Source organism: Lolium rigidum, chromosome 1, assembly GCF_022539505.1.
Source record: "Lolium rigidum isolate FL_2022 chromosome 1, APGP_CSIRO_Lrig_0.1, whole genome shotgun sequence".
NCBI classification, from domain to species: domain Eukaryota; kingdom Viridiplantae; phylum Streptophyta; class Magnoliopsida; order Poales; family Poaceae; genus Lolium; species Lolium rigidum.
In genome coordinates this window covers 162,760,880-162,832,968 of record NC_061508.1, presented here as the reverse complement: position 1 = coordinate 162,832,968, position 72,089 = coordinate 162,760,880, and the positions used below count along the sequence as shown (strand labels likewise).

General features: G+C 41.0%; 1 protein-coding gene across 2 annotated transcripts; it reads right to left on the bottom strand.

The window, feature by feature from the left end:
• Positions 1 to 36,441: 36,441 nt before the first annotated feature.
• LOC124682681 (origin of replication complex subunit 3-like) lies at positions 36,442 to 45,123 on the bottom strand. Of its 2 annotated transcripts, none has more exons than XM_047217322.1 (17): positions 44,925 to 45,123; positions 44,630 to 44,851; positions 44,360 to 44,534; positions 44,094 to 44,263; positions 43,862 to 43,995; positions 43,158 to 43,431; positions 42,993 to 43,067; positions 42,773 to 42,849; positions 42,621 to 42,711; positions 42,133 to 42,326; positions 41,784 to 41,853; positions 41,202 to 41,281; positions 40,772 to 40,846; positions 40,286 to 40,361; positions 40,066 to 40,193; positions 37,025 to 37,192; positions 36,442 to 36,909 (listed from the first exon to the last, which is right to left on the bottom strand). In XM_047217322.1, exons 1-17 carry the CDS (start codon positions 45,030 to 45,032, stop codon positions 36,804 to 36,806), a joined length of 2,223 nt encoding a protein of 740 aa, XP_047073278.1. In that variant the 5' UTR covers positions 45,033 to 45,123; the 3' UTR covers positions 36,442 to 36,803. The 2 variants fall into 2 exon arrangements, with proteins under 2 accessions (XP_047073278.1, XP_047073279.1); XM_047217323.1 differs by having other exon boundaries at positions 43,862 to 43,992.
• Between the last annotated feature and the right edge of the window lie 26,966 nt (positions 45,124 to 72,089).

Below are 72,089 nucleotides of genomic sequence, written 5' to 3'. Positions count from 1 at the left end.
CAATCTTGTTTGCGGACTCGCGGCTTGTAGCTACAGAGCGCTATACTTAGCGCGGGACAGTGCGACATGCCGCATTATCCCGCACCATCCCGCGTACCTACAATTGTAAGTAGCTTGCTGGCTGATCGATCGGCAATCGCGGGCGTCAGTGCTGACCGCAGCTTGCGCTGCTGTCTGTGGTTAGTTTGAACAAGAAAATGGCCCCTTCGTTTGCAAGTTCATACATTTACAATATTTAGGTAACTATAAGTTTTTAGACTAGAGGGAGGGACCTGGACCTTGGACCTGAACCTGAACCAATACCACACAGCTTGCTTCTAAGTTCAGTCGCTACAACATGACAACACCATGATTGCTACTTAATTAGTGGTCTGATCTCCTTTCCCCGACGTCCTCTCCAACCGCCGAAGCCGGATCCGGCCTACCTTCGTCGCCCTATTCCCACCCCTGTTTGTCATGTAGGAGTTGGGGCTGCCGACGCCATCGTGCCGCCATCCCCAAAGCTTCCGTACTCCTCCCTAAGCTTGTGTCAGTGGCCTCCATGGCCACGCTGTCGTCCGCCTCCTCTCTGGCCACAACTGCTCTCGCCTCCTTCAGGTCGGAGCCTACCCCGTTAATGGGTGGCTCATGGTGGTGCGCTTTAAGGGCACCGCTCCAGCAAAGCCACCCCACAACCCTGCTTCCTTCACCAACTCGTCGCGTCGGTGGCCCAATCCTCGAGTTTGCCCCAGGTGCCCTTTCCGAGCCCTTGCATGCTTCCTTCTGAGCATTGGATATCATTCTGGGAAGTTGATCTTTAGGGTCATTAGGAAGTTATCCATTCCTGTAAAATTAAGAGATATGAGTTGTATTAGTTTACATGATGTGCCACACTTAAAATGTGAAGATAAACATGACATTTCACAACAAGCAGCATGAATTATCGATTAATAATTGATAGTCTTGAAAATACATTAGGCCTCATCCCAACACACAAGGCGCATCCAAAACGAAGCGGTTGACCCAGCGGAGTTTCGCGGGTGTATTTTGCGGGGCGGCCCGGCGGGGTAGCGGGATATCCCGCCCCGCTTGCAACCTCGACTCATCCTGCAATTTCACAGGCATTGTTCAATCCATTAAATGGCCTCAAATATTATTATATTGCACTCGTAGTATTGCAACAAAGCCAATTCAACTCATGTGGTCAATTCAAATAGCATAAAAAATCCTCATCTTAAGTGTATGTGCTGAAATAATATGCTTCTCTTAAAACTCGTGAATTGCAAGTTGCACCATATTCAAATTTTATTATTGCTTTCTACGGATCATCTTGAAGAAGCCCTTCTTAGTAGCCATTTTAGAACACAAAAATATATACATGTCTAGAAAAAATGCATTTAACCTTTTTTCCTCTTAACGCTATTAAGAAATTTCTCTACATCATAAATTGGGAAGGGAGAGAAAATATAAATGTCAGTCAGTCCATCTGACATTACAACAGTTTGAACAAAACATAAATGTCAATGAGTCCATCTGTACACTGACCTTTATCTCAGGGAAAACACATGTGTCTCCATAAATCTACTTTGAGTGACGTAGACAATAAGGCATGCATCATTGGAAATACTGAGGGATGTAGACACACCTGAGGTGCTTGCATATCACAGTAGTAGTGGCACTCAGACCACGCGGAGACGGGCAGGCACACCTTCAGCCTTCTGAACATGATCTCCAAAGCTTGTATACTCAACAGAAGCAGTCTGAAAAGAGACATATCCAAATAGTTGTTACTTAGCTCTGGCCCTTGCTAAGAAAACAGACATACATTTACAATAGTTTAGATTCGGTCATCAACTCGGATATAGAACACTTGAACTATTAGTTAATGTGACGAAAAACACCGAGATGAGCTTGTGTCATCAACGGTGTACGGACAAACAGACATGACTCAAAGCACCTAATCATGTGGCTTTCCTGACGGAAAATTCTCATGAATAAATTCAGCAACCCGAGGATCCTCAAAAGGAACATGCAACAATGAGAAGGCAGAAACACAGAAAGCAAATAAATGCTGCAAAAGAAAAAGTCCTGATTGGTTTTGTGCCTAAAAGAAGCCAATGAAAACCAAGCCAAATTCCGCATATCAAATTGGCAACTCAAATATTTGCTCTTTTAGTCTCCAAATATGAACCGGGGGAAAAATAGAACATAACCTTGACAAAATTTTGGCATCGAGCTAAATAGTAACAAAAGAAATTAAGCACATATACTTTAAGAAGGCTGGCAAACTCTCAAGGGCATCAACACAAGCTGCCATGTTCTTTGGCAGATATGTCCTTTTTCATCAACATATGCTTAATTTATCTTTTTGCCCAAAGACCTGCAATGGACAGAACAAAGAGATAAAATCATTGAAGATAAATCAATTATTATCATCCTCCCATACATCCAGAAAAAGCAGAGAAAGTCAATTATTATCCGCAAAGTTGGTCGATGCCATCCCGCTAGGAACTGAAAACACTAATAAATATCAGAATGTTAAAATCAGCAGCAAGGTCCCCAAAAATAAATGATCAGCAGGATTGTATTATTGTACCTGTGAGGCGTCGCAATTCTCACCAACACTATCAGCAACACCATTGTTTCAATGCCTTGGTTCCGAACGGGTCTCACCATTAAAAAACTGCGCTTGACCACCATAAACAAACCTGGAGGAAATAGGATTTAATTGTCAAACGTATCTTTGATAGTAGTGGGCACCCTAGATTAAAGTAAATATTGGGAAAAAATGATCAAATCCTATTGCACAAAGCCTAGAAACACATAGAAATGCATAAAATTGGTAAATACATATACTGAGAGTTCAAGCCACGAGAGATACCGTCACATCACATGGATATAAAAAATAGCTAATTCAATATTCCCTGGAACTATTTTTAGACAACATCCACTAACAATGTGTGTGATTAACAACTAAATGGTACAATACAATGTTAATCTACTAAATAGAAGTAGAGACTGTTAATAAGTAAATATGGTTCGGGTACAACCTGCATGCCCTCGTCGAGTACCAGCTTTGTTGGCTTACGTCTCGAGATCCATCGATCGTCGTTCGCACTAATGATGCCTCCACAACATCCTGTGCCGCAAAATTTACAAAAGGCAAATGCATTATTTTCAATTTTGATGACGGGGAATAGAAACGCGACATCAATATAGGAATCTCCTAACTATCCGTGCAGCCAAAAGCATGGAGCGTCTCGGACAACGGCCGGCAAAATAACAAGGATAAATTTCGTATGGCAAAATAACAAGGATAAATTTCTGCATACGGGCACATGAGCCCAAAAACTCTAGCTTATACATAATGCTTGAAAAAACAAATGCAAGTGCGGGCTTCGGGAAATATACCTCTTGGTCCTCTTGATTAGGCTCTCTAGTCTTCGTACGCTGGCTCAATTTTTAACAATTGAGGTAACAGACAATACCAATTTTTCAGGTCGGGCTTCTTATCGGGATAGGTAAAATACCTTGGTTGGATACCAGATTCTATAAGGCCAGAGCATGTCCTTTATCCTTTTCCTTCTCTGCATATAGAAGAAAAACCCATTAATCATCTGAACCACCTGCATCAAGCACCAGCACGATCCGAATATTTACAAAGAGGAAAAGTTCATAGAGAAATCCTCTTGTTTGGACATTTAACTTCTTTTAAGAATGCTTGGGTGCTTCATTTCGCATTGTGATGATAAAGATAAATAAAAGGCGAAGAAAGATTCTATAAGAAAAACCGACAACAATGGCGCAAATGGCGAAATCAAAACAATATTTAAACCATAAGGTTTCTATTGTTTTACTACTGTCAATGAATATTGTTTTTGCAATATCGGTATCACAAGCATTCTTTTTTCAGGGCCATATGGATCCATGACATTGAGCACTTGCTTAAAATAAATCACCCATGTAACTTTGGAAGGTTTTAGAACAAAATTACAGTAGTGCCAAAACAGAGTAACCAATAATATCAAAAGTCGATACTACATCAGCTAGGGTCCTTGGGATTCTCTAGATGACCAGTGCACGAGTGTTGCTCCAGTTCAAAGCAGGCAAAACATGCTAACTCAAAGCTTCTCCAGATGTGCAAAGACATAAACACATTCACATTGAGAACTTGATATCCACATTTGCTTCTCCGCATAAAGCTCCCATGTACAGTTCTATGTCCGCATTGCATCTCTTATATGGCAAGCATCCGATATCCAATTCATTGGCAGTGGATCCTTCAAAACCTTAGCCAAGACGTCACAAAACTGTCCCCTTTTCTCTAAGATAGCAACCCGATCTGACAAAGAAAGACTGTTATAGTACAATTCCATAGACTAAATATTAAGCTACACAAATAGTAAACAGACACAAACTCATGTCTACGAAGCCAATATTTAGTAAAAGTTTCAGAATTTGACCCAAACACCTTAATAGTAAACATGACATCTTAGCATCTATTTTAAACACTCTATGAACTTGGATAGGTTAAAACCTCACCTTATAGTCCATATTTCCGATAGGTTATGATAAAGACTAAAGTAAAGATTATGTGCGACTAAAAAATCAAGTCACCACATCCTTAAATTAAACCTCTTGGGAATCCTCAAGATATTCATACAAAAACAATCAGCCGGCCAAACTGTTCAAGAAAGTGAAAGATGCAGCTTACAGTAATTGAGAAACATCTTAGCTGCATTTTGAGGAGGTGGTAGTCTGGCAATAGGTGAACGCTATGTATAAGTGGAAGTAATCATAAATAAACAATAGCATAGAGTAACAAACATCAACCGGACTACTGCCTTTTTGATTTTTTTCTTTCTCTCAAGCATTTCTTAAACATAAATTTAGAACCCTGATGCTTTAGCCTTTACTAACAACATATTATCTGAAGCAATTCAACACAGCTAATTACTCAATCCAAAAAAATCGAAAATGTAGAAAATAGAGCAATAATCAGCATTTTACTTAGAGAACACGATGCAAACTAAAAGGACAACAGGACCTCTTCTCATACACTGTCATACTACATATGCAACACATGAGCAACACACATAGCAAATAATAAGATTCTGAACTAAGTAGAAAATACATTTTCACCTTCCAATCTGAGTGTACAAATTATCACTCACATCCGGAACTACGAGTGGGGACATGTTCTTCATTAGGAGGTAGATCTGAAAATAGTTATTCTGCTGATGGTTTAACAAAAGGTTTACACTTATTGAATGGCCTTAGTTCGATCATCAAATTGGCTCCTCGCGTCCAAGTATAAGTCAAGAACAACCTGAACTGCATACGGAGAGTTTTTACTAAGCGAGCGAGAAGAAGGAATGACTCGAGCAAACAAACAAAGTTAGCGAATAATGTAGTACTCCCTCCGGTCCTATTTAATTGACTCGGATTTAGTACAACTTTGTACTAAATCCGAGTCAATTAAATATGACCGGAGGAGTAGATGTTAAGCTAAAAACTCAGCTACCTCCTTGGGTCAATCAATTTCACAACCTTGCCAAATTGTTTATTCTAGTTCCTAATGGCTTGTTTCTTCCGCACTTTCTTCTTTAAATGAGTGTTGATATAGCTGAGCTTGGGCACAGCTGAGCACAAAGCTGCAGAATGGAAAATAGTTTTCTGTAATGTGTGGTAAGCAACATAAGGGTAAAACAAATGGCATGATTCTTCTGCACCCTGCATTGGTTACAGAGGAGTAGAAAGTTTTACCAGGAACTGCAGGCTAAAATCGAAGGCTCAAAAGAGTTAACTAAGAAACGGACAGATGGTAAAGCCAAATCATTTCTAGTTTGACCAATCTCTGGGTGGCTATGTGATGATGCCTGATACGTCTCCGACGTATCGATAATTTCTTATGTTCTATGCCATATTATTGATGATACCTACATGTTTTATGCACACTTTATGTCATATTCGTGCATTTTCTGGAACTAACCTATTAACAAGATGCCGAAGTGCCGGTTCCGTTTTACGCAGTTTTTGGTTTCGAAATCCTAGTAACGAAATATTCTCGGAATTGGACGAAACGAAGACCCGGGGGCCTATTTTTCCACGGAGCTTCCGGAAGACCGAAGAACATACGAAGTGGGGCCACGAGGTGGCGACACCACAAGGCGGCGCGGCCAAGGGGGGCCCGCGCCGCCCGTGGTGTGGGCCCCTCGTCGGGCCCCGACTATGCCCTTCCGCCTACTTAAAGCCTCCGTCGCGAAACCCCCGATGCGAAAAACCACGATACGGAAAACCTTACCGAGACGCCGCCGCCGCCGATCCCATCTCGGGGATTCCGGAGATCTCCTCCGGCACCCTCGCCGGAGAGGGGATTCATCTCCCGGAGGACTCTACACCGCCATGGTCGCCTCCGGAGTGATGAGTGAGTAGTTCACCCCTGGACTATGGGTCCATAGCAGTAGCTAGATGGTTGTCTTCTCCTCATTGTGCTTCATTGTTGGATCTTGTGAGCTGCCTAACATGATCAAGATCATCTATCCGTAATACTCTATGTTGTGTTTGTCGGGATCCGATGGATAGAGAATACCATGTCATGTTAATTATCAAGTTATTACATATGTGTTGTTTATGATCTTGCATGCTCTCCGTTACTAGTAGAGGCTCTGGCCAAGTTTTTACTCTTAACTCCAAGAGGGAGTATTTATGCTCGATAGTGGGTTCATGCCCGCATTGACACCTGGGACAGTGTGATGAAAGTTCTAAGGTTGTGTTGTGCTGTTGCCACTAGGGATAAAACATTGGCGCTATGTCCGAGGATGTAGTTGTTGATTACATTACGCACCATACTTAATGCAATTGTCCGTTGCTTTGCAACTTAATACTGGAGGGGGTTCGGACGATAACCTCGAAGGTGGACTTTTTAGGCATAGATGCAGTTGGATGGCGGTCTATGTACTTTGTCGTAATGCCCAATTAAATCTCACTATACTTATCATGTCATGTATGTGCATTGTTATGCCCTCTCTATTTGTCAATTGCCCGACCGTAATTTGTTCACCCAACATGCTTTTATCTTATGGGAGAGACACCTCTAGTGAACTGTGGACCCCGGTCCATTCTTTTAATACTCGAAATACAAATCTGTCGCAATACTTGTGTTACTGTTTTCTCTCGCAAATAATCATCTTCCACACAATACGGTTAACCCTTTGTTACAACAAGCCGGTGAGATTGACAACCTCACCGTTTCGTTGGGGCAAAGTACTTTGGTTGTGTTGTGCGGGTTCCACGTTGGCGCCGGAATCTCCGGTGTTGCGCCGCACTACATCCCGCCGCCATCAACCTTCAACGTGCTTCTTGACTCCTACTGGTTCGATTAAACCTTGGTTTCTTATCGAGGGAAACTTGCCGCTGTGCGCATCACACCTTCCTCTTGGGGTTCCCAACGGACGTGTCAACTACACGCATCAAGCAAATTTCCGGCGCCGTTGCCGGGAGATCAAGACACGCTGCAAGGGGAGTCTCCACTTCCCAATCTCTTTACTTTGTTTTTGTCTTGCTTAATTTTATTTACTACTTTGTTTGCTGCATTATATCAAAACACAAAAAAATTAGTTGCTAGCTTTACTTTATTTACTGTCTTGTTTGCCATATCAAAAACACAAAAAAATTAGTTTACTTGCATTTACTTTATCTAGTTTGCTTTATTTACTACTGCTAAAATGGCTACCCCTGAAAATACTAAGTTGTGTGACTTCACTAGCACAAATAATAATGATTTCCTATGCACACCTATTGCTCCACCTGCTACTACAGCAGAATTCTTTGAAATTAAACCTCGCTTTACTCGAATCTTGTTATGCGAGAGCAATTTTCTCGGTGTTAGTTCCGATGATGCCGCTGCCCATCTCAATAATTTTGTTGAACTATGTGAAATGCAAAAATATAAAGATGTAGATGGTGACATTATAAAATTAAAATTGTTCCCTTTCTCATTAAGAGGAAGAGCTAAAGATTGGTTGCTATCTCTCGCCTAAGAATAGTATTGATTCATGGACTAAATGCAAGGATGCTTTTATTGGTAGATATTATCCCCCTGCTAAAATTATATCTTTGAGGAGTAGCATAATGAATTTTAAACAATTAGATAATGAACATGTTGCTCAAGCTTGGGAAAGAATGAAATCTCTCGGTTAAAAATTGCCCAACCCATGGACCGACTACTTGGATGATCATCCAAACCTTCTATGCAGGACTAAATTTTTCTTCGCGGAATTTATTGGATTCAGCTGCTGGAGGTACCTTTATGTCCATCACTCTTGGTGAAGCAACAAAGCTTCTTGATAATATGATGGTTAATTACTCCGAATGGCACACGGAAAGAGCTCCACAAGGTAAGAAGGTAAATTCTGTTGAAGAATCCTCTTCCTTGAGTGATAAGATTGATGCTATTATGTCTATGCTTGTTAATGGTAGGACTAATGTTGATCCTAATAATGTTCCGTTAGCTTCATTGGTTGCTCAAAGTTCTAGGACGAATCCTGCTAATAATAACTCTTACGGTAGATATGTTTCGCCTAATGAGGAAAAGATGTTAGAAATTGAAAGATCCACCAAGAGCTTTATGCAATCACAATATGAGCAAAATAAATTGTTTACTAAAACTATGAATGAGCAATCTGCCTTGTTGAAGAATATAGGAAATCAACTTGAAAATTTGAATATGGAGATTTCTGGGTTGCAAACTAAACTTGCAAATGCTGAAACCCGAATCTCATACATGTCTGCGTCACAATCTTCTTTAATTAATAAAATGGCTTAAACCTGATGATATTGAAAATAAAATTGCTACTACAGCAAATGCCATCCAAGTTAGAATTAATGAGAATATAAGATTAATGGCTGAACTACGTGCTAGGTGGGATAGAGAAGAAAATGAAAAACTAGCTAAAAAGGAAAATGTAGCTAAAGTTTGGACTATTACCACCACTAGCAATGCTAATGATTCATATGTTGCTGCACCTCCTACTATCCATGATAAAATAATTGGTGTTGGCAATGCTTCTACTCCTAGTGCAAAGCGCGCAAAATTACCTGAAACTGCTGAAACTGCTTGTGATAAAACTGCTGAAATTTTTTCCAACCTTGGAGATGATAATCCCATTGCTTTAGATTGTAATGATTTAGATTTTGATGATTGCCATATCTCTGAAGTTATAAAGTTCTTACAAAAACTTGCTAAAAGTCCCAATGCTAGTGCTATAAATTTGGCTTTCACAAAACATATTACAAATGCTCTCATAAAAGCTAGAGAAGAGAAACTAAAACTTGAAACCTCTATTCCTAGAAAGCTAGAGGATGGTTGGGAGCCCATCATTAAAATGAGAGTCAAAGATTTTGATTGTAATGCTTTATGTGATCTTGGTGCAAGTATTTCTGTTATGCCTAAGAAAGTCTATGATATGCTTGACTTGTCACCATTGAAGAATTGTTATTTGGATGTTAATCTCGCTGATAATGCTAAAAAGAAACCTTTGGGGAAAGTTGATAATGTTCATATTATGGTTAACAATAACCTTGTCCCCGTTGATTTTGTTGTCTTGGATATTGAATGCAATGCATCTTGCCCCATTATATTGGGAAGACCTTTTCTTCGAACCGTTGGTGCTACTATTGATATGAAGGAAGGTAATATTAAATATCAATTTCCTCTCAAGAAAGGTATGGAACACTTCCCTAGAAAGAGAATGAAGGTACCTTATGATTCTATTATTAGAACAAATTATGATGTTGATGCTTCATCTCTTGATGTTACTTGAGTTACACTTTCGCGCCTAGCTGAAAGGCGTTAAAGAAAAGCGCTTATGGGAGACAACCCATGTTTTTACTCCAGTATTTTTGTTTTATATTTGTGTCTTGGAAGTTGTTTACTACTGTAGCAACCTCTCCTTATCTTAGTTTTATGTTTTGTTGTGCCAAGTAAAGTCTTTGATAGTAAAGTAAGTACTAGATTTGGATTACTGCGCAGTTCCAGATTTCTTTGCTGTCACGAATCTGGGTCTATCTCCCTGTAGGTAGCTCAGAAAATTAAGCCAATTTACGAACATGATCCTCAGATATGTACGCAACTTTCATTCAATTTGAGCATTTTCGTTTGAGCAAGTCTGGTGGCCTAATAAAATCCATCTTTACGGACTGTTCTGTTTTGACAGATTCTGCCTTTTATTTTATATTGCCTCTTTTGCTATGTTGGATGAATTTATTTGATCCACTAATGTCCAGTAGCTTTATGAAATGTCCAGAAGTGTTAATAATGATTGTGTCACCTCTGAACATGTGAATTTTTATTATGCACTAACCCTCTAATGAGTTGTTTCGAGTTTGGTGTGGAGGAAGTTTTCAAGGATCAAGAGAGGAGTATGATGCAATATGATCAAGAAGAGTGAAAGCTCTAAGCTTGGGGATGCCCCGGTGTTTCACCCCTGCATATTCTAAGAAGACTCAAGCTGTCTAAGCTTGGGGATGCCCAAGGCATCCCCTTCTTCATCGACAACATTATCGGGTTCCTCCCCGAAACTATATTTTTATTCCGTCACATCTTATGTACTTTGCTTGGAGCGTCGGTTTGTTTTTGTTTTTTGTTTTGTTTGAATAAAATGGATCCTAGCATTCACTTTATGGGAGAGAGACACGATCCGCTGTAGCATATGGACAAATATGTCCTTAGGCTCTACTCATAGTATTCATGGCGAAGTTTCATCTTCGTTAAATTGTTATATGGTTGGAATTGGAAAATGCTACATGTAGTAACTCTAAAATGTCTTGGAAAATTTGATACTTGGCAATTGTTGTGCTCATGTTTAAGCTCTTGCATCATATACTTTGCACCCATTAATGAAGAAATACTTAGAGCTTGCTAATTTGGTTTGCATATTTGGTTTCTCTAGAGTCTAGATAACATCTAGTATTGAGTTTTGAACAACAAGGAAGACGGTATGGAGTCTTATAATGTTTACCATATGTCTTTTATGTGAGTTTTGCTGTACCTTTCATCCTTGTGTTTGTTTCAAATAACCTTGCTAGCCTAAACCGTGTATCGAGAGGAAATACTTCTCATGCATCCAAAATACTTGAGCCAACCACTATGCCATTTGTGTCCACCATACCTACCTACTACATGGTATTTATCCGCCATTCCAAAGTAAATTGCTTGAGTGCTACCTTTAAAATTCCATCATTCACCTTTGCAATATATAGCTCATGGGACAAATAGCTTAAAAACTATTGTGGTATTGAATATGTACTTATGCACTTTATCTCTTATTAAGTTGCTTGTTGTGCGATAACCATGTTTCGGGGACGCCATCAACTATTCTTTGTTGAATATCATGTGAGTTGCTATGCATGTCCGTCTTGTCCGAAGCAAGAGAGATCTACCACCTTCATGGTTGGAGCATGCATATTGTTAGAGAAGAACTTTGGGCCGCTAACTAAAGCCATGATTCATGGTGGAAGTTTCAGTTTGGACATATATCCTCAATCTCGTAAGAGAATAATAATTGTTGCCACATGCTTATGCATTAAAGAGGAGTCCATTATTTGGTGTCCATGTTGTCCCGGTATGGATGTCTAAGTTGAGAATAATCAAAAGCGAGAAATCCAAAATGCGAGCTTTCTCCTTAGACCTTTGTACAGGCGACATGGAGGTACCCCATTGTGACACTTGGTCAAAACATGTGCATTGCAAAGATCCGGTAGTCCAAGTTAATTAGGACAAGGTGCGGGCACTATTAGTATACTATGCATGAGACTTGCAACTTGTAAGATATAATTTACATAACTCATATGCTTTATTACTACCGTTGACAAAATTGTTTCATGTTTTCAAAATAAAAGCTCTAGCACAAATATAGCAATCGATGCTTTCCTCTTTGAAGGACCATTCTCTTTACTTTTATGTTGAGTCAGTTCACCTATTTCTCTCCACCTCAAGAAGCAAACACTTTTGTGAACTGTGCATTGATTCCTACATATTTGCATATTGTACTTGTTATATTACTCTATGTTGACAATTATCCATGAGATATACATGTTACAAGTTGAAAGCAACCGCTGAAACTTAATCTTCCTTTGTGTTGCTTCAATACCTTTACTTTGATTTATTGCTTTATGAGTTAACTCTTATGCAAGACTTATTAATACTTGTCTTGAAGTACTATTCATGAAAAGTCTTTGCTTTATGATTCACCTGTTTACTCATGTCATTACCATTGTTTTGATCGCTGCATCCACTACATATGTTTACAAATAGTATGATCAAGGTTATGATGGCATATCACTTCGAAATTATCTTTGTTATCGTTTTACCCGCTCGGGACGAGCAGTAACTAAGCTTGGGGATGCTTGATACGTCTCCGACGTATCGATAATTTCTTATGTTCTATGCCATATTATTGATGATACCTACATGTTTTATGCACACTTTATGTCATATTCGTGCATTTTCCGGAACTAACCTATTAACAAGATGCCGAAGTGCCGGTTCCTCGTTTTCTCGCTGTTTTTGGTTTCAGAAATCCTAGTAACGAAATATTCTCGGAATTGGACGAAACGAAGACCCAGGGGCCTATTTTTCCACGGAGCTTCCGGAAGACCGAAGAACATACGAAGTGGGGCCACGAGGTGGCGACACCACAAGGCGGCGCGGCCAAGGGGGCCCGCACCGCCCTGTGGTGTGGGCCCCTCGTCGGGCCCCCGACTCGCCCTTCCGCCTACTTAAAGCCTCCGTCGCGAAACCCCCGATGCGAAAAACCACGATACGGAAAACCTTACCGAGACGCCGCCGCCGCCGATCCCATCTCGGGGATTCGGAGATCTCCTCCGGCACCCCGCCGGAGAGGGGATTCATCTCCCGGAGGACTCTACACCGCCATGGTCGCCTCCGGAGTGATGAGTGAGTAGTTCACCCCTGGACTATGGGTCCATAGCAGTAGCTAGATGGTTGTCTTCTCCTCATTGTGCTTCATTGTTGGATCTTGTGAGCTGCCTAACATGATCAAGATCATCTATCCGTAATACTCTATGTTGTGTTTGTCGGGATCCGATGGATAGAGAATACCATGTCATGTTAATTATCAAGTTATTACATATGTGTTGTTTATGATCTTGCATGCTCTCCGTTACTAGTAGAGGCTCGGCCAAGTTTTTACTCTTAACTCCAAGAGGGAGTATTTATGCTCGATAGTGGGTTCATGCTCGCATTGACACTCGGGACAAGTGACGAAAGTTCTAAGGTTGTGTTGTGTCTGTTGCCACTAGGGATAAAACATTGGCGCTATGTCCGAGGATGTAGTTGTTGATTACATTACGCACCATACTTAATGCAATTGTCTCGTTGCTTTGCAACTTAATACCGGAGGGGTTCGGACGATAACCTCGAAGGTGGACTTTTTAGGCATAGATGCAGTTGGATGGCGGTCTATGTACTTTGTCGTAATGCCCAATTAAATCTCACTATACTTATCATGTCATGTATGTGCATTGTTATGCCCTCTCTATTTGTCAATTGCCCGACCGTAATTTGTTCACCCAACATGCTTTTATCTTATGGGAGAGACACCTCTAGTGAACCGTGGACCCCGGTCCATTCTTTTAATACCGAAATACAAATCTGCCGCAATACTTGTTTTACTCGTTTTCTCTCGCAAACAATCATCTTCCACACAATACGGTTAACCCTTTGTTACAAGCAAGCCGGTGAGATTGACAACCTCACTCGTTTCGTTGGGACAAAGTACTTTGGTTGTGTTGTGCAGGTTCCACGTTGGCGCCGGAATCTCCGGTGTTGCGCCGCACTACATCCCGCCGCCATCAACCTTCAACGTGCTTCTTGACTCCTACTGGTTCGATTAAACCTTGGTTTCTTACTGAGGGAAACTTGCCGCTGTGCGCATCACACCTTCCTCTTGGGGTTCCCAACGGACGTGTCAACTACACGCATCAATGCCCGATATACAATTCTTTCAAGGTACAAATATAAACATAGTACACATGATTGGACATATTGTTATCTGAAGAAAATATCATTGCATATTAGAATTAGAATACTTTTTCCCGTTAACCACACCAGAAAAATAGTCCATGGCACCTTATTCATATAGCAAGTATGAGTCTATGCCACAATAAACTTGTGTGAACTGAAATACCAAATTTGTCATGGAAACTATAGATTGTTTCCTATGGTATTGCTTGGGGACATAAAAATCCAATCTTGTTTAGTATACGGACATCATCTATTGCCAAAAGAAACCATCGACGAATTAGCCTAAGAAAACAAAGCCAATTAGTAACACAGCAAATCCTAATCAGTCCCAAACTCAGTTAGCGATGTAAATAGTTATTACACAAATTCTTAATACTATTTTTTTTGACAAAAAGAGGTTGGTTGTATTTAATTACATTACTAACTAAACCAATCCCAAACTCAAAATAATATTGTCCAGAGTGATATTTTACATACCTTGATGGAGAGCTTTGGTCTAGAGCATGATCAAGTCCCAACTCCCAAGGCATGAAGCAGTCAATGGATCAGACCTGAACTGGCCCTCAGCCCGCTCAATCGCCTCCGACAGATGACTCCATCAATGTTTGATACATCATAAAACCATCATTCAACAGAAACTAAAACCAAATTATCCTTTGCCACTTTATTGTTTGTCTGCAAAAGAAAGGGGGCATGTCACTTGAACTATCTGCCATCATCCAAGCTTGCACTATGTAACAAAATGATAAAAGCCGGGTAACTCTACGGATAGAAATAGAGGTTAATTAAAAACCTTGATGAAATCTTCAATATAATTTTAGCTTTGCTTTTCGCCACTTCGTAGGTACAACCGCTGCAATCCCAAGCCTACACCGATGCATTAGTCCTAGACATAAAACAGGCAACAAATATTATGACTCTGAAATTTAAGAAGGGGACAAATAAAAAAAACATAATAAAAGCTTCATATCCACTTCATAGAGCTTCAACTACTATAGCCACACACCCACACATGTATTCCTATACAATATGGAATTAACGTGACCAAAAGGTTGGCATTTGTTATACTTGACAGTGCTGCAGATAGCATAAACCTAGATACACACTGCTAATTAGTCACAAAGACTTCAAACATGAAATTTGTTACTTGTATGATGGACTACTACCAACTGAGAAGAGCATAATATACCAGAAAACACACATGAACGCATGCTATCCATTTTATTTAGAGAAACCTTTTCTGTTGCTAACTACAACAGGGTTCAACATAAATACATTTACCAAACTTCGTGCAAGCAATTCAAACAAGCACTCCACAAGTATATACCTCAGTCACTCCAGAGGAACAGGCAAACACAACATTGTATTATTTTTCCTTCTAAAAGTAAGGAGATCATTAGGAATCTGAAATCACTCCAGCTATATACAAATTGTTAAATATGAAACTCTATTCATTGTTTACAGTTTCAGTAATTCAATCTCGTTCTGTTTGTTGTTTTGTTGTATCCCCGCTTGAGGTGGTATTACCATCATAAGGCTTCATTCAGAAATATGTTCCAAAATTCTTCCCAAGTACATGTTAATTTGCATCGAAAAATAAAGGTAAAAAGAGGGCAGTAATATTTTTTTAGTAAGTTTATAATATAGAAAGGTGATGAGGAGGGATGTTGCCTTTGAAACTAAAGCAGAAATGATGATTTATGCCAATGAATTGTTCTGAGCTTTCACAAAACCATTTCTCATATATGCATTAGAAAATAACCAATAAAAATGCACAAATATAAGAAAAAATACTAAAAGATCAACATTATAAATCCTAAAGTTCAAGAGATCATAAATAGTCCTTTTGTATGAAGGAGATAACTTATTATGTCAGTCCCATATAGATAATCAAAATACGTGAACCCCGAAAAATTTACTTTGGCTTTGGGGCCTTCCAAAAATAGCTCGATAATCACTTTTTTCCCCTAAATAAAATAGAACATGCTTTATCAAAATAAACCAGAAAACAAACCTGCAAAATGCTAGGATAAAGTTCAGCACTTCCTTATGGCTTTCAAATACCCATAATATCAGTTGGGCATTTTCCATTTGCACGTAAATATATTTCAATCGAAATAATTACGCTGCATAAAACACTTCGAACAAGTGATCAATATAAAAGAAATGTGCTGGACATACCGGGTTTGTCGTATACATGGCTCGGATAGCAGCCGACACATTCGATGGTGGTTAGATCCTTCATCACCAACTTCCTTATGGCTGTCAAATAAACGTAATCTCAATTGGCCACTTGCATAAAAATGTTGTTCAATCAAAATATTGATCCAAAGCAATACCCTGTCTAGTAACTGGATCCAAGATTAATATAATAGTCATGCATAATCCACCAAATGCTAAGAAAATAGAGGTCACAATATGTTTAGACCCTGCCTCAGCTCTCCAATACCTTTGTTAGATGCGACATATCACACATCACTACTACTTTGCATAACAAACCAAGGCACTATGCAAGCAGAGAGAATTTAGTTTGACCAAAACGTCATGGTGCATAGACATATGAAGAAATACAAAATGGATGCAGCAAATATTCAAAGAACATGCTCTATAGATTCATTTTTTTTTAAAAAAAAGCAGACCACAATGCAGAAGTTTGGAGAGAAAGGAGCTCACCTTGTAGTCTGCTCCCGCTGTCTATCCAGACTGCTGCAGTGCACCCTGCGCTCACCGGCGCTCACTGTCGCCCTGCATCGCTCGAGTCGCCACCAGCACGCTCAATGTTCGCTGGCATATTCTCTTTCTCCTCCAGATGCAGGCCCTATCAGAACATATCAAGAAATGAAGTTTCTGTATACACACTACAACTGTATTAACCTCTGATAAAACAGAAATTGCAAGCAAAATGAAATAAAAAGTGGTTTAACTCCGTCGCTCAATTTTCCCATGGCCTTATGGACAGATGGCAACGCCTTCAAACATAATTATTATCCTCTCCATCACTTTCAGCCAGGTCCCCGCAGGTGAAGGCATGGTGCCGCCCCTAAGCTACACGGTGGTGGTAAAATCTGCACGAATTACTGCCAGCTCAACCAGGCATAATTCCTCTTAGCAAAAGGAAGTGTTGCGAAAGTCAGATAAGATAATCAGAGGCTGAAACTGCTGAACATTCATCGTTGGCACATAGCAATTATTTTACAGAATATAGTGAACAAAAGAACAAAGAAATCTTACCTCAGCTCAGCATACACAAGTTGTTTAATCTAGCGGATAATAATGCACGGAGATAGAAAAATAGGCATGATCAGGAATACAACTGGAGGTAGGGTCATAGCAAAATCACCATGGATTTTGAACAATCCTGTACATATGAGACAAACTGTCAGAGTTAAAAAGTTACTTTAGGCATTGATACTTGATATTAGCACAATTTGGTTAACCTAAAATGTTCCCAGTAATAGATCCAATTTGGTTAACCTAAAATGTAAATCGGATACACAATTCTTTAGCAGGCAAAGGAATTGGCTACAACAAATGTCAACTATATACAGCGGAATCGAGAGGAGAATTACCTGACTTAGTGTGGTAAAATGCTGATGTACTCGGCTTTCCCGGAATCCATGTTTCTACCTAGTACTGGGAGAAGATCCATGGCCTCTCTAAGGTCTGAAGCCTCTAATCCCTGAAGCAAACCAAGTGCAACAAAAATGACAAAACGCCATAAGTCCAAATGCAAACCCAGCAATTCTAACGAAGTAGATCTAACAGTGGCCAGCAACTCGAACGAAATAAATACCATCAAACGAAGTATATTGATGTCAGGTCTATCGAGCCAGTAGCATTAGTACCATGAATGACATCTCCCAAATAGCAGGCCCTCTCCTATATTAAGAAAATGAAGGTAACCAGTTAATTTTCCTCAGAACTAATATAAAAGTAATCAACGAAAAATGGTGAAATTTCTGCAAAAAGGGTATGTTAACAGATACTACACATATCACACAAATCAACAACAGAACCAACAACCAAATCTGGTATGTTAACAGATACTACACATATCACACAAATCAACAACAGAACCAACAACCAAATCTGCGGAAACAAAGTTGTGAGCAATATAACCTAATGATTTCTGCAAAAAGGAAATGTAAACATATACTACATGCTGAAATTTATTTTTTTCTCTAGATGAATATATCCAAGGCCATAGCAGTAGAACACAACTGTTGTAGATGTCGGTTGCTGCTCTCTCAATAGCACAAACCCTAGCCTACCAAATAGCACAGTCAGCGACTGAAACCCTAGCCTACCAATAGCCACTGAAACACAACTAAAACAACCAGCGGAGAATCCAGAGAGGGGGATGCATATACAAATCGGAAAGGGGGAAGTGGTAGATATGGAGGCACTCACCGAGGCGATGCCTGGGTGGGAGAACTGAATCGCGTCGAGGCCTCGGCAGGCAGCACCGTCCACCACCTGATGCAGCTCCACCGCCCCCTGCCGCCGCTGCCCGCTGCACCAACCCCTGGCGCATCCTCCTCCCGTGTGCGCAGCTCCTCCCGCCGTACGTGCGGCTCATCCCCTTCGATTTGGAGAGCTTGGGGCGCCATGGAGGAAGGACGATGGCGAAGACGGAGAAGGCCACCGGAGAGAATAGGAGGAGGCACGACGGGTCGCCTCCGCCCGGACCCTCGCCGCCCGTGTCGAGCCGCCGGGAGGCACGACGGGTCGCCTCCGCCCGGACCCTCGCCGCCCGTGTCGAGCCGCCGCAGCTTGGCACGTCCATTTGCCTCTCGTCGCTCCGAGGGTAAACGAGAGGAGGAGGAGAGGCGGCGCCGCGGCGGGGATGAGGACCGGAGCGAGCTGATTGGGGAGTGGTTCGATCTAGGTTTTCATCCCGGTAAAAGGGGGGCCAAGGAAGGCGACGACCAAGCATCGCGCACTCTGTGCCGCTGACCGCCGGACCCCACCCGTTTCTAGCCCCACATGTCATTGAATCGTTCGAAAGCAGCGCGAGTGAATAAATAAACTACCGATCGAACGGTTGTAGTGAAAAGTGGGATGTGGCTGGGGAAAACCAACGACCCAGATTCATTTGCCCCTCTCAGACCCCCTGGTTGAGAGGGTAGTCTTTGAACATTTATAGGAGAAACTAGATGACCCGTTGTGCTATCGCGCAAATGGTAGAATGCAGGCAAAATTAGAATTATAAGTTTTATCTTATTTTAGTATTAATAATTAGCTTAAGATTTAACTGATTAGTATAATTGTAGACACACCATTCTATCAAGATGCTGCAATAAGACCATAGTGCTAAAGGCAAAAGCGAAACAAGTAGCTCATATATTTTTCAATTAAAACCCCAAGACCATAGTGCTAAAGTTGACCAGCTTATTTTCAAATCAAGCAAGGAACCGATGGCAATTCAAGGCAGGAACTTATAGGATAGCAATTCTGCCACTTATTCATTTCATCTCGTAAATTGTACTTTTTGCAAGTAAAGAACAAACAGTTTTATGTTAGATTTTCAGCAAGTGACGGGAACGAGATGAGCTTCTTCTCGCTCGAAAGTGTTGGGTCTCAGGAGCGGAGGGAACCCACCAATTCTTCCTGGAATGGCGAGTTACACCTGCCAGTACATCTGCAGAAGGCAAACAAATGAGAAGAAACAAAAAAGCAGGCAATCAAAACCTAGAAATAAAGTACATGACAGTGAACAAATTTGTAGAGCTGCTCCGCAATGATATTTGAAAACACATGCCCTTCTTATCTTGTATATATTGGAAAAAGGCACAAAAGCAATATGAAAGGGATCTTCTATGTTCATGCTAAAAGGAAATGAATACATATAGCTATTTGGGAACCAATGAAACAAAAAAGCAGATGTTATTTCTATTTTGCGTAACTATTTTGACGGATGCATAACACGCGGTGTGCACTAATTTTTGAAATAACCATTCCCCTAAATTTGAAATAGCCGTCGTTGTTCAATCCAAGAGTCATGAATCGATGAATGCAACGAACAGATCCGACGAGTCTCTTATATAACTCATCAAAACAAGCGACTATATCCCAAATAAATAGAAAAGATTTCTAAAAACTTAGGGTAAGTTAACAACAGTGCTAAGTAGTAAATGGATCAAGGCTGGCACGTGAATATATGTTACTTGCAAGGAAAAGGAACACACTCTAAGAATGCCGTAATGCCCCATATGAATGATCAGCTATGCTTTCCTTTTCTCGGGGAACAAAAGGCCACACGATAAATAATGATGGAGCTTTCTATTCAGCCTCCTTTGACTAAATAAAGAGAGAAGATTTTGACTACTCAATGGAAATCAAATAGTTTGAAGAATAATTACCTGCAACCCTCCCTGGAAACAATATGATGTTGACTCAGTTTCCGTACATAGCATGGGTCTGATGCTACACTTGAAGTATAGCTCAGTTCTCGCACTGGAATAACTTCAGCCAACAGTCACCAGCGTAGAAGAAGTTACCAAAAAATAGGTTTGCTTCCAATATAAACCACTGATGCAACCATCATTATGAGAGGAAGTTTTCAGCGTAAGCACAGATACATTGCCAAACAATGACCTAGACCTTCTGATCTCACCCATGCGAGATATATCCTATAAACAAAATAACATCAAGCATTATTAATTACCTGGCTACACAACATAGATATATCACAATCATTGGCATGGCACTAAACATCTAAGATACTTTATATAGCTGAGATAAAAAAAACCTAAATATTAAATTCAGAGAAATACAATCAGCAGCTCCCAAAAATTAAGAACATGAGCCTAAGCAAAATTAAACTTTAATAAAATCAAAAACCAAGAGCTCACTTTGGCACAACAGGGTCCAAAATACAGTAACTAATTTGCACTGAACATCCAAGATATATATAGCTGAGATAAAAAAAAACTAAATATTAAATTCAGAGAAAGTCAATCAGCAGCACCCAAAAATTAACAACATGAGGCTAACCAAAGCACAGCTGAATGTAAAAAATCAAAATTCATGTACACGGCTTATTGCACGTTAGGCCAAGAAAAAATAATTCAATCTAAAATATTGAATTAATTTGTAGTGTGTCTTCTTTCGACACATGTGGAACTGACCTGTACAACTGACTGGTACACACATAGCCTTTCTTCAGAAATTCTTTGAACTGACATGTACTGACATGTACGATTGGCTGGCACACATACCTCCATTGTGTTTCCCTGGAACCAAAAATGAAACTTTAATATTGCTTTACACAGAAAATAAATAAGTTTGTAAGCTGCAAATTACGCAGTAAGAAGAGAATTCTGTAAGTCTAAATAGTGAGAAGCATATGCGTAATTAGTTACTGTATTTTTGGCTCATGTAAATATTTGGAAACGCAACCGCCTTTGCTCTCCAGAAGTGCCTCGTTTATGTTTCTTGGTGTGAGATCGGAATGGTGTGCAGTGAAGGTATTGAAGATTTGAACAGGTATATATTTTGTGTTATCTTATTTCGGCAAAATGATTAATGCCTAGTTTACTGATCAATTTGTCGTGGTTGGACGGTAACGGAATAGAAGGCAATATCATGTATTTTTTGGGTGCCAACAACACACTCCATAAGTACATATGAAGTAGTGTTATCTTCTTCAATAAGAATACACCATGATCATCACTATAAAGCAAAGAACAAATGTGTATGGGTAAATAATTTAGGTTTTCGGCCTAATGAAAAATTGAGGACCACAATAATAAAGTTCCAATAGAACAATGGCAATAATGGCAAACATCGTAAGCAAAGAAAAAATTGCGGATATTCGATGAAATAGAATTTCATTCCATGCTAAATGAACCGAACCATCACCCGCATATAAACCTACCTCGGCCGATTCACCTCCATCTTTTACACTCGAACTCCACCTCTATCCCCAAATTGAACATACAAGAGAGAGCATGTGGTGAGAAAACTTTAGCATTGTTTCGCCGGCATGAGCAAATTCGTTCCGTAAGTTCACATTTTCTATTTTCTCTTTTACCCACTTGAAAAGAATGGCTTTGATTTTTTTCATCAAACATGTTACTTGACCCTAGTGGGGGTCCTCTATATCTACGTTCTGGGATGTTTTGGTGGAGAGTCTTCTGCCTCCTCGGAATTAGTTGTTGGGGCTCCTCCTATTTCCAATTGCTGAAGCAAATTTTCAGTTATCCGTGAAGGACCGTAGAACGTTACGATAGCTGCCTCGTCATCCTCATGTGTATGGAAGTTTTATCTGACATCTTGAAGACCCAGGTCCTCTAGCATGATACTAAACATCATCTTGCAAGGAATCTTTGCCAAACGTGGAGCTGGTATGTGGTCTTCATCAGAACAATGGCTGGATGGTACTGGCCACTACTCCTGGCAACAATAAATTAGAGAATATTTATTAAGGACTCTAGAAAACCTAAGTGGGTCTAATTTACTGGACTTGGCAATTGAACTTACTGTCATCAAAACTTTAGAGACATATAATCAATATTAATTTAATGACGCACTGATGTTTCCTATCCAATGCTATGAATCAACATTTTGAGCAGACCATCTCATTTCTAGTTCTGTTGAACGCCAGGGACAAAAGCTACACTGTGATGGGCTAGAAAATGGTAGTTCACTTACACAGTTAAGCAAACTGATGCACTGCTATCGTTAACCGAAACACATGATTCAGAACAAGGGTTGATATATATGTTCCGGGCTCGTTTTTAACGAACCGTATGTACCGAAGATAATTTCTTGCTAGATTGGTACAGATCTTAAATTTGCATGTAACTTGATTACGAAGCTTTTCACCATATTAAGAAAGAAGCAGCTCCAAGCTTGAGCAGCTCTCAGATGAATGTGTAGGTAAATAAAAGGAGTTAAAATTGCACATTATTAGAAACATGTAAAGGTAAAGGATGCACCGCGCGCCTTCAGCAGCCCATGCAAAATAACACTAATAATCAAACTCGAAAAATGTACACAATTGCGTAACTTTTTTTGTGAAAAAAGAGGCTCCTTGCGGATTGTTTAGTCTTACTTGAGCAAGCGACCACAACTGGTTATAGTCAATCATGCAGAAGACGATGACCTATGATAATATAGCACATGACGATGAACCTGATGGCCAGACAAACAGATGTGAAAGAAAGAATAACTCTTGGACAGAATACTGCATTAATATTTATGTAAACATCATTAGTAGGCTGGCGAAGCCGCATAATATCAAAATCAACATTTAGATAACAGCTAACATGCCTAATCAAGATTAATTTATCAATACAGAAATAAAGAGAGGGGATAAAGGGAGTTGCTGATAGACTATGGTGAGTACAACCTGCACTAACTCTATGAACCAGACATGCAGGGAAAACAACAAAATCAAAAAGTGCTTGCAAAAGAAGCTTGCTCCCTTAAAGGTTACCAATTTCACACCTGATATCGTAATTACAAAATGGAGTTCCATCATAAAAATATAATTGCACAATTGTTATTTCTGAAAAACCAATGTACATTATTAGGAAAAAGTTAATAAACCTTCCGAGCTCTTCTGTCTAAACCAAAACCATTAATCCACAAAAGGAGACTATGAGAATCAAGAAACTGGCCACAACAAAACTTAAGAATATAATAAATTCTATTTTCAACTTGCCTAACTATTTTGAGTTATCCGCACCGTGAAGTAAATAAAATAAGAGAGACAGACAATTAATAGCATTGCATCAGAAATTGTATAACCTGACTTCAGAATAAGCAGAGTTTGAGCAAGAAACTAGCCGGTAGGAGTTCACTTGGGAGTGCTAAATCAAGTAGAAACAGACAATTAGAGCTAAAAAGGAATTTCAATTGTAAAATCAAGTAGCACCGACTGTGACAAATTAAAAAGCAGATGAACGCACTAAGGAGGTGTGACTAAAAGGAGCAAGAGTATATTGGGTCTTGTATTATAATTATACCTGCAATTCTTTGATCATTTGAGTAAAAGTTCATCAAGCATGTGAAACCTCAGGTCCTTCAGGTGGCGGCAAGCGCACCTGGAAAATTATTTTTTCATTAGTAAACACAAGGTGTCAGAAAGATTCCCATATATCCACAAATATATGTTGTTTTAGTTAACTGGCCAGGCAGCAGAATTGGCCGATGATCATACACACCAATCAGTTTCTGCTATTTATGCTTGAAATCCATACAGCAAATGATGCTGACACAAAGTTGGATCTAGAATAAAATGGAGGAACTAAAACTGAACTAAAACCTGTAGATGACAAAGGTCCCGGTCATATGTTTGCATGCATATGCATCAATGCACAAAGAAAACTGACTTTCTGATGCGATACTAAATAAAAATTGGAGGATGCTGCAAGATCTCCATTGAATGAGTAAACCTCACTTCAAAAAGTAATGGCCGAAGCATATCAACTAAGTAATACATGGAAAAAGATGGCCAAAGCAAGCAGATCAATAGTATTATTTACACCTCAGTTCAATGAGAATTATAATCACATAAAAGTGAAAAGTCTACAGGAGAAAGAATCCTAATCAAAGTAAATTACCGGCAAACATGGGACTGCGACTATGGGTGAGGGTCTCAAAGATGCAGCGGCTATTCTCTTCTTCGGCGTTTCTGGCAAATTAACGGCAGTAAACTGCAGGGGAAGAGAGGCGGCGAATGGCTCTGGTGAGGTTGATATCAGCGCTGTAGAACCTCATCGAGTTTGAACCTGAACACGGCGATGAGTTATAATTGGTGGGTAATTGCAAAACAAGCAAGCACAGGGTTGCAGCCAAACTAAAAAAAAAATGAGTACTTCTTGTTAATGAGTAAAAATACTATATTATTTGTATCTGTACTAATCCACCTAGAGCACATGTAGCAATTGACAGCTGATTTACACGATAATCTAATTCCACTCTATCAGGTTTCCAATGAACATCATCTTAAGTTAGGGCCACAAGAAAATGTGGAAAGCAAACATATCAATTACACCTACTCAACAATCTGGTATACACAACACGATATCAGGTTTCTAGTGAAAATCATCTCAAATGAGGGCCACTTGCAAATGAGGGAAGCAAACATATCAATTATGTACCTACTCGCAACAATCTAGTATACGCCACTCATCTAGCTGCTGTATTACTAATTTGCCTCAGCCACCTTATTGACCATGATAAGCACAACCACATGTTCCAACATTGCTCGATGTATTCCCTTCCAGCTAACTTGAAGCCTAAAATGGTACTGAAAAAAAACTGTACCTATTATTTTTCATTGGAGAAACAACTTCTCTCCACATTATTGTTTTAGCACATCAGATATTTTACTAAAATAGTAGCTGCAAAGAGGAAAACAAACTATTAGGAGCTCTTAGCTAATAGACAAAATATCTGAAAACCAAACTGTATTACAACGAACATAACCCAATATGGAATTATCAAACTAACTCAAGCAATCGTAAACATCCGACATGATGGAAATGAGTCACTTTACCTTCAGGAACCTGTCCGAGTCACCACAACAACGATAGTTGTGGTATGTGCATTATACAACTCGATCTGCTCAGCCAGGCACAAACACACTCGAACAACCATTATAAAATATAAATCTGTTAATGAGAAGTTGAGAACCAAGATTTATCCATAAATGTCTGCAATAACTAAATGGTACTCGTATTGGGATTGGGATTTGGGAAAAGCTCACATTAAGCCCACCTTGGTGTCTTAAAACCAGCCATGCTTGCCATTGCTGTCCCCGTATTGTCGAAATCCGTCGCCCGACACGATTTGGCCGGCCCCGCCCGGATCCTGGCCATCCTTGACTCACACCCACTCCACCACCGTTCCCTACAGCTGAAAAATGAGAAGCAAGAGTGAGATCTGAGAGAGATAGGTAAAGAGGAAGAGCGAGAGAGACGAGGGAAACCTCGGCCCCCACCACAATTGCACCTATCTGTGTGTCTCAAAATTGGAAATGACACCATACAAAGTCAAAGCTATAATCTGATGCATGTCTCAAACAACCTATAGCGATTTTCCCATGAAACAATCATCAATCGTCCAATTAACAATTTGCTACAAATGCAGTGGTAAAATCTCAAAAGACATCCATCGCCACGCCCATCGAGTTGGTGCAGCTCGCCATGACTCGCTCACACGTAACGTAAAGGGGAAAGGATTCAAACGGTGTGGAATAGTAGAAATAACCTGACCATGATTTAGAGTTTGCAGTGGCTGGCCGGACCAACTCATCCCCAGTAGAAAATACGACAACCCTTGGTCGGAACTCGATAGTACGTGTGCAGAATATCCTGTAATGGTTACGTATAATACGTATTGCCAATCTGCAATAAAAATCACTATGAGTCATCAGCAGACAAGCTAAAATTTAATGATAGTGCTAAAATTAAAACCACACATATTCTACCAATTTGGAAAAGGGTTGGCATATCATTATATCGCCAATTGAAGAGCTAAACCAAACATATTACTTTCTGACAATATCATGAGACGAGGAAAATCAAGTCTCGACCAAACATCCAAGGTTTATTTTCTTTGTCAAACAATCTACTTAAAAAAATTGTAAGAAGTCAAAACATAGTTAATTAAGATGGTCATTTTGTAACAACAATCACTGGAAAAAAGTGAAACCTAACTTTGAGAGGTTTTGAGTGGTTACAACAAAGAAAGAAAGATCATCGACTATTTCACTAACTCAATTCTCCAGAAAAAACAACCTGCACATATCTCTACAAATTAGCTGGGCAAGGATTAATCGAGATGAACAAAAATAAATACAAGTAGCGAATAGGAGTGGAGAAGCTAATCATATACCTTCATGTACACCATATTGATTCTCCCAAGTTCGCCCTTCTTCTATCTGAACCGAAACCAAGTAAGCCTCGCAAATTAATCAACAAAAGGAGGCAAATCTGAAGAAATCTTGATATCCCATAGTCCTATTAAAAATTACCCTACAAAACCAAATATTTCTTGACAACAAGGAATCAAAAAACAAGAAACAATGCACATGTCACTTGGCTTGCACAACCTAGAGCAGAACAACCATGATAATTTGTAAGATGACACTCACTGTGTCCACCTCCATGGAGCGTGATCTTGATGCCCCGATATATCATGCTCACAACTATGGTGATAATCACTTTGAGGCTCACCATACAAAATGATAACCTACATGTGAAACTCAATTGTATAAACCACTTAACGCAGTATACAAAATTTTAAAGGTAAATACATCACATCCTAGTTTAATAAGCTGTTTCACGAAGCAGACATGTTACGAACGGAAGTTCCCAGACATTAATCTTTAGTAGATATGACACACATGAAAAACGTAAATTCAGAGACATATTGCATCAGCATCAAATTCTTTGAAAGTAACAAATCGTTTAAACATCTCAGCTGAATCAAAAGTACAAAAATACACTTTCAATCTCTTTTAGATCTAAATCTCAGAACTATGCGTCTACGCCTCGAAAGCACATACTAAAAAATGACCAATCTTGACACATTGGACCTTTAAATCATTACTTTATGGATGGGATCAATGATATCCATTTATAAAAATATGAGAATATCCATCGAGATGCTATCCATGAACCTAGAAGAATAAGATACAATAAGTACCTATAATCTATACAACAAATGACTCATATTATATTTGATGAATGAACCTTTAAATCATTACCTTATGGATGAACCCGCAAAACAAATAAAAATTTGCACTCGTGCATCTCTCGAATGCAGGCCAAAGTCGACATTATGTGGGGAGCCTCCTTTAAGTAAATTTTATATGTGGTATCTTGACTACAGGAGAAGGAATCCTTTAGCATGAATACCCGAATCAAACATAGTATTCTGTTCTTATTGATTGCAGCCTTTAATTCACAATATCAACGGAGAAAACTGAAAAGTTAGAACAACATCATAATTTGGCTTCTAGGTATTCACCCACTCCCGAATTAGACTTTGCAACCATGGCGTGCTTGTCAATTGCAGCATGAACTACTAAGCTCTTGCCCCATTTTCCACCTCCTAAATCAGAGTGCTTGAGCCCCTAATTTTTGCATTTCGTTCTCTACTTTTTCATTCCTAGTAAGGAGAAGAGACAAACCTCAACATAGCAGAAGATCGAGATGGTGTACATGATGGTGGCTGGCGCTCGTCCGCGCAGGTGAACGAGGTACGCACGCGCGGCGAGCTGCCGGGGGCTCGTCACTCGCGCTCGCGCCGCCAAACACAGACCCGAGCCATGCCACCGCTGGCCGACTCCCCGCGTCCTCTCCCTCCACACGGCCGCCATCACTTTCCTCGCCGCCATCCTCCTCTGCGCGCGCTCCTCCAGCGCATCTTCCCGCACGTGCGGCCTCTTCTTCCTATCTTCTGCCACGCAAGCACCTCAGGCGAGGAGATCTAGAGCCCCGCAGGCGCGGAGATGGTGGAGACCGAAGATCTCGATCTCCACCGGCGCGGAGATGGTGGCGGCGCATCCTTGGTGCCGTTCTGCCGCGTCCAGCCACCGCTGTCGGCTCCCGTTTCCAGCGCAGGTGGCGGGCGAATTGATAACTAAAAGTGGTTATATGGAGGTGGTTTAGGCGGTGCTCAATCTGTCAGAATGCAGAGCAGTAGGACAAGGCAAAATATGCTGACCTTAACTTATTAGAAGGACCAAAAGGTCTTTTGAAGTAAGCAATACTGCATTGGAAGGCAAGGAGAGGCTGGGAATTAAAGTTAATTTGTTATCATGCCACGGAGAATGGAAGAATAGAATCAGATAAAGCAAAGGTCTGCAAACAGGAAAAGTAAAAAATTAGCGACAAATCACCTTATAACAATATCTCAGGTTCAGATCATTCTCGTTGTACTGGGCAGTAAGAATGCCATCTAAAAAAATCAGCCAACAAAGGCAATGAGTGTTCCGTATGTCCCATAGCACAAAGTTAATTTGTTATCATGCCACGGAGAATGGAAGAATAGAATCAGATAAAGCAGAAGGTCTGCAAACAGGAAAAATACAAAATTAGCGACAAATCACCTTATAACAATATCTCAGGTTCAGATCATTCTCGTTGTACTGGGCAGTAAGAATGCCATCTAAAAAAACAGCCAACAAATTTACCTTTGACCATCTTAGGCAATCGTCCAACAAATGCAATGAGTGTTCGGTATCTCCCATAGCACAAAGCCCTCAACTTCGATCATCCCAAAGAACCAGTTTGATCTTATGGTCTCTACATATTAAGATAGAACTTAATAATTGGTTGCAGAAAGCATATAGATACAAACAGAAAACTTGGAAAAACATAAACCGTAGTCCCGTTTCTAATTCTAAAAGGCATTAGCTTCAGTCACATGGAAATACCGTTACCATGAATTAAAAATGCAGTGTTTCATCAAGATTGCTATTTGTCTACTTTCGCAAACATAACCAAATATAATTTCAGAAAACATAGGTTGTTCTCCCCTATGATACCTTAATGAGCTTAGTGCACGTATTTATTTTGAATTCTACATCAGAAGAGCTTCATTTTAATTCTGACCATGTTGAACACTACAGACTTGTTAATTACATATAGATCAAATAACCCAATTCTCATATTCGGAAAAATAGTTATTCCATACCGCAAAACCAAGTCAAGACCTGGATTCCGGATGAAAATCATTCACATATATATTCTGGTTTAATATCAACGGACCATAACATATGTGACCCCACAAAGACGAATCCTGAGGCAAAATTCCACCATTTGACAATCAGGTAACTAATATCAAATCTGAAGTTTCATTAAAATGAAGAATCCTGATGCCAAACAAAGCATGATGCCCCACCATCTTGTGACTTATAATGGCACTTGATACTACTACCGTAATTATTGTTTGTTAAATTAGGTTATTTATTAGCCGCAGACAGTACTATGTAGTTTGAATCATTTAGTTAGATGAAATTTGTAGGGGTAGGCCAAGAAACAAGAAAATATATGAACTATATATACTCACAGTCCGATGGCCATTTAACTAATTTATCTATTTTCACATCCAGAAATAACAACAGGAAGTGTAAATTGCAATCAATTTGTTCAATGAAATTTTTAGGGGTAAGGTAAAAATACAATCAGTGCAAACTTCAACTTCTGGATAGTGGTTGAGTGGCTAATTATTATCAGAGGACTCGAATATGAACAAACACAAGAACTTGGCAAGAGAACCAACCTCCCATTGTGTTGTTGCAGGGTTCACCGAACGCCTTGTTGTACCTAGAGATGAGCAGGCCGGGAAAATTCTCCATGTAATTTGATTTATCTTCTTATAAGCTGGGGAATAAGATGAGCATATAAGATGTTGGCTGAAATGCTATCACGAACAGAATGTCAACATCATAAAACAAAAATGAAACACAAATATCCAAAAATTAAATTCTTCCTAGCTTTATAAGACATATAAGCCACGAGGGACTCATAATTCTATCCAAACAAGACAGAACCTCTCCCTTTTACCAAAAGAGTAACAATAAGAATCTCTGCGGCATACTCGAAATACCCAAAATATGACCAAAGCTACAACATATTTCTCGAAATGAGCAGTGCACGGAAACATCTACAGCATACCCAAAATATGACCAAAGCTAGCTTGTAGCAAGGAATATCATTACACGTGGAGAGAAGCTTTGAACAGTACTTTAGACTTCTAACCTATATTTAGGTCCAGATCATAACAGCTGAGAAAATACATGAACTGCACTAACCATTCTTTGAGTCCACAATTTCAGATTTATCCCTTGTGTTTCTTCCCAGAAAGAATACATCATGAAAACCACTCTACCAGGTCAAGCGCCACCACCATGTCCACCAGCATGATGTCTTGCAGCCTCGGTGACAATGACGGCGAAGCGCATCCACAATCTTATCCATAAAAACAACCTAGATTCAACCCAAAGCACAACAAATCTGCAAACAGTGGCACCAATACATATCAAGAGTGGAGAAAATCCTAGATGATGTAGGCACAAAGTAGGAGGAATTTGTCCAGGATCTGAGAGAAAGTGTAGCACGGACCTATACCAAAAAAATTGAAAAGAAATATAGGGAGGGAGAGGTACCAGCTCGACCTGCGCACAGGTTGGAAGCACACGCAACAAAAGCAGCAGTTGTTCATCATGGACAAAAGGGGATATCAATCTCAATCTCACCACAATTGTTTCCACAAAAATCAACCCAGATTCAACCATAAGCACACCGAATCTGCAAATAGTGGCATCAATACAGATCAAGAGGGAGAAAATCCTAGATGATGTAGGCACAAAATAGGATGAATTTGTCCAGGATATGAGAGGAAGTGTAGCACGGAGAGAGAAGAGGAGGGGATAACCAGGCTCACTCCGAGCCTCTCTCTCATGAGAAGCTTCCCTCAAAAATCCAATCACCCTCCGCCGGTTTCTTGGTCGAGGCGACGGAAGGCGGGCGTGCGGCGCATAGCAAGGCTCAGCGAGAGGAGGCCGGCTATGGCTGAGCAGGGCGCACGCGTCCAGTCGCCTCCGGCGCCGCTCGTCTGCTCCCTTCCGCCGCCGCCGTCGTTCGATGAAATCGAGGGCGAGCGCGCGCGGCCAGCCGTCGTCGCTGGATGAAATCGAGGGCGAGCGCGCGCAGCGAGCCGCCGCCGCTTGTTACGAGAGGAGGAGAGGAGGGGAGGAGCCAGGGACGAGGCGGAGGCGGGGATTGGGCCTAGGGTTTCACCGTCGCGAGATTCCTCTCACGCAGGCGACGCGAGCTCACTGCCGTCGCTGCCTTCCGGAGGCGGCCCCGCACGCCCTCGGGCCCAGTCGTCATGCACCCATAAGGGGAAGCGGAAGGTGAAAAATGAAACTACCGTATCCAACGGTTGAGGTAAAAAGCGGGACATGAAAATTACTGTAGCTACGGGACTGAACGAGATTGATGTGCCCCTTTTGGATGGCTGGTTGGCCGGGTAGTCTAGGAACATTTATAGAAGTAATACTACCGGGCACCGGCGGGGGCGAGGGAAAAGAATGGCTTGGAACTTGCCAAGTGCGGCTCCTGCCTCTCGCTGTCAGCCATGGTATCAGCGAGCCCGTGGGCCAGGCTCCGAGTCAAGTCCACGTACGTACGTGCCAGATGCCTCTGTGCATGGAATGAATCCGATCCGACGTCGCCCTCGGCGGATGCGGCCGGGCCGGGGTCTGTTCCAGATGCGCCCGCTCCTTCCACCGGTCTTGACCGCCGCCTCGAAGCTTCCATACGACGCCCTGGTGGCGGCACTTGCTCGCCGGTGCAGCGCGTTGCGTGCGCCACGCCGCCGCTACCGACCGATCGAAGCGGCAGCTAGCGACCGTCGCACGCGCGCCGCACGCGGCATGATGCCCGTCCATTTCCACCATCCATCGACGGCGCTACATCAGCTAGCTGCTTTTATTCGCTGGCGCGCACGCAAACAGAGAAAAAGGAGCTCCAGGTCTGTTATCGGGTGGACGAAATGCGATGGCCGACTCGCCGTAATCGCGTCGTGGATCCGATCCAGTCGGAGATGCTGCCGAGCGGACACACCTTGACGAAACCACGAGGCAGAGCGAGAAAACGACGACTTATTCACTGTTGCGCACGCACGCGGGCATTTCCGGGGCGGCGCTCGGCGGTGTTACATGTCGTGCGCGCTCTGGGCTTCTCTTCTGGGACCCAACGCACATATTCATCGCTTTGGTCGGCGTGTTTGATTGCTCCTCTAGGTCTTTCTCCCTCTCGTCCAAGATGGCCGCACTCGGCCTGCGCGGTTGAAGCTCTTAATCTACTTTTGCATCAAATGGTAAAGTTACTGGCCCATTCATACACAACTAAGAAGCAATAACAATACTATACTACATTATAAAAGGTGATATATCGAACAAGTACTCATTATAGCTGAAGCATGGATGCTTAGTTCACACCGCTGGCACGATTAATTGTTCACAAAACATACATCTTATCATCAAGTAGATCCACATAAGTGTCATCACTCGTCGATAATTGCAAGGGTTCGGTCGTGCTAGGGGCACTTCTTGACCACACCACATCCATGGAGCTAGTAGTCGGAGATGGTAACATTGTAGTATCACGTCCACAGACCTTGAAGTTCAGGAAGTACTTGATCTTGATCTTCTAAGCAATGGCAAAGCATACCCAACCTCGGTTCATGGCAACCCAACCATTCACATCTGTCAGGATCACCATCCAACTGCATCCAATGTTCATCTTCAGAATGATGATCCTTGGGATGGTCCCAAGGTAGTAACCGAAGCCGTTAGGGATTTTAAGCAAATACAACCCAAGTGACAAACGTCGTCATTGAAGTGGACCACCCTCTCCGGCCTTCCCCTCGGCCTCTTGGCGGCGCTACCTTCGCCAAAGTTGGGGACATCAAAGCTCATCATCATCTTAGAGCACTACAAAAATAATAATACAATTAGAGAATGTGTGTATAAGAGCAAGTACAATAAATCCTAATCGGTTGGCTATAAGGATTAAAATAATGTATTCTTGCTTAGTTGGAGCAAAGAGAGGAGGAGAGAGAAGAGGAGTGGGCTCTTATGCAATAGTCAGCTCTAGCACGTGCTCCTAGCCACTGTGAGAGTGAAAGGTGGGCATGCATTGATAAAATTGTACAATTTTATAGCTCACTATTATACATATTAGCTCTAGGTTGACTATAGATGACATGGCACTTGGCTTATAGCCAACAACTGGATATAGTATTGAACTTGCTCCAAGTGGTGATATGTAATCATTGGAAAAGGAGCATGAACAAGCAATGTTTTTAAAATAATAAGAACCATATTCATTTTAATCACTTGCTAATACAACAAAAGGCATTTTGCGCATCAACAAGGTGATATACAAAGTAGCACATACAACTCAACATGACCAAGACAAATGTGCAAGCATATGTTTACACATAGGACAAGGAAAATGCGCAAGCAATATGTGTTACTTCAAAATACTAGGTATTACAAGATCATCCCTAGAACACATGGTGCTAAAGAATTTAATCATCGTCCCATGCTAGAAAACATATGCCAAAAAACACATTTGGGAGTCTCATAGTTACTGCACACAACAACAAGGATGTTACTGCATTAAGGAGCATGCATTACCAATGTGTTCGTGCATGATAGTTGGATAACAACAAGGGAGAAACACAACAACAAAAAAGGCGCATCCAAGAACATAGCATCGGCTAAAAAGAGATGATCCTACCAAACCAAGGAGCATGATCAAAAAATTGTTCTTGTTCATATCATTAGGTTCGGTAGGGACATCCCTTCACCTATAAGTGCTACGGATTAATCATCGGCAGTGAAAAAAATCCTTGTCCTTACATCAAACCCTAAACATTGCAAAAAAAATCCGTAAATTTTGCTTCGAAAGAAGCCTAAACAACACATCTAGCTAAACCGAACAAAACCTAACCCTAAATTGAAGCAATGTAAAGGTAGATGTGCACATTACCGGATAGACCGGAAGAACAAGTACGAGAATAATCGCTCATATCAACGGAATTAATCCTGACGGTTAAGATCTATCGTGCATGTCATGGGTAAGCGGCCTAATATCGTCTTTGAGCGGATTGAACATACGATGCACGTCCAATCCTCCACCCGGGCAAATAGACAGCCTGAAACTCGGGTCACTAGAGCAGAGAAACATCGACGAGAGCAACCAAACACGCCCTTGCATGTTTACAACACCACCGGCTCGATCACACCACTTGCATTTGCATATCTTGACGCCAAGTATTGTCAATCAAATCAAAGGGATTAAATTAACTGACCAGCACTCCTGAACAAATGGTAGGACATGTGGGTTACCGGATTGTTTTTCGGTTAATCTCTGTGTCGGTCGGTGATTCAATTCCTTGGCGGATCAGGTGCTGGTCGGTCCAATGTGGGCACCGATCGATTCCGGAGAATGAATAACCCAAATGCAAGTGTGAAGTGTGAACGCGAGCTGATCTCCCATGTGACTAATTGCCGATCGTTTTGCTTGCTCTTTTAATCGTCGGATCGAATCGGAACCGGCGGTGATCATGTTAACTTTGGATACTACTCCAAAATCAGCGCATAATATCTGAATTACCTTTCAACGGAACAAAATCAGCGCATGCTGGTCGGTTTCGCTTGAAGAATCGTTTTCATTTTTCACGAGGAATCATCACAAGCATTAGTACTATGCTTTATTTTATTTATTTATATTGGAACAAAGTAGTATGCTTTATTCATTCCGTGATTCCATAAAATGCCCATTATTACTGCAAATGCTTGTTGCTGGCGAGAATGCGCAAGCTCCTTGTCTTCGTTGGTGGCAAACATACTGTAAGCTGAAACATTTGCCTTGACTATCAGCCATCGGAACTACTCCTTTCGTCCCACCAAAATTATCTTAACTTTATCAAAATTTAGATGTATCTAGACACTATCTACTAGATAGATACATGGAATAACTCAAACTGTAACCCGAACTACACATCTCCTTTTTTTTACACAATTCAAATTCAATATTTAAAGTTTCAAAAAAAATCTGGAAAATAATCTAAATGTAGCCAATGATGTACTCTACCACTGTGCAAAATTTCAGGATAAAATACATTATATTAGAGGCTACGCAAAAATGATAAATTCTGACAAATGTCTAGCTTTCAGATCCATGGATTTGTAAATTTTGCACGGCCCAAAATATGAGTCTTTCGTATTACTTTTTTTCAGTCGTAGAGTACATCAATGTCTAGCTAAAGAATTTTTGTTCCTAATTTTTTGAAACTACAAAATGCCATTTTCGAATTTTTTAAAAACATGGCCCCCATGTAGCTAGAGATACAAAATGCCACACTCATAGATACATTCAATTTTTGATAAAGTTGAGATATTTTTAGTGGAACGGAGGTAGTATATTTCCTGATTGCATCATACTCCCCAGGTGTTTCAGCTTACAGTATGATTGGAACGCCAGAAATTTGTAGGGAGAACAGGATTCATGGGATGTTCTCGCTTAGCTAAGCTTATTTCGCTCGGTTAAGTTGTATTTTGTCGCCTCTTGTCCTTGAAATGGTTTTGGTTGATTTTGTGTCTTGATTTTCTTCAGCTGGCCGGGGTCGTGTTCTATTGACCCTAAGCTGCATCTTTCTATGAAAAAATCATGATGCGTATTACTTTATTACATGGTTAGAAAGTTTAACTCATACAAGGTTTTGATCTTTATTGATTATTGAAGCTAGCATTTTGTGCAAACTTTTTATGAACTATACTTCGATTGTCAACATTATTAAAGCAAAATAATTGCAGAAAATTCAATGTTTTGTGGTTGCACCTCCAGTTTGTTCATAATTAAATAATGCAAATGGTCAAATGAACTCATAGCACAAGAGAAGCATCTGAAGGTTCCGTCGAGTCAAGGAAGCTCTACATACAACAAATCATAGAACTAAAGCATACATGCTACATACTATACTACTACTACAGCAGAAATATTTCCTTAGCCAGTTTGTCGCTCGCTTTCATTTCACTGGCTCATTGCATTGCTGAACGCTGCACAGCTTCGCATGGAGTTACTGGATAAATGTGTCAAACTCGTGTTGCAGAAAGCTGCAAGTCTGCAGATACTGATCATAGGAGACAAATCACCAACATGAAGGTCTTACGGACTGTTGCTGAGCTTCCATCAATCCAATCTGAACCTTAGCGTGAATTCGGCGCTGAAAGATCTCAAGGACCGAATGCAACTCTCTGCACCAGATCTGGCCTTCTCTTGCTTGGCATCCGAAGAAGCCCAGTAATTTGGAGCTCAGTGACAGCTCTGCAGAACCTTGCTCTGGAAAAATACTTGTCAAGGATTACCTCGACTGAAATGCGAGCACAAAATTATGGAGTAGTATTTGACAAATGAAAAACATGAGCTCATTTTGTTAAATCATGGTCAAGGATACTGGATCATAGCTTCACTCTCTTGAGGTGCAGCTTTTGATTTCTTTTTCGATGGAGAACCAATCAGTTTTCTTTTCCCTTTTGAATTTGTGTTGTTGATAATTCCATCAAAAGACAAGTACCAGTCATGGAGGTTAATTACGTCACCATATTCTTGGGCTAGGTTGCACCTGCAAAGTAAAAGAGTTTCACATCAGCTTAAAATCTGATTTTATCTCACTCGAGTAAGCTTCAGAACTACTCCCTCCAGACGGATTTAATTGATGCCAGAGATAGTACATACGACGCGGGAGCTAGGCTGAGAGTGCGTCGATTAAATCAGTCCTGAGGTAGTAGTAGTAGTTTATATTTTCTATTTATTACTCAAAACATCCGCTGGTATTCTCATATTTTTGTCAATAGGATCCCTAGGCTTTTTTTCTTTTTCTTTGCGATTCTTTTCATTGAAAAGACAGAGTTTGTAACAAACTTCCTAAGAAGCGGGTGTTGCAAACTTGCAACAGATTTTGCTTAGTGCACGTCCCAGGTCGGCAAGACTCTACCCTAAGGCCTGTGGAACTAGCACTGGCCCAAAGCTTCGCTTCGTCTTTAATCCAGGAGACCAGAGCATCGATTGACAGCCGGGCACCTTCGAAGACACACTGGCCTGCTTGGCCTTGCTCCACCATTCGATGAGCAATCCTTCCTGATCTGGGGGTGCACAGGTGAACCTGAGCCAGGACAGTACCTCGTGCCACACTTGTCTGAAGAAGGGGCATGCAAGGATCAGGTGCTGCATCATCTCGGATGCCTGTTCACAGAGGAGGCAAGCATAGTGGTGTTGCAATCCTCGACGGGCCAGGCGGTCTGCGGTCCAGCTACTAGCAACCAGCAACCAGCAGCGGTCTTGACTGGCCAACCAGTGGAAAATTTCCACATGTGGCAGGGCCCAGTTCCTCTATATAAGTTTCCAGGCATGGTGCGAGGTGGATCCCTCGAAGCAGTGGCGGATCCACGTTGAAGCTGTGGGGTCGGCCGACCACACAGCTTTTTGGCTAATACTTCATATTCCTGTTAGTTTTTATGCTAAAAATCTAAAAACTAGATAAAATTTGTGATAATTTTGGCCCTGACCCCACAGGGTTAACGTCCTGGCTTCGCCGCTGCCTAGAAGGACATGTGGTATGGCTCAATGGTGAGGGCCGTGTTCTGAATGGCTTGCCAGAGAATGAGGTACTGCACAATTTCTTGTATGCCCATCACCCCATGTATGTCTCGCGCCCAACTGTTCTCATGCAATCCTTTGGGCAACTGATCTGACCTTGCGACGTCGTTTAGGTATGCAGCCATAAGCTTAGGCGCAATTTCACTGATGGAACGGCCGCCAATCCAGTAGATTGCCATCAGCCCATTGCCAATGGTCATCATGGTAGAAGCGAAGAAGATTGCCTGTGGAAAACTGAAGCTCAAGGTTGCTCCAGGCGCGGCCCTGTCGGTGTGGCTCAACCATAGCCAGCGCAGGCACAATGCCAGTCCGGCACGGTCCAGGGTCATGCACGCCAAGGCCGCCCATGGCAATTGGCCTGCAGACGTGCTTCCAATTGACATGACAGTTTCCTCCCTTCGCTTCTGCCCGGCCTTCCCATAAGAAACCTTGTCCAATCTTCTCGAGCTGTTTGCTGGTCTTCTTCAGCGGTGCGAGGACCAGCAGCTGGTGCACTGGGATGGAATTTAGGACAGACATAACGAGTGCGAGGCGGCCAGGCTTGTTCATCAATCAAGCCTTCCAGGTTGGTAACTTCCATCTGATCTTCTCACCAGTGGCTGTAGTTGGGCAGTGGCCATCTTCCTAAGTGAGAGGGGGATACCCAGATAGATGATGGGGAACTCCACGATTGGGCAGCTGAGGTTCACAGAGACCGCAGTCTCATCGCTGCAGTTCATGAGTGTGGCCGAGCTTTCGTGAAATTGACATGCAGTCCTGATGCGTGGCCGACCCAAATGCAGGATCTTCTGCACCGCCATGATGCCAGCCGTCGGGGGGGTGCAGAACAGCACCACATCGTCGGCATAAAGCGAGACAGGTGGTACAATGCATCGGGGCTGCAGATGCTGCAGTATGCCCAGCTCGACGGCATGTCTGATTAGGCGGCCAAGGCAACGAAGAGCTGAGGTGAGAGCGGGTCGCCCTGCCTGAGTCCTCGTCTGTGTCAAATTGGTGGCCCGGGTTCTCCATTGATCAGAACGCATGTGCTGGCCAGCAGGGTTGCAGGCCAGTCCAGGAACCGATAGCCGAAGCCGTACTGCCGCAAAACCTCAAAGAGGAATGGCCAAGACAGGGAGTAGAAGGCACGGGCAAGATCGAGCTTCAGGAGGGTTCGAAATTGTCATGTAGACTGCAGGCCCGTGATGAATGCATTCTGAATTGAGCTCACAAGCTTGTCCAGCTTAGGGGTGGGCGTCTTGGCGAAGGTAGGCAGGATGCGTCGGCGCGCTTAGGGAGGATGGTGAGCAATGCCTGGTTAATACGGCAGAAAGCCACAGCCACGCAGCTCATAGAGCTGCTGGAAGATGGCGGCAATGTCGTGATTGACGGTAGCCCAGCAGGCGTGGGGATCCCTAGGCTTTCATCTTGACATTTCATTGACCCCCCTACTAAATCATACTAAAATGGAGTCAGTGGCGGGACTCTTGTCAAGCAAAAGATGGTTAACATCACATGCCATGTCAACAATATAAGTTACACTATGATCCAGCGTCACATAAAAGGTCATCAAATCAAGTACAGGGTTTAGCAGGAGGGACTCAAATTAAAGCTAAATCAGTATCTTAAAGACCTACGGGTGTTTTTTGTTTGAACCAGAGCCTACCCTACAACCTAGGCTAGTCAAAAGGCTGGCAAAGGCTTTGCTTGCCCACCATTTGGCAAATGTTTGAGCCTAAAGCCTAGCCTACCAACCATTGATAAATTTACTCCCATATTATGGTACTGGCATTCAGATTCCAAGCATAACATGTACTTAGGTATGAGTAAAAATATTCATATGTTAATGCATCGACTTACATAATGGATGTGTCATGCAAGGATGCTGACACAGCGATTCCATTTCTACTGCAGCAAGAGCATTTAAGACGGCTCTGTGACTTGAGCAGATCAAGCTGAACCATTCTTCTTGGGTTTCCAATTAGTGCCTAGATTGAAATGCAAGAGAAATCGGAATTGTTATTAGTATATGTATTAGATCAACAATAACAGTTCTCTCTATGTGAGAAGAGAAACTTACAGATTGAAGTACGCCAACATTCTTGAAGCAAATGATTTCATGAAAAGGTAAACACTCAACAGGCACCAAAAATTTCCTGTTGAATATCTAGACATTAGATACTGAAACTTAAAGTGACTTTACAATAGATAGAGAAAATAGATGATTTTTCAGTTCACAGCATTTACTTAACAATCTGTCATATCAGGAAATTACTAAATCTTCTCATTGTGTATCACACATATTTAAAAAGTATTACGGACAAGTCTAGGCTCATCTGGTACTGCGGTGGATTATCATTAATTGATAAATCTCATTTGGTCCAACCACTTATGAATAACATTGGGGTATTTGGTCCAATAGCTATATTACAATGTGTGAAACTGAGATGAAATACGAGGGAACAAACACTGGATAACAAAATTTATCTGACATTAATCTGATTTGCCAAACACCAAAATGTAAGGTCAAAAAAATGGAGTCAGTATATCCCACTATAACATTTACCTTGTAATATCATCCAATAGCATGGTAGCTTTCTCATTTAATGGTACTGCTCCATTTGCGGTACTATTTGTTGATCTGATACATCATGAAGTGATGGTCAGCCAGTTTCAGACTTTCAGCTAGAATAAACTTATAATATTGCATTAAAGTTTCAACCATAAGAAACTCAGTCCTATCTTGCCAGTTGCCACCACAGCGTTGAAATAAAATTACTATGGAGGAAGTGTGTGGCGTGTGTCAAATGAAACATCCCTGCTAATGAAGATTCAGTATTAACTATTACTTATAATTTATAATTTGGCATCACAAGTCTTGCATAACTATTACTTATAATTTATAAACAACAGTAACTGTGTCGTTATTTCCGCATTCTGAATATTTGTTAATCAATAAAATTTCACATGAGAGATGAAATAAAGCAGGATCGAACCTAGTCCACTTATCCTTTGTTATCCTCATGCAATCCGCACTGGTTGTAGTTGACTGAAGCTCTTTCACCTTGTCATTAATCTATAAAAGAATGAGACAAAAAATCATAACTAGCACTTCAGTGCAGTCAATACAAACATTATCATTATTGTTTTTGATTGTCTTCTACAAGCCCATACTTAGGATGTAAATCTGAAGAATTTCTATTTTATTTTGTCAAAACAAATCAGCAATGGCAAGGATTCTGAAGCTAATTTAACCCCAAAAATATTGATTCTTGAACCAAATAACACGTCCCATTTTCAGAGTATTTATCCAGATTTCATACAAACAATCAAGTAAATGAAAACTGGTGATTAGAAACTGGAATCCAATATTTAGAAAGTGAATAAACTTCACCAAAATGACTTGATGAGACATAATATAATTTCTCGTTGCGACTTATGCTCATTCATTCCTTCTGAATGGATGCTCCAAACTTTAAGAACACGAAATAATGTTTCCATCGGCAGTGACAATATTTAGAAAGTGAATAAACTCCACCAAAATGTTTGTCATTACAAAATCAGCAGTGACAATATACCTCATTCATTCCTTCTGAATGGATGCTCCAAACTTTAAGAACACGAACTAATGTTTCCATCGGCATGTATCTGATCAAACAGATTAGAGTTCACAAATTTGTATGCATATTTGTCAGAATGTGAAGACATAATTTCTTTAGGTAATAAAACGCTAAAGAAAAGAGCATTGCAATGAAAAAAACAGCATGTACTAGTATATTAACTGCCACAAAAACATTGTCAGCATTACTTCACAATACAATAACCATGACCTAGTAATTCCATTTGGTAATCTGGAGCACTCATAAATTTTACAAAAATAGAGACTCTGTCCATCCAAAATTCTGAAAGCAACTAATAACAGCCTACCTTACTGTATCCAATGCCTGAGCTAGAAATCTTCTACCAGCACCTGAGTTACCACTTGTTAGGTTCCCACTTGTCACTTTAGACATAAGCAGTTCAATATTAGAATCCTTCTGAGTACGCAGATCTGGGTTGATTGCCTCACAGAAAATATCCAAAAGTTGCACTTTGCCATGTCTTCCAGCTTCATACAAGCACTGGATAATCATATCGCAATAGAAGATACATATTCAGTATTATGGGCCTAGCAAATTTCTAACTAAGAAACTAAATGTGCTTTTGTAATTTCAAAACTGGACAGATGTTTTTGTATCATACAAAATTACGAAGAAATTTAGGGTTTGCATTAGCTTTTAAGCATCCTTCACATGAAGTTAGACATGTGAACATATAATATCTGAAGCGTCTAGGACAAATTTCATTTTTGTATAAGGATGCAAAACTGTCACTGTCTAAAAAACAGCCAATTTTGGATAGCACCACAAGCCTACCGAGAGAACAGAACTCCAATCCCTTTGCAACTTCATCAGCGCAGATAACCCTTCTACCAAATTATTGCCAGGCTTGATCGAGTTATTTTCCCTGCCATATAAAGCTTTAAAACTATGTTATGGGTGAAAATCATTATAGCCAAGTCGTATACCTTGTACATGAGGGTAAACCAAAAGCTAGTTTCTGCATTGCTTCAGGCATTGCACCAAATTTATCACGCCAAAAGTTCTGTAGGGTAGCAAATCAGAAGCAACACAAACAGAGATATTATTAAATTAAAATTGAAGGGAAACTAAAGCTGGTAGTAGGAGTAGTAGTAACATAGAATTAGCAAAGACGGTACTATGTTGGAAATAGGAAATAGCAGCAACCTCACAATCCTCTTCAAGCGTTCCCATGCACAAGAAGCTCAAAGGTTCGACAGAGAAGTGCTTACTGCATGCAAGCTATGTAAAATTTGATTAGCTTTCCACGAAAATGGAAAAAACATATTAAATATATTTCCAACATGAATAGAGCTTACGTGAAACACTAACCTTTAGAGCACTAATAAAAGATGTTATCGTCCCATCATGTCTGAAAAAGTAATTTTTGAGGAAGACTGCAACTTCGTGACTTATGCAGAAACCGGCGCATGGTTTAACAAGGATGGCCTCAACAAGTGCATTCATTCTATCAGAGGGAGACCCCATGGTAAGCTGACAGGGATCTAACTGTTGAAGAGCTTCTGATGAGAGCAGTTTCCTTGGTGCGTCAAGGGTAGTTGCTACCCCCATCACAAAGAAGATTGGAATCTTAATTACCCACTCGCTGCAACAGAGAGACTATAGTATTAGGCATTCCGAAATTCTCCGTAAAACCAAGCACACGAATGAAGCTTCTTAAGAAATTAATCAAAGAAAAAGTACAAGTTACATTTAATAATTGGTAAGAACTTCTTAACAGGAGCTAAACAAGAGCGTGGAGCATGAAAACTACAAGGAGCGGAAGTTACTGAACAAATAAAACAATATGCTTTGTTGCATGATTGATATAGAAATTAATTTGTGTTAAGCAATCTGGATGAAAAGAGTGACTTCAAAGTTGAATTTAGCTTATGTAGTTGGTACCCAAATCAGTGTCCATTGAAAGATTTGCATTTAGTTTTACCAGGCTTGGCTCACTTATTTTCACCAGGCTTGGCTTAAAGTGCCCACAAGATAAGAGGGAAGTGCGTGATGCGACGAAACATAAAGCTTACCTCAGCGTCATCACAAGCTCCCCCAGAACATCACCAGAACATTGCTCTAAATCATCAATTACGATAATGATGGGCTGATCATAATTCTTGGCTCCGCAGTACCAAGATGCAAGTGCAGACACATCCGCTACCTGCTGTTGAAAAGAAGCAACGCATGAAGTCAGAGAGCCTACACACTCCTGTCTGAATCAAAACTGCAGGTTTATATTATTTGAGCTGTCATATCACCCACATCTGGAACAGCTGAAAGCAGCTGCCTCAACAAGCTCTTTAAGCAGGCAGCAACTCCGTGCTTTGCAGACAACTCGGTTGACGACAGCTTGGCCAGGTGACATCCATTGGACTCCAGATGATTCGATAGATCCCGAAACGTGGTGACATCGTCAACGAATTCCGCATTCTCTGCAAAAGTGGGGAGTTCCAAATCCCATCAAATCAGCCAATTCAACACCGGTAGAAAGGAATCAGTTGAACACTTGATGGCAGTGCTGTGCTCACTAGTGAGAACGAATGCCGTGGGTATCTTTCTGCAGATGACATCAGTTAGGAGAGGGTAGGGCTGCTGGATTTCAGCAGGGCAAGGTCTGATGACAGAGCGGACCGTGGAGAAGGATTCCTGGACCCAGCGGAGCACCTGGTCGAACAGCTTGAGGTTGATGCCTCTGAGGACCTCCTGGAAGCAAATACCAAGATGATCTCAAAGCATTAGCATTAGCATGACGAGGAGCGATACTGGTTGGTCCAGTGACCGGGTGAAGAGAGGCAGACATTGATGGTGGACTGGATCTTGGACCAAGTGCGGTGGAAGGCCTCCAAGCGGAGCTGCTCGTACAGTTCCATGTCGCCCTCATCCTCCACGTCCTCGTCCCGCGGTCTCTTTGCGGATTTGGGATTGGGAGATGACGGCTGGGAAATTTTGTCCACCCGCCGCCGAGCCCGGGGAGTTGTCAGCGAGGCACCAGCGGCCGCCTTGTGGAGGACAAAGAACGGCTGAAAAAGAAGACGGGACTGAGAGGGAGAGAAATGCAGATTGTAAGCAGGCAGCGACATCTGAGAAACATGCCTCAATATTGTTGGCCGCTGTGAGCGGAGCTTCCCGTGATGGTTCAGTCATGGCTCCGGCAGTCGGAGTCGGCACGGCGTCGAGACTCCGTTGGTGATGGAACGGCATTTCGCCGGTGGGGAATTGGGGAAGAGGCGGCGGGGACGCGTGGGAGAGGAGGCCCCGGAGACGGCCGGAATCGGCGGGAGGGACCCAACTCCTGTGGGTTGGGCAGTCGCCGCCGATAGAGGCGTGGGGAGGCGGCGCGGGCGTGCTGGTAAGCGGGACGGGCGAGGCGGCGAGCGGAGGGCCGGCGGCGGCGCTGTCTCCTGTACTGGAAATAGGAAAAGGGGCGCTCTCTGGCCGAAAGGCCTATTTGGGCGCCGGGCACGAATTTGGCTGCCCACTTGCGTCTCCGAAAACCTCCCTCACCCAGATTGAACAAAAAATATTTTAGAATTTTTATCTGAATTTTTTTTCAAGTTTGAACTATTTCTAGATTTTAAAAAAAATCAATTTTCAATTTTTTTTAATATGAACATTTTTTAATCTGAACAGGTTTTTAGTTTGAACTTTTTAAAATTATGCCTATTTCTAATCTAAACGGTTTTTTCGAGTTTGAACTTTTTCTACAACAAGTGTGATGAGGACATCTCATCTGTTGATACAACCGCTGTACCTACAGATCACTTGAGCTCGTGTCAAACAACTTAACTATCAGGTACTTTCGTCTCTTGTAACTATTTCTCACATATATGAGAATATGATGCTACCTAAATTACATGTATTTGTTACTCTTAGGAATGATGGACCTATCATGGATGAGAAGAACAGCATTGAAGCATGATCACACATGGAGGAGATGGTAGCAAACATGTGAGGATTGAAGAGGACACCACAAGTGGAGATTTCAGAACTTTGAAACCACCATAATGATGATTGAAGACTTGGACGAAATATACAAGATTACACTTCATAATTTCGTCCATACCATAATATGGTGTTGTGTCACCTTTAGTTTTGGGCCAGGCCCATGTCATTTTCTCAGGAATTAAGTTAGCCACTTTTTAGAGTCTGTATTGAAGGGGGAAAGGCCTTCTAGAGTTTGGTTCGGCCACCATACGTATGGCTGGCCGAAATCCCACATTTTTCTCCTTTAAATACCCCCATAGTCGTCACGTTTAGACTCGGATTTTGATTAGACTAAGCCATTGTTGCAACTCTTCGTGTACTTCTTTTGAGGCCAACGCCTAGAACAAGACCGATTATTCGAAATCCCACCTTATTCAATAAAGTTTTGATCTTTCATCCACAATATTCTGATTGCATTATTAGTTCTTACTTGTTCTCGATTTCAGGTAGGAATTAAGAGCTTCTGGTCAGGCTGATCGTGCACCCGCAAGATCAGTAACTCCGGGAGATTGTCCTAGCGATTGCATTAGCGCACGAGCTTTGCACGTGTAGTCACATCGTCAAGCATGAACTCCATCAATAAATCGACGTTAACATATATCATCGAAAGATCGGACACATTTGCTCCATCAAGTGGTATCAGATTTCAGGTTGCTCGGTGAGATTTTACAGTTTTCTTAGTGTAGATTGCATCTGCCTTCATACCTAAAACCCACGAAAAAGCCAAAAATATGTTAGGTTTAGATCATCCGTCCCATAGCCCTGCCACGTCTTTGCATTGTCTTTTCGGTTTTGCATATTTGAATTTGTGTCTGCATCTTCGTGTCGAGTTGCTGGTCTTAGTGTCTAGTTCCTTTAGAGTTTCGAGTTCTTGTCATATTAGTCACGCCGCCGCTTGCACCATACGCAGATCACCACCGCCAGTACCATACATACACCTGCCATATACTTCCGTTACTGCCATATACACCTGTCATATACTTCCGCCACTGCCATATACACCTGCTATATACACCCACCAGATCGTTTCCGCCACCGTCATATACACCTACCATATATCTTGTTTCCTACCGCGACACAGATTCGTGATGTTTCTCTGCCGCGACAAAGTCCGAGTAGAATTAGGTTGTATTGTTTTTCCCTCTTAGGTGTTGCCTTCTAATTCCGTCTATGCTGTAAGTAAGGAATTGTGGAGAGCAAAAAAAAGTCTGGAAACGCCTCCGAAAAAAATTTCTGGCTACACTAGTTTTCGACCTTGGAGATCACTTTTCGCCACTTGCCGTTATAGCGACATTTTTTTGGCGCCTGCGCGCTTTCTGGAGCACTTTTCAGAAATTTCGACAAAAAAAATTCTGAGGCTATACTGTTTTTTAGACCTCGGGAATCATTCTGAGACACTCGCCATCATAGTGATTTTTCGCTATTTGGTCGCCACCTCATCGCTGCTCGTTGCTTGTGTGTCGCGTCGTGACATTATTAGTGATCTAGGCTCGCGTCTCTAGTACGGTCTATCCTAGGACCAGCACAGTATCGTCGTTGAGCATACTTTCAATACTGCATCGCTGTTTCGACAATTGTTGTTTTTGCTACCATATATAAACCTTCCTACAGCTCCACATATTGTCTTCACGTGCTCTGTGTCGACACCTGGTAATCGCTTTGGCAATCTTTGGAGACGCTGATCCTTGATGTTTGCCACATCACCTTCCTTTTGTTTGGTAAGAACTTGTAAGAGCTTCGTATTTTCCTTGATGAATTACGCGTGAACAAACCATATTCCGTAGTTTGTAGGCATATACATTGTTGCTTGTTGAATCCTAACCATTACACGAACTACATCGACGACCGTTGACCCGGATAAGATGACGAATACGGAGTTGCAAGATCACTTCACCCACCTTTTGGGCGGGCATGCACACGACGTGGATGCGCTCCTTGGTGACGTTGATTCCAAACACACCGATGCGCTAGATAAGATGGATGGCTTCGAGGCAGCTTTCAACTCCAAGCTCGGCGCCAAGTTCCAGGAGGTGTTGGCTCGGTTACCGCAGCCTCGCGACAACGTGCGACGACGCGCACGCCGCGTTCCTCGTGTGGAGATGCCTGCGGGTACCGCTCCTGCTGCAGCAGCCGCGCCTGAAGCGCCTTCTGATGAAGGATACAATGATTATGGAGGGGAAGATGAGCTGGTAGATGAGAACGTGCTTGACAGAAAGGAGGTAGAACAACCTCCACCTGGTCGTCCACGACAACTGAACCGCAACGCTCGCCCACCTCCACGACCGATACGTGATGATGATCATGTTGCTAAACTTAAGTTGAATATTCCGCCATTTGAGCATAGAATCCTGATGCATACCTTACTTGGAAATTGGAAGTAGAGCAACGCTTTGCATGTTTACAGTATCCTGATCATTTGCGTGTTAGTGCTGCTACTTGTGAGTTCACGGATTTTGCATCTATTTGGTGGTCTGAACATTGTAGAGTACATCATGCTAATATTCCTACTACTTGAGTTGGTTTAAATTTTTCCATCCGTACTCGTTTTGTTCCTCCACATTATCAGCATGATTAATTGTCTCGTTTATAACAAGGAATTTTTTTTGTAGACGACTATTATCAAGAATTGCAAACTGACATGATTCGTTGTGGTATTGTAGAGGATAATGAAGCTACGCTTGCATGTTTCTTTGGTGGTTTGAATAAAGAGATTCCGCAAATTTTAGACTATAAGGAGTACAACACTATTACTCGCTTGTTTCATCTTGCTTGCAAAGCTAAACGTGAAGTGCAGGATCGTCAACCACCATGGAGAAGAGCTAATATTTCTGCAGGTCGTGCATCGTCATGGTCTCCGTGACAATCAGCGCCACCATATCGTGGAGCTGCACCATCGCCTACTACCTCCAAGTACGCCGCGCCTGCATCACGAGTGCCACCTGCGGCTACTCCACCACTATTTGTTGGTCCGCCTCGGAGTTCATCTTCCATGGCCTCCACGGGGAAGATGCGCGACATTCGATGTCGCAAATGCTTGGGATTTGGTCACATAGAAAGAGAATGCAGAACCAAACGTGTGATGTTGGTGCGTGAAGATGGAGAATATGATTCTGCAAGTGACTTTGATGAAGATACATTGGCTCTTATTGTTGCACGTGATAGAGCTAATTCTGATTTTAAGAGAGAGATGGAGGTAATGGAAGCTGACACTGCTGATCAGTACAAGAGCTTAGTTGCACAACGTGTGTTGAGCGTGCAATTAAGCAAATCTGAGCATGATCAACGCCACAATCTGTTTCAAACAAGAGGCATTGTAAAAGAGCGAGCTATATGGATCATCATTGATGGAGGGAGCTGTAATAATCTGGCTAGCGTTAACATGGTGGAGAAGCTTTCTCTACCTACAAGACAGCGCACACATCCATATTACATTCAATGGTTTGAGAGCTCTCGGAAGCTCAAGGTAACAAGAACTACACATGTGCATTTTACTATTGGTACATATTCTAATTTTGTTGATTGTGATGTTGTACATATGCAAGCTTGTTCTTTGTTACTTGGTAGACCTTGGCAATTTGATAGAGATCTGCTCATAATGGTAAAAATAATCAATATTCGCTTATGCATGATGGAAAGAAAATTGGTCTCAAACCTATGACTCTTGAACAAATTCTAAAAGATGATCTTGCTAGAGCTAGTAGAGTAAAAAACGAGGAGAAACATAAGAGTGGAAATCAGATTGTTGCTACATTGTGCCACATAGGACTCATACTAAATCTGATTCGAACCATGCTACTGAAATTCGTTTGAAAAATCCTTATTTGCTTGCTAGCAAATCTGATATTGTTGAACTTGATGTGAACACTACTGAATGCTATGCTATTATTTGCAAAGCAGTTCTATTTTCATTTGAGGATATGCCTCCTTCTTTGCCACCTGCGGTTGCTAACCTTTTGCGGGAATTCATTGATGTGTTACCACAAGATGTTCCACCTGGACTACCACCTATTCGTGGGATAGAACACCAGACTGACTTGATTCCAGGAGCTTCGCTGCCCAACCGTGCGCCATATCGTACCAATCCTGAAGAGACCAAGGAGATTCAATGACAAATTCAGGTTCTTCAAGATAAAGGTTACATTCGTGAGTCTCTTAGCCCATGTGATTTTCCTATTATCTTGGTACCTAAGAAAGATGGTTCTTCGCGCATGTGTACTGATTGTAGAGCTCTTAATAATATTACCATTCGATATCGTCACCCTATACCTCATTTGGATGATATGCTTGATGAGTAGAGTGTTTCTATTATGTTCTCTAAAGTTGATTTGTGTAGTGGTTACCACCATTTTCGTATGCAATTAGGAGATAAATGGAAAACAATATTTAAAACTAAGTTGATTTATATGAGTGGTTAGTAATGCCTTTTGGATTAACTAATGCTCCTAGTACTTTCATGAGACTGATGAACAAAGTTTTACGTGCTTTTATTGGTCGTTTTGTGGTGGTATACATTGATGATATTCTGATTTATAGCAAATCTTTGGAGGATCATCTGGATCATTTACGTGTTATTTTCAATGCTTTACGTGATGCACGTTTGTATGATATTCTTGAGAAGTGCACCTTTTGCACCAATCGAGTTGCATGCGTTTCTTGGCTATGTTGTTACAACGCGGGGTATTGAAGTTGATCCAGCCAAGATTGAGGCAATTGAGAGTTGGCAGCAGCCCAAGACGGTCACGCAAGTGAGGAGTTTTCCTGGCCTCGCTGGTTTTTATAGGCGCTTTATGAAAGATATTGGATCCATTGCTGCGCCGCTAAAGGAGCTTACAAAGAAGGATGTGCCCTTTGTTTGGGGCGATGCACAACAAGAAGCATTCATGATACTGAAAGATAAGTTAACACATGCTCCATTATTTCAACTTCCTGATTTCAATAAGACTTTTGAGCTTGAATGTGATGCTAGTGGAATTGGTTTGGGAGGTGTGTTATTACAAGAGGGCAAACATGTTGCATATTTTAGTGATAAATTGAGTGGGCCTAATCTGAACTATTCTACTTATGATAAAGAATTATATGCGCTGGTTCGGATATTAGAAACTTGGCAACATTATTTATGGCCTAAAGAATTTGTTATACATTCTGATCATGAATCTTTGAAGCATATGCATAGTCAAGCTAAGTTGAATCGTCGCCATGCAAAGTGGGTTGAATTTATTGAGTCTTTTTCTTATGTTATCAAACACAAAAAGGGTAAAGATAATGTTATTGCTGATGCTTTGTCGCGCTGTTATACTATCTTATCTCAACTTGACTTCAAGATTTTTGGATTAGAAACTACCAAGGAACAATACTTGCATGATGCTGATTTTAAAAATGTGTTGCTGAATTGTAGAGATGGTAGAACGTGGAACAAATTCGTCCTCAATGATGGATTTGTGTTCCGTGCTAACAAGCTATGCATCCCAGATAGTTCCGTTCGTCTTTTGTTGTTGCAGGAGGCGCATGGAGGAGAATTGATGGGTCACTGTTGTGAAGAAGACGGAGGATGTACTTGCTGCACACTTCTTTTGGCCACGTATGCGTCGATTTGAGAGATTTATGGCACGCTGCACTACATGTCAAAAAGTTAAGTCTCGACTTAATCCACATGGTATATATATGCCTCTTCCTATTCCTACCTAGTGTACCTTGGGAGGATATTTCTATGGATTTTGTTTTGCGATTGCCTCGTACACATAAGGGGAGGGATGGTATTTTTGTTGTTGTGGATCGGTTTTCAAAGATGGCACACTTTACTCCTTGTCACAAGACTGATGATGCTACAGATGCTGCTGATTTGTTCTTTCATGAAATTGTTCGTTTACATGGTGTGCCAAATACTATTGTTTCTGATCGTGATACTAAATTTCTTAGACATTTTTTGAGATGTTTATGGGCTAAGTTGGGGACTAAGTTGATGTTTAGAACTACATGTCATCCCCAAACTGATGGACAAACTGAAGTAGTAAATAGAACTTTGTCTACTATGATGCAGGCTATTTTGAAGAAGAACTTAAAATTGTGGGAAGAATGTTTACCTCATATTGAATTTGCTTACAATCATTCGCTGCATTCTACCACTAAGATGTGCCCTTTTAAGATTGTGTATGGTTTTGTTCCACGTGCACCTATTGATTTGTTTCCTTTACCATCTTCGGTGCAAAATAATTTGGATGCTACACAACGTGCTGAATTGATATTAAAATTGCATGAGACTACTAAAGACAACATAGAACGCATGAATGTTAAGTATAAAATTGATGGGGATAGATGAAGAAAGCATGTTGTGTTTGGTGTTGGTGATCTTATTTGGTTGCATTTGTGCAAAGATCGTTTTCCTGAATTGTGCAAGTCTAAGTTAATGCCACGCGTTGCTGGTCCTTTTAAGGTGTTAGAGAAAATAAATGATAATGCATATAAACTTGAGCTTCCTGCAGAATTGGGTCCGGTTAGTCCTACATTTAACATTGCATATTTGAAGCCTTACTTTGATGAAGAAGTTGAGCTTGCGTCGAGGACGACTTCAATTGAAGAGAAACAAGCTAGTTTTTATGATCTTTTTAATCCCCACCTTTGGAGGAGAAAATTTACTCTGATGATACTTTATCTCCCATATGCGATAATTCTAATGATGCTTGTGATATTTTAAATCAACCTACTAAAAGTATTCCTTTTAAAATACTTATGAAAATTGTTGAAAAAGATCATGGATGAACACTATGCAGGGGATGGAACAGTCCATCCAAGTGATCACTTGTTGAAACTTAAGGTACTTTGTGAGTTGTTTAAGGTTGTAGGTTTATCAAGAAAAAAATCCATGAAGAAATTATTTCCATTATCACTTAAGGACAAAGCAAGGGAGTGGTATCAGCTACTAGATGATCCTCATCATTTGGAGTGGAAGGAGCTTGCATCTCTCTTTTACTTTAAATTTTATCTACCTCATGAAATGCATTTAGATAGGAATTATATTTATAATTTTCATCCTCGTGTAACATCCCAAAAATTCAATCAATGAAGAAAACCAATTTTCAATTATTCAAAATTTGGAGCCAACAAAAACTTCAAGTGTATTGCATAGTGTTAAGCCATGTTTGTGTGATGTTGCCATGATGATTGTTTGAAGTGTGTAACAATGTTGCTAAACTCTAACCATGCATAATTGGATCAAAGAGAAACAAAGAAAATGAAGAGAAAATGAAAATGGCATCACATATGAGCTTATGGCTATTTTTGCAAATAATGTCCTATGTCATATTTACTTTATCTAAATGGTTTTTAACCATTAACCAACTTAACCTAATACTAAATGAACCCAAAGGATTACAATTTGGTCAAAGAAAATGAAAAACAAAAAAAAGAAATTAAAAATATCACCACACATGAGCCTATGGACACTTTTGCAAATCTTTAACCTAGGTCATTTTAATTTGTGTCAATGGTTTGGAAACATTACTAAACTCAAATTAATAACATTTGGATCAAAGAAATGCAAAACAAATCAAAAGAAAATCAAAACCAAGTGACATGTGATAATGGTCATTTGTGCCATTTATATCAGGGTACCTACTTTGAGCCCCTGTATTAAGAGATTTCTAAACTAAACTTACTCAACTCTTTGCACCTCATCCAAGACCTCATCAAGGTGAACACATTTGGTGTTGACCAACCTTGCCAATTCTTTTTCATTTGCTTAATATAAGAATGCAAAGTGGCAACATTAAAACAGAAACAAGATCATACCCATTTTGGATTTCACCAAATCATCTTGATTTTGCAAACCAACACCACCACTAGGTGCCAAACATTATTTGAATCACACCCATAAAATATTTTGGCAAAATTTGAATTTAAATCTCTTGCGGCCATTTCATCAAACACCTTGTGTGCACTGATCTACCAACTCCCTACACTCTAATATCCAGAGGTTTTTGGCCCAAACCCTCACCTCTCTGGTCAACCTCAGCCCCCTCTACATACCCCTGGACCATGCCAAGCCTCAGCATCCATGATCATGCATGATCATGGCAAGGACAAGGCCATGCCGAGGTGACCTTGCCACTCCACCATGCCAACTTCTCTCCTCTCCTCTCTAACCTCACCCACCATGTCAAATAAGTTGACCTTGATCTCTTGGACCTGCCTGTACCAGCCATGGGCCAAGAGAGAGCATGCCCTGGCCAGCACGCGACGTGCCCTGATACGTCTCAAACGTATCTATAATTTCTTATGTTCCATGCTACTTTTATGATGATACTCACATGTTTTATACACACTTTATGTCATTATTATGCATTTTCCGGCACTAACCTATTGACGAGATGCCGAAGAGCCGATTGTTGTTTTCTCGCTGTTTTTGGTTTCGTAAATCCTACAAAGGAAATATTCTCGGAATTGGACGAAATCAACGCCCGTGGTCTTATTTTTCCACGAAGCTTCCAGAAGACCGAAAGGGTTACGAAGTGGGGCGACGAGGCGCCGCCACCATAGGGCCGCGCGGCCAGAGGGGGGCCCGCGCCGCCCTATGGTGTGGGCCCCTCGCGCCGCCTCCAACCCTACCCTTCCGCCTACTTAAAGCCTTCATCGCGAAAACCCCAGTACCGAGAGCCACGATACGGAAAACCTTCCAGAGACGCCGCCGCCGCCAATCCCATCTCGGGGGATTCAGGAGATCGCCTCCGGCACCCTGCCGGAGAGGGGAATCATCTCCCGGAGGACTGTTCATCACCATGATCGCCTCTGAATTGATGTGTGAGTAGTTCACCCCTGGACTATGGGTCCATAGCAGTAGCTAGATGATTGTCTTCTCCTCATTGTGCTATCATGTTAGATCTTGTGAGCTGCCTATCATGATCAAGATCATCTATTTGTAATGCTACATATTGTGTTTGTTGGGATCCGATGAATATGGAATACTATGTCAAGTTGATTATCAATCTATCACATATATGTTGTTTATGTTCTTGCATGCTCCCCGTTGCTAGTAGAGGCTCTGGCCAAGTTGATACTTGTAACTCCAAGAGGGAGTATTTATGCTCGATAGTGGGTTCATGCCTCCATTGAATCTGGGACAGTGACAAAAAGTTCAAAGGTTGTGGATGTGCTGTTGCCACTAGGGATAAAACATCAATGCTTTGTCTAAGAATATTTGTGTTGATTACATTACGCACCATACTTAATGCAATTGTCCGTTGTTTGCAACTTAATACTGGAAGGGGTTCGGATGATAACCCGAAGGTGGACTTTTTAGGCATAGATGCATGCTCGGATAGCGGTCTATGTACTTTGTCGTAATGCCTCGATTAAATCTCGTAGTAGTCATCATGATATGTATGTGCATTGTTATGCCCTCTCTATTTGTCAATTGCCCAACTGTAATTTGTTCACCCAACATGCTATTTATCTTATGGGAGAGACACCACTAGTGAACTGTGGACCCCGGTCCATTCTTTACATCTGAAATACAATCTACCGCAAACTCGTTCTTTACTTTTCTTCGCAAACAAACATCATCTTCCACACTATACATTTAATCCTTTGTTTACGAGCACGCCGGTGAGATTGACAACCTCACTCGTTAAGTTGGGGCAAAGTATTTTGATTGTGTTGTGCAGGTTCCACGTTGGCGCCGGAATCCCTGGTGTTGCGCCGCACTACACTCCGCCACCAACAACCTTCACGTGTTCCTTGACTCCTACTGGTTCGATAACCTTGGTTTCTTACTGAGAGAAAACTTGCTGCTATACGCATCACACCTTTCTCTTGGGGTTCCCAACAGACGTGTGTCAACTACGCGTTATCAAGCTCTTTTTCTGGCGCCGTTGCCGGGGACCTGAAGAAAAGTTACACCACAAAGATTTCTATCTCCCACGTCAACTGCACGCCAGCACCGTCACAAGCTGCTCTTTTTCTGGAGCCGTTGCCGGGGAGATCAAGACACGCTGCAAGGGGAGTCTCCCACATCCAATCTTTTTTACTTTGTTTTTTTCTTGCTTTACTTTACTTTATTTACTGCTTTGTTTGCTCTTTATATCAAAAATACAAAAAAATTAGTTGCTAGCTTTATTTTATTTACTGTCTTGTTTGCGTTCTCTATATTAAAAACACAAAAAAATTAGTTACTTGCATTTACTTTATTTAGTTTGTTTTATTTACTACTGTTAAAATGGGTACTCCTGAGGATACTAAGCTGTGTGACTTCACTAGCACAAATAATAATGATTTCCTATGCACACCTATTGCTCCACCTGCTACTACAGTAGAATTTTTTGAAATTAAACCTGCTTTACTAAATCTTGTTATGAGAGAGCAATTTTCTGGTGTTAGTTCCGATGATGCTCGCTGCCCATCTTAATAATTTTGTTGAACTTTGTGAAATTCAAAAGTATAAGGATGTAGATGGTGACATTATAAAATTAAAATTGTTTCCTTTCTCCTTAAGAGGAAGAGCTAAAGATTGGTTGCTATCTTTGCCTAAGAATAGTATTGGTTCATGGACTGAATGTAAGGATGCTTTCATTGGTAGATATTATCCTCCTGCTAAAATTATATCTTTGAGAAGTAGCATAATGAATTTTAAGCAATTGGATAATGAACATGTTGCTCAAGCATGGGAAAGAATGAAATCCTTGGTGAAGAATTGCCCTACCCATGGACTAACTACTTGGATGATCATCCAAACCTTCTATGCAGGATTGAATTTTTCTTCGCGGAACCTATTGGATTCAGCTGCTGGAGGTACTTTTATGTCCATCACCTTAGGTGCGGAAACAAAGCTTCTTGATGATATGATGATCAACTACTCTGAATGGCACACTGAAAGGGCTCCACAAGGTAAGAAGGTAAATTCTGTTGAAGAAACCTCCTCCTTGAGTGATAAGATTGATGCTATTATGTCTATGCTTGTGAATGGTAGATCTAATGTTGATCCTAATAATGTTCCTTTAGCTTCATTGGTTTCCCAAGAAGAACATGTTGATGTGAACTTCATTAAAAGTAATAATTTCAACAACAATGCTTATAGGAATAATTCGGTAACAACTATAGGCCATATCCTTCTAATAATGGTAATGGTTATGGTAATTCTTATGGTAATTCTTACAACAATAATAGGAGTGTACCCCCTGGTCTTGAAGCCATGCTTAAAGAATTTATTAGTACACAAACTGCTTTTAACAAATCCGTTGAAGAAAAGCTTGATAAAATTGATGTTCTTGCTTCTAAGGTTGATAGTCTTGCCTCTGATGTTGATCTTTTAAAATTGAAAGTTATGCCTAATGAAGATAAAGATATTAAGTCATTTGCTACAGCAAACGCCATCCAAGTTCGAATTAATGAGAATATTAGATTGATGGCTGAATTGCATGCTAGGTGGGAAAGAGAAGAAAACGAAAAACTTGCTAAAGAGAATAATGTAGCTAAAGTTTGGACTATTACCACCACTAGTAATGTTAATGCTTCACATGTTGCTAAACCTCCTACTATCAATGATAAAATAATTAGTGTTGGCAATGTTTCTACTCCTAGTGCAAAACGTGCAAAACTGCCTGAAAGTGCTGAAATTGCTAAAACTGCTGAAACTGTTTGTGATAAAACTGCTGAAATTTTTCAAAATATTGGGGACAATGATCCCATTGTTGTAGATCATAATGGTTTAGATTTTGATGATTGTCATATCTCTGAAGTTATAAAGTTCTTACAAAAACTTGCTAAAAGTCCCAATGCTAGTGCTATAAATTTGGCCTTTACAAAACATATTACAAATGCTCTCATAAAAGCTAGAGAAGATAAACTAAAACTTGAGACTTCTATCCCTAGGAAGTTAGAAGATGGTTGGGAGCCCATCATTAAGATGAAGGTCAATGATTTTGATTGTAATGCTTTATATGATCTTGGTGCAAGCATTTTTGTTATGCCTAAGAAAATCTATGATATGCTTGACTTGCCACCATTGAATTTTTTTTATTTGGATGTTAATCTTTCTGATAATGCTATAAAGAAACCTTTGGGGAGGATTGATAATGTTCGCATTACGGTTAACAATAACCTTGTCCCCGTTGATTTTGTTGTCTTGGATATTGAATGCAATGCATCTTGTCCCATTATATTGGGAAGACCTTTTCTTCGAACTGTTGGTGCTATCATTGATATGGAAGGAAGGTAATATTAAGTATCAATTTCCTCTCAAGAAAGGTATGGCACACTTCCCTAGAAATAGAATGAAGTTACCTTATGATTCTATTATTAGAACAAATTATGATATTGATGCTTCATCTCTTGATGTTACTTGATTCACACTTTCTGCGCCTAGCTGAAAGGCGTTAAAGAAAAGCGCTTATGGGAGACAACCCATTATTTTACTTCTGCACTTTTGTTTTATATGTGAGTCTTGGAAGTTGTTACTACTGTATCAACCTCTCCTTATCTTTATTTTATTGCATTGTTGTGCCAAGTAAAGTCTTTGATAGTAAAGATGATACTAGATTTGGATTACTGCGCAGAAACAGATTTCTTACTGTCACGAAATTGAGCAGCCCCTTCCGTAGGTAACTCAGAAAAATCTTCCATTTTACGTGCGTGATCCTCAGATATGTACGCAACTTTCATTCAATTTGAGAATTTTCATCTGAGCAAGTTAAGTGCCCCAGAAAAATTCGTCTTTACGGACTGTTCTGTTTTGACAGATTCTGCCTTTTATTTCGCATTGCCTATTTTGCTATGTTGGATGGATTTCTTTGTTCCATTAACTTTCAGTAGCTTTTTGCAATGTCCAGAAGTGTTAAGAATGATTATGTCACCTCTGAATATATGAATTTTCAATTATGCACTAACCCTCTAATGAGTTTGTTTTGAGTTTGGTGTGGAGGAAGTTTTCAAGGGTCAAGAGAGGAGGATGATACAATATGATAGAAGAGTGAAAAGTCTAAGCTTGGGGATTCCCCCGTGGTTCATCCCTGCATATTTTAAGAAGAATCAAGCATCTAAGCTTGGGGATTCCCAAGGCATCCCTTCTTCATCGACAACTTATCAGGTCACCTCTAGTGAAACTATATTTTTATTTCGTCACATCTTATGTACTTTACTTGGAGCGTCTCTTTGTTTTGGTTTTGTTTGAATAAAATAGGATCCTAGCATTCTTTATGTGGGAGAGAGACACGCTCCGCTGTTGCATGTGAACACATGTACTTTTAATGTTCATGGCGAAGGTTGAAACTGCTTCGTTCATTGTTATATGGTTGGAAACAGAAAATGCTTCATGTGGTAATTGCTATAATGTCTTGAATAATTTGATACTTGGCAATTGTTGTGCTCACATAGATCATGTTTAAGCTCTTGCATCATGTACTTTGCACCCATTAATGAAGAACTACATAGAGCTTGTTAAAATTTGGTTTGCATGATTGGTCTCTCTAGAGTCTAGATATTTTCTGGTTAAGGTGTTTGAACAACAAGGAAGACAATGTAGAGTCTTATAATGCTTGCAATATGTTCTTATGTAAGTTTTGCTGTACCGTTTTATACTTGAGTTTTCTTCAAACAACCTTGCTAGCCTAGCCTTGTATTGAGAGGGAATTCTTCTCGTGCATCCAAATCCTTGAGCCAAAAACTATGCCATTTGTGTCCACCATACCTACTTACTACATGGTATTTCTCTGCCATTCCAAAGTACATTACTTGAGTGCTACCTTTAAAATTCTACTCTTTGTCTTTGCAATATATAGCTCATGGGAAAATAGCCTTAAAAACTATTGTGGTGAAGAATATGTAGCTATGTATCTTATTTCTTATAAGTTGCTTGTTGAGCGGTAACCATGTTTCTGGGGACGCCATCAACTTTTACACCTTTGTTGAATACCATGTGAGTTGCTATGCATGTTCTTCTTGTCTGAAGTAAGGGCGATTTTCATGATCAAATGGTTTGAGTATGCATATTGTTAGAGAAGAACATTGGGCCGCTAACTAAAGCCATGAATCATGGTGGAAGTTTCAGTTTGGACAATTAATCCTCAATCTCTTATGAGAATATTATCTGTTGTTGAATGCTTATGCATTAAAGAGGAGTTCATTATTTGTGTCTATGTTGTCCCGGTATGGATGTCCTAAGTTGAGATCTATCAAAAACGAGAAATCAAATGCGATCTATCTCCTTGGACCTTTGTACAAGCGGCATAGAGGTACCCCTTTGTGACACTTGGTTGAAACATATGTTATGCAATGATAATCCGTGTTAATCCAAGCTAATTAGGACAAGGTGCGAGCACTATTGGTAATCTATGCATGAGGCTTGCAACTTATAAGATGTCTTATACATAACACATATGATTTATTACTACCGTTGACAAAATTGTTTCTAATTTTTCAAAATGAAAAGCTCTAGCACAAAAATAGTAATCCATGCTTCCCTCTGCGAAGGGCCATTCTTTACTTTATTGTTGAGTCAGTTTGCCTACTTTTTTCTATCTTAGAAGCAAACACTTGTGTAAAGTGTGTGCATTGATTCTTACATGTTTACCTATTGCACTTGTTATATTACTTTGTGTTGACAATTATCCATGAGATAAACATGTTGAAGTTGAAAGCAACTGCTGAAACTTATATCTTCCTTTGTGTTGTTTCAAAGCTTTCTACTAAGAATTCATTGTTTTATGAGTTAACTCTTATGCAAGTCTTTTTGATGCTTGTCTTGAAAGTATTATTCATGAAAAGTCTTTGCTATATGATTCAGTTGTTTATTCATTGTCTTTACCATTGCTTCGAATCACTGCATTCATCTCATATGCTTTACAATAGTATTGATCAAGATTATTATAGCATGTCACTTCAGAAATTATCCTTGTTATCGTTTACCTACTCGAGGGCGAGTAGGAACTAAGCTTGGGGATGCTTGATACGTCTCAAACGTATCTATAATTTATTATGTTCCATGCTACTTTTATGATGATACTCACATGTTTTATACACACTTTATGTCATTATTATGCATTTTCCGGCACTAACCTATTGACGAGATGCCGAAGAGCCAGTTGCTATTTTCTGCTGTTTTTGGTTCCAGAAATCCTACAAAGGAAATATTCTCGGAATTGGATGAAATCAACGCCCAGGGTCTTATTTTTCCACGAAGCTTCCAGAAGACCGAAAGGGTTACGAAGTGGGGCGACGAGGCGCCACCACCATAGGGCCGCGCGGCCAGAGGGGGGGCCTGCGCCGCCTCCAACCCTACCCTTCCGCCTACTTAAAGCCTTCGTCGCGAAAACCCCAGTACCGAGAGCCACGATACAGAAAACCTTCTAGAGACGCCGCCGCCGCCAATCCCATCTCGGGGGATTCGAGAGATCGCCTCCGGCACCCCGCCGGAGAGGGGAATCATCTCCCGGAGGACTCGTTCATCACCATGATCGCCTCCGAATTGATGTGTGAGTAGTTCACCCCCGGACTATGGGTCCATAGCAGTAGCTAGATGGTTGTCTTCTCCTCATTGTGCTATCATGTTAGATCTTGTGAGCTGCCTATCATGATCAAGATCATCTATTTGTAATGCTACATGTTGTGTTTGTTGGAATCCGATGAATATGGAATACTATGTCAAGTTGATTATCAATCTATCACATATATGTTGTTTATGTTCTTGCATGCTCTCCGTTGCTAGTAGAGGCTCTGGCCAAGTTGATACTTGTAACTCCAAGAGGGAGTATTTATGCTCGATAGTGGGTTCATGCCTCCATTGAATCTGGGACAAGTGACAAAAAGTTCTAAGGTTGTGGATGTGCTCGTTGCCACTAGGGATAAAACATCAATGCTTTGTCTAAGGATATTTGTGTTGATTACATTACGCACCATACTTAATGCAATTGTCCGTTGTTTGCAACTTAATACCGGAAGGGGTTCGGATGATAACTTCGAAGGTGGACTTTTTAGGCATAGATGCATGCTGGATAGCGGTCTATGTACTTTGTCGTAATGCCCTGATTAAATCTTGTAGTAGTCATCATGATATGTATGTGCATTGTTATGCCCTCTCTATTTGTCAATTGCCCAACTGTAATTTGTTCACCCAACATGATATTTATCTTATGGGAGAGACACCACTAGTGAACTGTGGACCCCGGTCCATTCTTTACATCTGAAATACAATCTACTGCAAACTCTGTTCTTTACTTTTCTTCGCAAACAAACATCATCTTCCACACTATACATTTAATCCTTTGTTTACAGCAAGCCGGTGAGATTGACAACCTCACTGTTAAGTTGGGGCAAAGTATTTTGATTGTGTTGTGCAGATTCCACGTTGGCGCCGGAATCCCTGGTGTTGCGCCACACTACACTCCGCCACCAACAACCTTCACGTGTTCCTTGACTCCTACTGGTTCGATAACCTTGGTTTCTTACTGAGGGAAAACTTGCTGCTATACGCATCACACCTTCCTCTTGGGGTTCCCAACAGACGTGTGTCAACTACGCGTTATCAAGCTCTTTTTCTGGCGCCATTGCCGGGGACCTGAAGAAAAGTTACACCACAAAGATTTCTATCTCCCACGTCAACTGCACGCCAGCACCGTCACAAGCTTGCCCCGTGACACCCAGGCACGCCAGCATGCGCAAGGACACGCCACGGGCACGCCAGAGCGTTGCCTTGTCCCGTCGCCTCCGTCCTCCCCTCGCTCTCTCCTCTATCCTACGCCATCACCATGACCCCAGCAACCGCCCAGACATCCCCATTGGCCCGCGCATGCGCTGTAGTCACCGTCACCGTCGACGCTCTCCGCCCCGGTACTGCGAGGACGACGACGTCGCCCGTATGCCCCCGTCCCCCTCCTGCTGCGCCATGACGCGCGTTAGGACCGCCTTGATGTCGCCAACAGGACGCACCCACTCCCTTGACCTCTAGCGACCTCTAGCACCGTCGCCACCATCCACCTGCCCGCACCCCCTCGGCCACCTCACGACCCTATAAAAGGAGCACGCCCCGACCCTTCTCCAGCACACTACTCCACTCCCCTCCTTCCTCTAGTTCTCCTCGACCACCCCCCCCCTCCACATTACCGCCGGAGCCGCCTCAATTTCTCGCCGGTGCCCCGTCAGCACCCTGCAAGCTCACCGTCGATTGGAGCCGTTCCAGGATGATGACCCACAAGTATAGGGGATCGCAACAGTCTTCGAGGGAAGTAAAACCCAAATTTATTGATTCGACACAAGGGGAGGTAAAGAATACTTATAAGCCTTAACAACTGAGTTGTCAATTCAGCCGCACTCGGAAAAGCACTAGTAACAGGGGTAATGTGAAAGCAAGCAGTAATATGAGAGCAAAGTAGTAACGAGTAACACAACAACGATAGAGCAGTAATATGAGAGCAATGGCACCAGAAAATAGTTGATACTACTTCCAATGACATGTAGGAACGAGTATATGATGATGATATATGGATCGGGGTTCCCAGCTATCTACACTAGTGGTAACTCTCCAATAATAAGTGTTGGGTGAACAAATTACAGTTGGGCAATTGATAGGATTGAAATAGCATTAAGACATAACATCAAGATTATTAATCATGTAGGCATGTTTTCCATATATAGTCATACGTGCTCGCAATGAGAAACTTGCATAACATCTTTTGTCCTACCAGCTGGTGGCAGCCGGGCCTCTAGGGAATCTACTGGAAATTAAGGTACTCATGAGATCATTGTATTGAAGTACATGTGAGAGAGAGTACCAACTAGCTACAGCTAGAACCCGTATTCCATGGGGGAACTACTCACGGAGCATGATGGAGGCGGTGGCGTCGATGGAGATGGCTTCCGGGGGCACTTCCCCGTCCCGGTGGCGTGCCGGAACAGAGATTCTGTCCCCCGGCGGCGCCCCTGGAGTTTTTCTGGAGTTTCGTCAATTTGTATCGCGTTTTTAGGTCGAAAGGGGTCTTATAGGCGAAGAGGCGACGCAGGGAGGTGCCTGGGGCCTCCTCACCATAGGCTGGCGTGGCCAGGCCTGGGGCCGCGCCGCCTTATGGTGTGGTGGCCCTCTGGCCTGCCTCCGACTCTCCTTCGGTGTTCTGGGGTCTTCCGGGAAAAATAAGATGTTGGGTCTTCGTTTCGTCGAATTCCGAGAATATTGCCCGAACAGCCTTTCTGGAACCAAAAACAACAGAAAACAAGAACTGGCACTGTGGCATCTTGTTAATAGGTTAGTTCCGGAAAACGCATAAAAACATTATAAAGTGTGAGCAAAACATGTAGGTATTGTCATAAAACAAGCATGGAACATAGAAATTATAGATACGTTGGAGACGTATCAAGCATCCCCAAGCTTAGTTCCTGCTCGCCCTCGAGTAGGTAAACGATAAAAAGAATAATTTCTGAAGTGACATGCTACTTACATAATCTTGATCATACTATTGTAAAGCATATGAGATGAATGCAGTGACTCAAGGCAATGATCTATAGTTGCTAACAAATAGATAACATATAGCAAAACTTTTCATGAATAGTACTTTCAAGACAAGCATCAAAAGTCTTGCATAAGAGTTAACTCATAGAGCAATAGATTCAAAGTAAAAGCATCGAAGCAACACAAAGGAAGATATAAGTTTCAGCAGTTGCTTTCAACTTTCAACATGCATATTTCATGAATAATTGTCAACACAAAGTAGAATAATAAATGCAATAAGCAAGTATGTAAGAATCAATGCACAATTGACACAAGTGTTTGCTTCTAAGATGGAAGTAAGTAGGTAAACTGACTCAACATAAAGTAAAAGAAAGGCCCTTCGCAGAGGGAAGCAGGGATTAAATCATGTGCTAGAGCTTTTTAAGTTTTGAAATCATATAGAGAGCATAAAAGTAAAGTTTTGAGAGGTGCTTGTTGTTGTCAACGAATGGTAGCGGGCACTCTAACTACCTTATCAACCAGACTTTAAAGAGCGGCTCCCATGAAGGACGTTATCTCTACCAGCAAGGTAGATCATCCCTCTTCTCTTTTGTTAACACATGTATTTTAGTTTCATTATTTATGAATGACACTCCTCCCAACCTTTTGCTTACACAAGCCATGGCTAACCGAATCCTCGGGTTCCTTCCAACATTCACATACCATGAAGGAGTGTCTATTTGCAAAATTAAGTTGCTTACTGATAGATCAGGGCAAAACACGTGAAGAGAATTATTAATGCAAGTTAATTAATTGGGGCTGGGAACCCCATTGCCAGCTCTTTTTGCAAAATTATTGGATTAGAGGATGTGCCACTAGTCCATTATGAAAGTCTGTCGAGAGTAAATGACAAGATTGAAAGATAAACACCACATACTTCCTCATGAGCTATAAAACATCAACACAAATTGAGAAGCATTTTGAAGGTTTAAAGGTAGCACATGAAGTATTTACTTGGAATGGTAGGAAATACCACACAGTAGGTAGATATGGTGGACACAAATGACATAGGTTTTGGCTCAAGATTTTGGATGCACGAGAAGCATTCCCTCTCAGTACAAGGCTTTGGGCTAGCAAGGTTGTTTGAAGCAAACACAAGTATGAACCGGTACAGCAAAACTTACATAAGAACATATTGCAAGCATTATAAAACTCTACACTGTCTTCCTTGTTGCTCAAACACTTTTACCAGAAAGTATCTAGACCTTAGAGAGACCAATCATGCAAACCAGTTTCAACAAGCTCTACGGTATTTCTCCACTAATAGGTTTAAACTACATGATGCAAGAGCTTAATCATGATCTACTTGAGAGCTCAAAACAATTGCCAATTATCAAATTATTCAAGACAATATGAAGCATTTTCTGTTTCCAACCAAATAACAATAAGTGCAATAGCCTCCAACTTTTGTCATTGAACGTTAAAAGTAAAACGAAGAACACAAGTGTTCGTATGAAAAAGCGGAGCGTGTATCTCTCCCACACAAGGATTGCTAGGATCAGATCTTATTCAAACAAAACGAAAATAAAAACACACAGACGCTCCAAGTAAAGCACATAAGATGTGACCGAATAAAAATATAGTTTCAATAGAAGAAACCTGATAAGTTGATGGAGAAGGGGATGCCTTGGGCATCCCCAAGCTTAGACGCTTGAGTCTTCTTGAAATATGCAGGGATGAACCACGGGGGCATCCCCAAGCTTAGGCTTTTCACTCTTCTTGATCATATATCATCCTCCTCTCTTGACCCTTGAAAACTTCCTTCACACCAAACTTCTCATAAACTTCATTAGAGGGGTTAGTACTAAAAAAACCTTTCCACTTTAGTCCTGTAGTGACACATTGCAAGAACTCAATAAAACATTAGCTACAGCTCTCCACGTCTAGAAAGCCTCACTTAAAGTCCACAAGAGACAATGCAAAAAAAAAGAGACAGAATCTGTCAAAACAGAACAACCAGTAAACACAAATTTTTAAGAGGTACTTCCGTTGCTCAAATCAGAAAACTCAAAACTAATAAAAGTTGCGTACATATCTGAGGAACACTCACGTAAATTGGCAGATTTTTCTGACTTACCTACAGAGAATCCTACCCAAATTCGTGACTGCAAGAAATCTGTTTCTGCGCAGTAATCCAAATCTAGTATCAACCTTCTATTAGAGACTTCACTTGGCACAACATTGCAATAAAATAAAGATAAGGAGAGGTTTCTACAGTAGTAACAACTTCCAAGACACAACAAAACAGTAGCAAAATAAAGACATGGGTTATCTCCCAAGAAGTGCTTTCTTTATAGCCATTAAGATGGGCTCAGTAATTTTAATGATGCACTCGCGAGAAATAAGAGTTGAAGCAAAGGAGAGCATCAAAAAGCAAGTTCAAAACACATTTAAGTCTAACCCACTTCCTATGCATAGGAATCTTGTACACAAATAAATTCATGAAGAACAAAGTGACAAGCATAGCAAGATAAAACAAGAGTAACTTCAAAATTTTCAGCATATAGAGAGGTGTTTTAGTACCATGCAAATTTCCACAACCATATTTTCCTCTCTCATAATAATTTTCAGTAGCTTCATGGATAAACTCAACAATATAACTATCACATAAAGCATGTTTTCCATTCTCCACAAACACATAATTTTTATCTAGCTAAAAAATAATAGGATCAAAACTTTCAAACTTACTTTTGTCAATAATATAACAAGATGATTGATCAATCTCAAAAGATATGGGACTCATAGATAAAGTCAAGAACTATCCAATCCCATTTTCATTAGTGGTACAATTAATATTATCAAGTAACATAGGACCATCATCTAGAGATTTATCATAAACATTTGCCAAGCAAAACTCTTTAGTACCATGCATTTCGACATCAGGCACAAACAAAGAATTATCATAAGATTTATCAAAATAGCATGGATTATCATAAAAAACAGTAGCATAATCATTTTCACAAGTTTTACTCATAGGAAATATTTCAAGAGAATCCACAGGAACATAACATTCATCCGCCTTTGTTAAGCATGGAGGACAATCAAATAGTGTAAGAGATAAAGAGTTACTCTCATTAGAAGTTTGGCATGGGTAGCTAATCCATTCTTCCTCCTTTTGTTCATCACTCTCCTCTTCTTTTTCATCCAATGAGCTTTCGGGTTCATCAATTTCCTCCTCTTTTTCATCCAATGAGCTTTCAGTGTTCATCAATTTCTTCTTCCACCGGTTCCCGCAAATTGTGAGTGCATTCTTGTGCATTAATGAGTCTCTCTTTATAATCAATGATAAAGGATTATCACTGTAACTTTCTATGCAAAAATTAAGGATAGAAGAGACATAATCTTTAAGGTCCTTACAAACAACACAAGTTTCATAATTTTTAGACATGAAGGATTCTATTTCAGAAGCTCCCATAAATAAGACAAATTGTTCTACCTCTTCGAACCCAAAATGAATATAGCTATTCCAATTATAGTTCTTAATTAAAACTTCCTCACTAAAGCCACATTGAAATTTAAGATGTTTAGTATCCTGTTTAGAGCAACAATTTATATCATGGCGTTTAAGCAAGATTTTAGCAATTGTATTCAATTTTTCTATCACAACACTCATAACTTTTCCCGTTCTTGATTCTCTATAATTATTATATAATGCTATAAGCTCCAAATAGGTTGTAGGTTCTCCCATAATAGCAGTTTTTAATTTTTAGGTTTTTCAAATTTTTATGGATTTTCGGGTATACAGGGAAAATAAAACAAGACAAAAACAAACTAGACAAAAGTAAACTAAAGCAAAATAATACTAGGCAGAAATAAACTAAGCACAAATAAACTAGACAAAAGTAAACTAACAAAACAAAATAAAATAAAAATAGAGAGAGAGGTAGAGTGTATTCCCCAGGTGAACTTATGAGTAGAGCTATGCCTCCCCGGCAACGGCGCCATAAAATAGTCTTGATGACCCACAAGTATAGGGGATCGCAACAGTCTTCGAGGGAAGTAAAACCCAAATTTATTGATTCGACACAAGGGGAGGTAAAGAATACTTATAAGCCTTAACAACCGAGTTGTCAATTCAGATCGCACCTAGAAAAGCACTAGTAACGAGGGTGATGTGAAAGCAGCAGTAATATGAGAGCAGTAGTAACAGTAACACAGCAGCAGTAGCTGTAATATGAGAGCAATGGCACCAGAAAATAGTTGATACTACTTCCAATGACATGTAGGAACGAGTATATGATGATGAGAGATGGACCGGGGTTCCCAGCTATCTGTACTAGTGGTAACTCTCCAATAACAAGTGTTGGGTGAACAAATTACAATTGGGCAATTGATAGGATTGAAATAGCATTAAGACAGAACATAAGATTATTAATCATGTAGGCATGTTTTCCATATATAGTCATACGTGCTCGCAATGAAAAACTTGCATAACATCTTTTGTCCTACCAGCCGGTGGCAGCCGGGCCTCTAGGGAATCTACTGGAAATTAAGGTACTCCTTTTAATAGAGCACCGGAGAAAAGCATTAACACTTGGTGAAAACATGTGATCCTCATACCTACGCCTTCCCCTCCAGTTATCCCAGTTGTTGTCACTCTAGGGCCTCGGGTTCCGGACATAGACATGTGCAAACAACTTGTAGATATAATCTAAGCAATAAGTATAGAGCTTAAATCTAAGATCATGCCACTCGGGCCCTAGTGACAAGCATTAAACACAACAAGATTGCAGCAACAATAACTTCACAAACTTTATAGATAGACAAATCATAATGTAACAATCCATCGGATCCCAACAAACACAACACCGATTACATCAGATGAATCTCAATCATGTAAGGCAGCTCATGAGATCATTGTATTGAAGTACATGTGAGAGAGAGTACCAACTAGCTACAGCTAGAACTCGTAGTCCATGGGAGAACTACTCACGAAGCATGATGGAGGCGGTGGCGTCGATGGAGATGGCTTCCGGGGGCACTTCCCCGTCCCGGCGGCATGCCGGAACAGAGATTCTGTCCCCCGAATTGGAGTTTCGCGATGGTGGCGGCGCCCCTGGAGTCTTTATGGAGTTTCGTCAATTCGTATCGTGTTTTTAGGTCGAAAGGGGTCTTATAGGCGAAGAGGCGGCGCAGGGAGGTGCCTGGGGCCTCCTCACCATAGGCTGGCGCGGCCAGGCCTGGGGCCGCGCCGTCTTATGGTGTGGTGGCCCTCTGGCCTGCCTCCGACTCTCCTGTCCAAATTATTGTTGATGATTGTAGAGCTTTTGCTTCTCATATTAATGTTCCTAAGGGAAATTGGGACATGTACCATGAACCTTATAAAGACACTTGCATGAAAATTGAAACTGTTATTGATGATTGCAATACACATGCTCAAACTTCTGAAAGTACTATTTCTTATAAGAATGTTAATTTTTGTGGAGTACTTAGATCTTGTGAAAAGAATCAAATCTAAGAAAAATATTGTATCCATCACATGAATAATTTTTTTAGAATGTGGGGCAGGGCTTTAAATGATGTTGGTGAAAAGGTTTGTGCCCTCTACCCTTTTGTTTGTGAACTTTTCTATAAAGTAGGTCATTTCAATTTTCAATGCTCAGCTATGATAATAGCGTTTCGAATCCAATGGGTACCGCAAGTTTGTATTGTGATGACACGATCACTCCTAATCATCATGATGAACTTACATTATTTTTGGGGTGTGAAGAGTTATCAAGGAAAACTTCTTTGGTAGATATGAGTGTTTTTTATATGAATAGTGTCCCTCATGGATGTCATCTTTATTGTGTTGATAATTTCCATGCAAATACTTACACACAAAATATTGTAAAAGATGAAACTTTACCAAAATATGACATGACAAATATGTGTTTTGCTCTTATTAATGAAAAGGAGGAATCCTCCAAAGTTTCTTCTATTTTTTCTGATAATAAACATGGGTATGTGGAGAAGCTTCCATTCAAGCCTCTCCCTCCTAAAGAGAAGAAGAAGAGGAGGAGGAGGAGTAAAAGGAGAGAGGAAACGGTATTTTCCCCTAAACATGTTGCTTCTATTATAGTTTTTGTTGATGAGTCTGAACTCGATGATGAGCCTGTGCTTGTTACCTATAGTAGTGATCATGATTGGGAAAAGCACACTACTTTTGATATTGAAAATCTCTTTGGTACCAATTCTGAAAATGATGATGTTAATAATTGTTGTACTATTAGTACTATCCATGTTCCTTCCAATGATGATAAGTTTACAAATGAACACTTTGGAAGATAACTACTTTGTTGCTTATGATGATACTATACCTCCAATATATGATGATTACAATGATGAATATGATATTTTCAGTCACCTACTATTGAGGAGAAAATTAATTATGATTTCAATATGCCTCCTATATTTGATGATTATGGTGATGCGAATAATAATGATAGCTATTTTGTTGAATTTGCTCCCACTAAATTAATAAGAACTAGGTAGGTAGAAACACATTCCCGGGATGTCCGCTGGGACGGCCGCCAAATCGACGAAGAAACGTGGTTGATGAACCGAACCGGCAGGTTTGCAACAGCTAGCAAGGAACTCCAAAATGATCTGGCATGGTCTAAATTGGTAGAGCTATGGACAGGTGCTTTTTTCGATGACATAATAGCCTACCTTGCATCTTTGGTTTGCATATGTGTACGTAGTGAATTAGTAGTAGTCGATCGTGAACCACACTTACCTGAGCGCTTCGTGTTTCCTGCACTGCTGCGACCGGCCGGGCATATTGATCCATCGCCTCCATGCACGCCTCCATCGACCGGCCATGGTAACAAAGCACAAATGTGTCTTGCATCAGTGGCGGTCTCGATCAGCCGGAAAAAGCACCATCGTGTTCGAGCTCATGCGAGGTTTTCTAGGGACTGCACGAACTTTCCTTCTTCATATCCGGTCAACAGCCGCTACCACCTCTGAGGTTTGCTTTTGTTATCGCTCGAGCATGAAGGGTCCATCTTCATCATGCTAGACACGTGGTCGATTTGTACCAAACCCAACAGCCCTGCCGCTTGAATCTTTATGGTCAAGATACGTTGCTCTGCAGGTCAAACACCACGATCACCTCCAAGGAGGAACAGAAGGAGATGGCCGGAGGTTACACCTGGCATCCCTCCGTCGCCGCTGTCTCTTATAACCGGTGCAACCTTCTCATCCACTGGCTGGTGCTCACCGTGGCTATCCGGCCGCTCCCTGCAACTCCTCAGCCCTTTCAAGATCTGAAACATGATAGCTGATATACCGACGTACTGCTGCCAAGGGCCGCCATTGTCCGTTACGACCGGCGCTACCTGCTCATCCATTCATCGGTGCTCGCCGTGGCTATCCGCGCCCTGCTCCGGCGGCGACATGCTGCTTGCCGGGTGAGCCTCTCGCTCTTCGTCGTTACCTTCCTATTTTTCTGCAACTCCTATACCCTTGCCAATCTGCGAACATGATATATAGTTGTCTTTTATATGGATGCAGATGTCGATTCTGTTTATTTCTAAGTAATCCTGGACGTGTACGGCTCCTAGTACGCGGAGATAAATATTCTGTTTTTCTAACTGATCCAAATTTTGTATGTCTCCACTTCCCTTTGCGTGAGACGTGATAGAAGTGGATCTTTCTTAGTTACGTAGAGGTTGATCTTTTTTAGCTAGTCGACCAAATCTGAGCCGTTTCCTTTCCAGCATTAAACTATGTTAAATCTGAACCGTTGGTTGTTTGTTGTTTTAATAATATAATAGATGACTATGCTTATGTGGGACTAATAATATATGTGCTTTCTATTTTCGTGTCCT

Coding starts and splice junctions, on each gene's coding strand:
- LOC124682681 (XM_047217322.1), bottom strand. CDS start 45,032: ATGCCGTTCCATCACCAACGGAGTCTCGACGCCGTGCCGACTCCGACT. Junction 44,535..44,629: donor AGATCCAGTCCACCATCAAT/GTCTGCCTCTCT, acceptor ATTTGCTTCCAG/GAGGTCCTCAGAGGCATCAA. Junction 40,847..41,201: donor ACAAAGGATAAGTGGACTAG/GTTCGATCCTGC, acceptor ATGATGTATCAG/ATCAACAAATAGTACCGCAA.